This window comes from Helianthus annuus, chromosome 16 (assembly GCF_002127325.2).
Source record: "Helianthus annuus cultivar XRQ/B chromosome 16, HanXRQr2.0-SUNRISE, whole genome shotgun sequence".
NCBI lineage: Eukaryota > Viridiplantae > Streptophyta > Magnoliopsida > Asterales > Asteraceae > Helianthus > Helianthus annuus.
This window is the reverse complement of record NC_035448.2, coordinates 35657323-35729411: the sequence shown is the minus strand read 5'-3', so window position 1 is coordinate 35729411 and position 72089 is coordinate 35657323. Positions and strand designations below refer to the sequence as shown.

At 36.0% G+C, this 72089-nt stretch overlaps 1 protein-coding gene and 3 long non-coding RNA genes across 5 annotated transcripts; 1 reads left to right on the top strand and 3 right to left on the bottom strand.

The window, feature by feature from the left end:
- Window positions 1-16504: 16504 nt before the first annotated feature.
- LOC110917636 lies at window positions 16505-25288 on the top strand. 2 transcript variants are annotated; one of them, XR_002580729.2, is made up of 9 exons: window positions 16505-16639; window positions 17530-17596; window positions 18631-18716; window positions 18809-18891; window positions 19505-19675; window positions 22161-22250; window positions 23767-23833; window positions 24868-24953; window positions 25046-25288. It is a non-coding gene; the product is annotated as an uncharacterized LOC110917636 (long non-coding RNA). The 2 variants fall into 2 exon arrangements; XR_002580728.2 differs by having other exon boundaries at window positions 16511-16639; window positions 17526-17596.
- Window positions 25289-37604: 12316 nt separating this feature from the next.
- LOC110918156 lies at window positions 37605-45306 on the bottom strand. Its single transcript, XR_002581101.2, has 3 exons — window positions 45211-45306; window positions 44965-45096; window positions 37605-37681 (listed from the first exon to the last, which is right to left on the bottom strand). It is a non-coding gene; the product is annotated as an uncharacterized LOC110918156 (long non-coding RNA).
- Window positions 45307-45524: 218 nt separating this feature from the next.
- LOC110919286 (autophagy protein 5) lies at window positions 45525-47136 on the bottom strand. Its single transcript, XM_035985245.1, has 4 exons — window positions 47061-47136; window positions 46822-46965; window positions 46596-46724; window positions 45525-45947 (listed from the first exon to the last, which is right to left on the bottom strand). The coding sequence occupies exons 1-4, from the start codon at window positions 47110-47112 to the stop codon at window positions 45679-45681; spliced, it is 594 nt and encodes a 197-aa protein (XP_035841138.1). The 5' UTR covers window positions 47113-47136; the 3' UTR covers window positions 45525-45678.
- Window positions 47137-48226: 1090 nt separating this feature from the next.
- On the bottom strand, window positions 48227-48851 carry LOC110917252. The gene is made up of 4 exons (XR_002580438.2): window positions 48567-48851; window positions 48442-48501; window positions 48316-48376; window positions 48227-48250 (listed from the first exon to the last, which is right to left on the bottom strand). It is a non-coding gene; the product is annotated as an uncharacterized LOC110917252 (long non-coding RNA).
- Window positions 48852-72089: the final 23238 nt, after the last annotated feature.

The following is a 72089-nucleotide window of genomic DNA, read 5'->3' as shown; positions in this document are numbered from 1 at the left end:
TGATTATTATTTACAATTCTGACCAGTTTGACTTTTTAATTAAATAGTTTGACCCGGCAATTAACTAAGCAAACGAGATAATTAGGAGATGCCCTTTTAAGGGATTAACACCTAACAAATTATGGTCACATAGCCATATTCGCCTCAAACAATGGCTGGACCATTTGAGTTTAAACCGAGAGTCAAAGCTATTTTACGTCACTTTGACTTTTCGGTTTTTAATTAAGAAACTGAACTAAAGAGAAGACTAAGACACTTACAAAGGGGCCTACCAAGATTTTCTACTAAAATGAGCTTCCTTTTTTATCAGGAACCTCCAGAATGCTCAAGAAATGCTTGAACTAGAGAGATGAGAGTGAAATGTTTGAATGTGCAAGGATTATGGCAACTCAATGTGCCTATTTATAGTGAATGAAGGTTGCCCAAGATCATCACAGGTGTTTAGTGATGGATTCAGATGTCTCGAGGTGTCCATAGTGGTATTAGAAACCATCAACAAGCCATAGATTTCGATTAAAATTTGTATGGAGCTCAAGTAAGGAGAAAACCTGCACCTGGCACATTCTTTCTGTCGACAGAGGGTCGTCGTGTCACGCGACGGCATATAGGGCTAGGCATCGTGCCGCGCGACGCTATGCAGAACCAGCAAACATGTTTTGTTTTTGGCAACTTTGGTCCCTGCACCTTTATATGCATAATAACTTCCATTTTAGGCACTTCTAGTCCTTGTAGTTAGTTTGTAGATGATCTAGGGAGTTTAACTAAACACCGTTAGGTCCGGTTTCTGCAGGATCGTTTTACCGACCAAACGAGTCGTTTAGAAGAGTTTTTGCTCGATACGAGAGGCAGAAACAGTCGTATCAAGTTCAATTCAGCCAGATATACACTTTAAACTGTCTTTTGATTGATTTGACAACGTTACAACTGAAACGAAATCAAGGCTATATATAGGCTGCCTAATTTCGCACGAACCTACACAAGCGAAATTAGGTTTAACACGAAATTAGATTTCGTGCGAAATTACTTGTTCTAATTTCGTGCGAAATTAGCCTTTTGATATGTTTTCTCGTTTTGCGTGCCCTGATCTATCTAATACAATACAAGACGAAGTCGACAGACGTATTCACCAACAAACTCCCCCTCGGATGTTGACGAAGTCTTCAGTGTGTCGAGTCTTCAATCTTCAGTCTTTATCAGTGCTCTCAAACTCTTTTGAAGTATCTGACAATGTAAAACATCCTCAATCTCTTCTCTTCTCTTTTTATTAGCACCAACAGATAACCTCCCCTCAGATGTTGATCTAATCTTCAATCTTCTCCTTTTCTCTTCATCTCAAGGAACTCGACTTGGCTTTTTCCTCACTCTAACATCCAAAGATCTGTAGCTGGCTCTTACAATTCTCTTGATCAGATCTCTTGAATCTTTAAATTCATCAGCACTATCAGCTTGCATGAACTTTAGCTCTAGGTGTGACACCCCAGGAAAACCAGTAAACGATATAACTTACCTAGCTTCCTCAGTAACCGCATGCTAAATTTCGGGACGAAATTTCTTTTAAGTTGGGGATAATGTGACAACTCGAATTTCCAAGATTCTTATTTCGCATTTATTGCATGTTAACTTATTGTTTAGTTGTTTATTTGCACAATTAGTTGCCATGGAATTATACACGTTTTGATGCAATGAATCGTATTGTGTGATTGTGCATGGTTGTTTGTTAATTGTGAAAGACTTGGTAAATATATGAACTTGGTGGTGAAACTATGAAATTGTTATGAGATGGTGTACATGTGTAACATATGATACTTAGGGAGGTAGAGAGTAATTAGTGAAATCCTAGAGATTCTTAACCCTAATCCCTTGTTCACTAATCATTTTCACAAAACCAAAGCACGTACTTGTATTCTCTAATCCTCTAACAATCATTATCACCATCATCATTGGCACAAGACATTCAACACTTTCGATTCCACATTTTCTCTAGAATCAACACAAGGAAAATGCTTATTGTTTATTGATTTCTTGATTATTATCAATTCTTGATTCTTGATTATGTGTTCATGAAAACCCTAGTTCCTCATATAATATTCTGTGATTTTGATTTGATTATGGATGATTGTGATTATGATGATGATTAGTTGCATGCTTGATAGATTATTCTTGTGATGATTGTTGTTGTTAAGCATCGGTCGATTGATTGTGATTCTGCCGTCGATATGATTGAATTAGGGTTTGGAATGATCATCTGAATGTAACTGATTGTAGAGAATGTAACTGTTACGATTGTTACTATGGAAATTGAAAGTTCATGAATTATGTTTGTCCGAGCTTTTGAAAGGTTAACAGATCCGACCTTTTAATGATGTATTCATATCCGACCTTTAAATAACAACATAAGTGTGTCCGACTTTTAAACCATGCATGAATGTCTGACTTTTAAATGTGAACATTGTCCGAGTTTTACAAGTGAAACACTAGGTCCGACCTTTATGAATTCACTAGATGTCCGACCTTTTGATATGTTACCTGGTCCGAATTATTTGATGAGCTCACATGAGCCCGAGTTTCTTAGAGTGGCATGTCCGAAGTTTTGTAATTGGATTGTGAGGTTCGACTTTTTTGTACATGCTATACCCTTGTCCGAATTTTTATAAACACAAGCACCTAGTCTGAGTTTTACCCCCCCCCCCACTTGTTGTCCGACCTTCACTAACACCACTAAGGTCCGAGTTTATTGCCCCTTCCTCCCTTAGTCCGACTTTTGTGAGGATACTAGGGGAGTCCGAGTTTGTGAAGGGGGGAGCCCTTTCTCTTGTCCGACTTTGTGGCCCTGCTTCCTCTTGTCCGACTTTGTGAAGGATGCCATGCCCGAGCTTTGATTTAAATAAGTGTTTTCTGAGTTTTAAGTTGTTAAGTATTGTCCGACTTTCTTGCAAGGCATGCACTAGTCCGAATTTCCTTGCAATGATACGTAGTATGACTTTTGTTGATATCATTATAGTCTGAGTTGCTTATGATGTTTACAAAGCTGAATTAAGAACCCTGTATGACACTGTATGTCACCATATGGCACGACAAGGCATTTTACGTCACCGTAAGCGTACTGTATGACTCTGTATATGACTGTATGCGGTTATGTGATACTGTCTGATATGATGCTACATGTTACTGAATAATACTGCATGTTAATGTGTGATATGATATTGTAAGTCACTGCTTGAACGTCAAGAACCTGTAAACCCTAATTGAACGTCAACACTTATCTTGGATTTATGTGCAACATATCCTAGGTCGTGTATAACGGACTTAGACATTTGATAAACCCTAGAGCATAGCATACCGAGCAAACCAAGGTGAGTTCACACTCTTACTAAGGCATGGGATTCCCAGGGCACGGGAATTGGGATTGAAGGAATGAGATTGAATAGAATCGTACTTACTCTATTACTAGACTACCATACCATCGTCCTCGGTTATGCAGGACACATACGTAAAACCTACGTATACTTATGCTACTCGCTATCCTCGGTTGTGAAGGATACTCACGTAAAACCTACGTGAAATTATACTCACTACTGCCTCGGTTGTGTCAGGCACTTACGTAAAACCTACGTAAACCCCCGCGTACCCCTATCCTCGGTTATGAAGGATTACTTACGTAAAACCTACGTAAACTTGTACGTGTTACTATTCTCGGGATATGTAGAACACTTATGGTTACGAATAGTCTAGTGGTTATACAACATGGGAAGCCCCCACCAATAGAACGTACTATCGGCCCAGTAGAGCCACATGTTATAAACGAATATACTATTACGCAATTACTTTCTGTGAACTCGCTCAACTAGTTGTTGATCCTCTGTTACATGCCTTGCAGGTCGTTAGATGCATGGAGCTTGCACAGGGAGGAGCTGGTCGTTGTGGGCTTGGATCGTGATTGTCTTGTTAAACACTTATGACATTTGATACTTTATTATGATGGGTTTTATTTATACACTTCCGCTAAACAGTGATAACTTACCTATGTTTTGAAACACCTTTCATATGGATTTGGTTTGGTTTATTGGCAATTACTTTTACTATATATATTGTTCTATATGATTGGTGGCTTGATCCTGGTCAGTCACGCTCCCAACCGGTGATACTCCGCAGGTGGATTTTGGGGGTGTGACACTAGGATCGTCACTTGGCTATTTCAGAATCATGATCGTGACCTGGCATACACTTTGTTCAGGAATCGAAACCTGGCTCTCTCTAAACACAGAATCCTCAGGAATCAGAACCTGGCTCTTCTCAAATTTCATACCTGCACAATCTCTACCTCACAATAAATTTCACAAATTTAAAATTTGACAAATTTATGATTTCTGTTTACCACTTGTAGAATACATATCAGAAATGATTTAACAAATTTAATCACTGATGAACCACTTGTAAAAATAGAATGATTTAACATTTAAAAAAACTTCTGATCACCACTTGTAAGGAAACACACACAAACTTCCCCTCACAAAATGTTCATCATGTTTAGCACTTGGAATTTTGAAAATCAGCTTTTCAACACCAGTTATCGAAAATCTTTTTGTATTTTTCAAAATTTATGCTAAAACATAACTAAAATCTTTTTGGGTTTTTGATTATAAAGAAATGCAATTAAGGAAATATTTACAAACAATATTTTTGTGAGTTTGTGTAAGAGGATCATATCAGTGTTTGAGACAAATCACTAACACCGTTAAGCTTTAATCAAGTTTTAAACAATTCACTTAGATTGTCAGTATACTGATCCACTGAAATTTTCACACAAAGTTCAATTGTTTTGAGATACGAGATTAATGTTTTAAGCACTTAAACTTATTCGCGTATCCCACCTCAAAATATACTCCCGTATCCAGACTTCTATATTCAGTCTTACAGGTGAATGTACACTAATGATATCTGTAAACGGGTAAATGCGAAATCGTGAGAGCTCAGGTCAGAACTTCCATTCGTGCAGAGAGATGACGGCTCGACTTTAGGTGTGTATCTTTTCTTCAACGGCACATGATTAGCATTTTTCAATGTTTCATCATTTTTTATGCTGAGGGATGGCTTTAAGATTAAAGCATATGCAAAGCATTATACAAGGACTAGGCTATTGCTTCCGCAAAATCAGAAGTCCTGGTATAATACCCCAGATATCACCACGCATAAAGACCTAGTATGTCAGAAATAGAGAATCTTTCAAACAAGATTTCGGGGGTTACCCATATATCCGAGAGATGTTCCCCATGATATAAGTAAGTAATTGAAATTATGTTTATATCCCGAAAACAATCCACTGAATGTATAAAAACCTACTGGCACATCCACAGTGAGATTGTTTATAACATTTTTGACTTTCCAATTCCTTAGCGTGCTGCGATAGTCAACTGATGTACTATCATTTCCTCTTTTTACAACAAAACTCTTTTTCATTTTATCATGTTTTTGGATTTTTCAAATTTTCTAATGTTTTTGGATTTTCTGAAATTTCTTACTCCCCCTAAAATTCAAAAATATTTAATACAAATTAGAAAACAAACTGTACAAGTAAAATGACAACTGTTGAGAATTGCTTTAATTCGCCATTCACTCGGCGTAAACAATCAGAACTCCCCCTTACAACAAACTATTTTCCCATTATGATTTCAAAACACTTAAGTTTGTTTTAATCAAAGTGGTTTTTCCGGAAAATAAGTGTTGTTGATTTTACCATTTGTAGGTTGGGGTTAATTCATCACATTGCTCTTTCAACCATTTGGAATAATTTTAATAATTTTAAGTTTTAATCAACACAACCACTTGTAGAGAATCAAGTACAACTTAATGTCCCTGATTTACCACTTGAAGATCGAAATATCACAGTTACCAACCTGTGAATTTCTCAAGAAAGATGCTGATTCCTACTCCCCAATTACCAACCTGGGAGTTCCGGCAAGTCAGGGTTTTTTTTAGTTAAAGAGATTCTCCCAAGCCTGACCGACCTTGGGAGATTCCGAGTTACCAACACTCGGTTTCTTTCCTTTCATCTTCTTCTCATAATATTCCTTTACCCCTTTTACCTTCCCATCAATCATTTTTCCAAAAATATGTTTCACTTTGGGATTAAAGGTTTTTTCAACATCAAATTCTTTCTTTTCAGAAAAGAATTTATTTGAAATCTCAACTTTGCCAATTTTATGTTTAAAATTTTCAGTCCTCAATGGTGGAATATTTGCATCATCCATTGGAGGTACTAATTTTTCACCTTTTGATTCAATTTGTGGCTCCTCTGATTTTGTGGAATCAGATTCATCGCCAGAAGATAGCTCCTCTGATTTTGTTGAATCAGAATCATTGCTAGAACTATCATCAGATTTCTTAACAACCCATTTTTGGTTGTCAAGATTTGCTTTTCTCTTGTAAAACCTTTTAGAACACTCACCAACCTCAAATTTCGAGTTTTTGAAAACTATAAAAGGTTTGGTTGGTGGTTCATTTTCAACCTGTTTTGAATGAATTGCCTTAGAACAATTCTTGACAATATGACCAACTGTGTGGCATTGAAAACAGGTTCTCGTTTCTTTCTTCTGAACAGCTTCATTCTTCATTTCATCTTGCTTCTTTGCAAGGAATTCTCTATTTGTCTGCTTCCAGAATGAACTTTTCTCTTCTTCTTCCGAGCTTGCTCCTGAAACAAATACAGTTTTTGGTTGATAAGTTTTTTCATTTTTATGATTTTCATAATTTTCTGGTGGAATAAATCCTAATCCTTTCTTTTTGAAATTACCGTTATGGTTTGGTTTCTTTCGATAACCTGAACCAGAACTGTAACCCTTTTTCTTGTTTTCTCTTTGTTGAACTCTTGAGGTGTATTTTTTAGGTTTATCAGTAAGATTTACATCTTTTATTTCAGAAATATTAATTTCTGTTAGTTTGAAAACCTTTTTGATCATTTCAGTTTTGACACCTCTTATTGAAAATTCTTCATCAGAATATAATTTGTCAGAATCATTCAAAGTGTAAGCAACTTTGAACGTTTCATCATTCAAATTAGATTTTGATAACAAGAATTCTTTATTGTAAACTCTTTTGCCCTTTTTGTCTTTTGAACTTGCATGTCGGATTCGGACTTTGACTCTGATTTTGACTCCGACTTTGACTCCTCTGTTTAATCATTATCCAACACTTGATCGACCACTTTCTTTATTAACTCGGACTCATGATCAGTGTCAGATGATGTAAATGTGACATCAATGTTTTCTGGAAAATTTTCTGAAGACTCAGACTCCCACTGTAAGTTGGTTGCCTTTTCGACTCTTTCTGAATTTGGATTTCATGGCGAATATCCATTTTCAAGCGGGGGTGGACACTTGTTGTAACTGACACCTTGTTTCTTACCAGAAGTCTTTACTTCAGTATCCTTTTTCTTTGTTTCTTCAGAAATCTTCTCTTCAGACACATCTTTTTCAAATGCCTTCATGCCTTCAACAGTTGGATAAATCTTGTCAATGACATAAGAAGTACATGAGTAACTTTTTAACAACTGATTAACTCTTTCTGTTTCAATCCTTTGTGTCTCCAGTTTTTGTTCTAGAACAGCACACTTTTCAATGTAATTGTTGAAAGCTTTTTGTTTTGTCATGAAAGCTCCTTGAAGTGTTTTCATGGCTGTTGCCTGTTCACTACTTGTTTCATTGTATATATTCATGGCTTTGTTCAGGACATCATATGATTCTTTCAATATGTTCAAGTTGTGAATCAAAGTACTGTTTTGCTTCTTCACTGCTTCACAATTTTCACATGTCACTGGACTCTTTTGTGCATCAACTTCTGCATCAACTTTGAAAGCTAGAACTTCTTTTACCTCTCTTTTGATTACTAGAACTTCCTCATCATCACTGCTGACTGGTGTTTTAATTTTCTTCTTTTTCTTTTTGACTTTTTCATCATCAATGTCACTTTCCTCCATCAATCTCAAGTGCTCTTTAATTTTTCTTGCATAATAATCATCATCATTATCACTGTCATCAGCAACTCGACCAACAAAAGCTTTGTGATTTGAAGTTTTGTTAGGATCATAATCATCCCAACTGAAATTTTCCCAGCTAAACCCCTCAGGTAATCTTTCATCATCTTGGTTTATTAGACATGCTTTACTATCGACTGAAACATATTTGTCCCAACTGAAACCTGTTGATGATTTTTTATCTTCTTGATTCACCATACAAGCTCTCTTTGATGATTCTTCAATCTCTTTCCTGGCATGAGCAGTTTGTGGTTGTTGTTGTTGTTGAGCAACTTGATGATAAATTGCTTTTTGATAGTAATCATTGTTGTTGAATGGATTTTGAGCTCCACTTGCTTCTCGGTTTGTGCACTCCCTCTTGAAGTGTCCTTTTTCCCTTCAACAAAAACAAGTAACTTTAGATTTATCAAAACCTAAAGTAGAAACATTTGCATCACGGAAGTTATCTCTTCCTGTGATCTGTTTGAATTTCTCAGCTCTTCTTAACACACTCGCCAAACACCATTTTATATCCATCAATTCCATCTCCTCAGCATCAATCTGATCGTAATCCTCTTTTGTCAACATTGGATTCCCGATCCGGCCTGCAACTAAACTCCCATATGACTCCAACACAGTTCCTAACAAAGACATGTGACTTTTTGCAACTTCTTCTGAATAATCCTGATCATTCTCAAGTTTCAATACAATGTTGCATTGTAACTTCTTCCCATTCTTTGTTGTTGACAAGTTTGGATCAAATGACGGATATGACGAAAAACTTGTTTTGCTGTTTGATCCTTTAGATGAAGCTCCCAATGAACTCTTTGCATTGAATGCAGTCTCAACTTTTGGTGACATGTTGGTTTTATCATTCAACCCTGCTTTGTAGTACAGCCCAATAACTTGTTCACCATCAAAATCTTTCATTCTTGAAATCTTTCTTTGCTCCATTTCTTGAGCTTCAAGCTTTTCAATGAACTTGCTCAATGTTAACGAGTTAAACCCTTTTTTATTCCTTACCATCATAAGATACGTGCCCCAAGTTTCATGTGGCAACGCATCAGCCAACTTTTCAATCAACTCCTCATTGTCTTTTGTGATACTCAATCTTTTCATGTTCATAACTAGATTACAATATCTTTCGATGATCTACTTAGTACTTTCAGTTCTTAAACCTCGAAATAGATCGAATTCTTTTTCAGACGTGATTTTCTGTTCTTAACCATCTCTTGACTTCCAACAAACTTTGATTTTAATGCTTTCCAAATGGAGTATGCACTTCCATTGTGCTGCAACAAAACTCAGATATCTTCTTTAGCAGCTTGTTGTAGTAAACTGATCATCATTTTCTCGTTTTTGTATTTCTTTTTCTCATCCACACTAAGATCTTTAATAGCAATCTCCTCTTCGTCATCATTCATTGGTCTAACATATTTTGTTTCAACACATTCCCAAGCATCCAAATAGTTTGCTTGTACCCAATTCTCAAACCTTTCTTCCCATCCTTTATACTCCTCAATGTTAATAAGCTTAGGCGGTTTTTGCATGGTGCCCGTTTCATTTTCCAACATTGCTTGCTGAGTAATGGTAATCGGAGTAGCAAAGGCGTTATAAAATTCTTCTTCCATGATTCGGTTTTTTTTTTTAAATTTCACTAACAGATCTTTCAAACGAAATTATCTTTCAGACGAAATCCCTTTGGTGCAAAATTACCCTTTCCAAACGAAATTACAACTTTAGTTCGAAATACACTAATTCCGTACGAAATACCACACTTTCAAACGAAATAACTAATTTCGTGCGAGATTACCAAACGAAATTACTACTTGATGCGAAATTACTAATTTCGTGTGAACCTTTCAAACGAAATCACAAACTGGAGCGAAATAAGGTAATTTCGTGTGAAATTAAACCCTAATTTCGTGCGAAATTATGCTGATGTCATCATCTCGAGCTGAATTTTGTCAAATTGATCAAGTTTTAAGTCGTTTTAAGATCTGAAACTTTCTAGGGTTTGTTAAAACACTGTTACGCACATGATATGTGAAATTCAAGACATTTTGACCGTAAAAACTTGTTAATTATGAAAAAGAAGGTGTAGAAATAAGAATTTGCAGCTGAATTGGTATGAACTCTTCCTCCTGAGCTCTGATACCACTTGCAGGATCGTTTTACCGACCAAACGAGTCGTTCAGAAGAGTTTTTGCTCGATACGAGAGGCGAAAACAGTCGTATCAAGTTCAATTCAGCCAGATATACACTTTAAACTGTCTTTTGATTGATTTGACAACGTTTTACAGCGAGACGACACTTCGGCAGCACTTCGGTACTCAAGCCGGAAAAGTTACAACTGAAACGAAATCAAGGCTATATATAGGCTGCCTAATTTCGCACGAACCTACACAAGCGAAATTAGGTTTCACACGAAATTAGATTTCGTGCGAAATTTCCAAGTAATTTCGTGCGAAATTACTTGTTCTAATTTCGTGCGAAATTAGCCTTTTGATATGTTTTCTCGTTTTGTGTGCCCTGGTCTATCTAATACAATACAAGACTCGATACAAGACGAAGTCGACAGAGGTATGCACCAACAGTTTCATTAAACGTTCACCGAAAACACAAGTTTCGTCTCGTTGACGCTTTTAACCCTAATTCTTGGGAATTTGCGTACATAACACAAAACGATTCCGAAACCTCGTGAATTTAATATCATATATTGTTGAGAGTATAATCGAACGTTACGAAGCCCCGGGTTCGTTAAAAGGCCACTCAGAGGTAAAAATTAACATGTTGACACGTTTAACCCCTGTATCTTGTAACCTTCCGTTTACTTTCACAAACAGCTTCTTTTATTCGAATAATCACTCGTTTTAGAATATATTCGTCGTGTATGGTCATTCAGAGGCACAAGTTTGGCATGTTGACACTTTTAGTCCCTTCGCATACATATTTTTATCGTTTGACAACTTTAGTCCTTCAAACTCAAACTTTCACATGTTTAGAGTTTAGGACACGTGTCTTTACATAATTGGACACATTTTTACGAGGTGTTAGATAGGACCTTCTCAATCTCCTGCTGAAGACTGATGCAGTTATTGGTGGTGTGGCCACTATCTTTGTGGTAGTCACAGTACAAGTCAAGGTCTTACCCTCTCTTGTTTTTCATCGCGGCGACGTGTTTAAAATTACACTCTTCAATTAGAAGAATACCCTTGGGAGATTTGGTGAGATCGATCCATTATCGGTCTCGATTCTCTTTCTTTGTTGCTCACTGGTCCCGCTGGTTATTGATTGTAGATCTGGCATTCGCTTGGGACCCATGCGTATCATACGATCTGGACTCATGGTCGCGCGCCCATGAGTTCTGATTGCGCCTGTTGTTGCGCCTTGATGATTACTGACGAGAAGAAGTCATTTTCGCATAAGAAGTGCAATCTTTGTCTTTATTTTGGAGTAAGGAACGCTCGGTTTGGGCAAACATTTTGGCTGCCGTCATAACGTCATCCCATTTTTTCGGTAAGCCCTCCTTACCGGAAATCGTTTTAACCATTTCTTCATGCTTGACAGCCATGACGAAATGTGCACGTGCAAGCTCGTCTGGTACCTCATCGATCTCGACGCACTCCTTATTGAATCTGGTGATGAAGGCCTCCAAGCCTTCGTTGTTCCTGCGCCAGATATTCGTTACGTCCATCGCATCACGGACGTGTCGTCGTTGCTGGATAAAGTGAGCAAAACTTCTCTTTCAAATCTTCACATGATACCAGTGAGCCCACTGGTAAGCTATCGAACTAGGCCCTTGCGTTTCTCGTTAGGTCTGGATAAAAAGGTTGCACCATAACGATTGCGTCCAGCCACCAACGAGGTCGGCGCTGGTAAAAACACCGATATGGTTGTCGGGGTCTGGAAACCCGTTGTATTTGCCCACACTGGGTGGAAGTTTTTACCGCATGAATGGTGTCAGGGCAATTTCCTTTATGAATTTGGAATTGCCCGCAGTAGATTTCGGTCGGTAGACCATTCTGTAATCGGGCTTCACAGCACGATCATAATATGTGCGTGGTTGCGTAGGTATGTATGCATCCTGGTCATCTAACTGGCTGAAAATGCTGTGTGACTCCACGTAATAAATGGAGTCTTCAGGGTCGGTCCTGTCATGGATGTCGTCATTGGGGTGCGCCCCAAGACGGCTATGTATGTCTGATCCTCGACGGTTATCGGATTCTCACCATTGTTGTCTTGGTGGCCCCAGCCTAAGGTGTGCTGAGGCTTTTGCCCGGGATCCATAGGTTGAATCCCTTTCATCTAACACATGTTGACTCATATATGAGTCACCATATTGTTCGCGTCGTTCCCTAAGCGCAGGCTGCTGTTGTGGTCGTGCCTTGTATTGAAGAACACGAGGCGTCAGCGTGATTGGTGCAGGTTACGTTGTACAGTCTGCTGGGTGACTGTGTAGAGCTGGGCGTACACTGCACTTAGAGCAGCTTGTTGCTTTAAAAACCAGTAGAGGGGATCTTCCACTTCTGGTATGTGGGTGCGAAATGGGGAATATCTGGTAGATTCACCGAGATGTTTCTCGCTTGAGCGGAAGAGCCGACCTGGCCTATAGGTTGGTTAAGGGGATAATTCCTCGTCTGGCCGACCAGTGCCGGGATATAGGGTTCCCACTAGTTCGGGGATGTTTTGATGATCAGACATGATCTTTGAAAAGAAGAGATGATAGTGCTAGTAGAAATAGCGGTGGGCGGCAATGAAGAAACATTGATTAACTAAGAGGTTATTCCATGGGTCGAGTCTCGTTCAGATAGGGTTAATCCCTTCTTACCTCGATCGATGGTTGGATTGTCTTGAATTTGTCACCTGCACAGTGAACACAACGTGACTCACAACAAGGAGAATGGGATGGGGGTTACTCCTTGTTACCACCCTCTGGCGTGAGAATAAGTATTTGCTTTAGAAGCGAGATAAATGATTAAGTAGTAAGTGTGAGTGAGTAGATTAGCATTACCTCAAACCTAGTTTGAAGTTGGTATTTATAGCCGAAGAGGGAAGGAGAAGAGGCCAATGGGCTATTTGATGTGTCACACCCCAACCGATGGCGGAAACATCGGGGCGCGGCACTAAGCGAAACAGATTGTCCAAGAGAATCCATAACAACTATTAATTACCATATATTTAACGTTAAAGTCCCATACCAATAAGATATAAAGCATAAACAGTTATTACAGACATTGTTCTCAAAGACAAATAAATTGTTCCGACAACTCAGATTTTATTCGTGGGTTTCTAGACCACCTACTTGATTCACCAAGCAAAGCATAGCATCCTAAACACCTGTTACATACGTTAAAATAAAAGTCAATACACAGAGTGTAAAGGTGAATACACAAGTTTAATAGCATATAGTATAGCGAAAGCGTTTACGCATAACCAGCATGTAACACGTAGAAATGTGAAGCAAGTAAGCTATCGACAATGACATATGCAACCGACATGACTGCGAGTGTAGAATGCGCAACACATTATCACCACTGTGACCATGTGAAGTAAAACCCTTAACAACCCCTGTCCACGACAGGTGCTGAGTCCAAACTATAGTACTATCGTTGCTAAGGTGTCAGGCAACAATCACTGTGTAAACATAACATACAAGCATTCATCGAAATGCGTATAACATGCGAGAGCGGTTAGCGTTTAAAAGTGTTTGTGTTGTGTGTTGATGTGATTTGATATAGATAACGTATGTAACACCCAAAAGTGCGTTAAGCGAAAAAGGGTTCGAGTATACTCACAGTGCGTGTTTAGCTAGTAAACACAGTACTTGGATTGAAGGGAGCGTGGGGAGATTAGCCTGAGCATAGAACGAGTGCGTAAGCGTTGAATAGCGTGTAAACAGTGCGTCGAACGAGATAAGTGTCGAATGGCGAGTCGATCGGATGATCATCCGGACGGATGGTCATCCGGACGGATGACCATTCGAACGGTTGGTCATTCAATTGGGGAAGTGGGTTTGTAAAACTTTTGAAGTTTTCGTTGTAGTATAACTCAAGTCATTCGATCATATGGTCATCCGGACGGATGGCCATTCGATCAGATGGCTATTCGATTGAAAGTGTGATATTCTTTGAAGTTTTGTAAAATTGTTTAAGTGTTGAACTTATAAAGGGCAGTCACCTGGTCGAATAGTCATTCGATCGGATGGTCATCTGATCGGATGGCTATTCGATCGGCGATCTGATGTTTTGAAAGTTTGTAAAATTTTCTCAGTTAAAATGTTTTGGGGTTTAACGGAGACGGCATGATGACGTGTCAAACAACGGGAACACACCAAGTCCAACTCAGTCGATCGGATGGGAACCACCCCCATTCGATTAGACTCAACTGTTCATGATGGAGTTTCATGTTCAACCCGTGAATCGGTTGTCTTCTTTGGTGGAAAACTGTTCTCAGACCGGTTCTCCACTAGAAAATGAGTAGAGAGCCTGAACGATTATAGATTCCATCGGTTTTGGGTAGAAGAGTGAAGAATGTTGAAGAAAAGTTTGAAAATAGTTGGAAAATGTTGAATCTCGTTAATATTTGTGTAAAATAGTATGGAAATCCTTTAGATCTGAGCAAACTTTGATGAGATGATGTCACACTTCATTGTCCGAGGTTATGTCACCCTAAAGTAGTCCAAATCAGGCGATTTCTTGGTGAAAATCCATGATTCTTATGGAGAAGATGATGGAGTTGTGTGTAATGAAGATGGAAGTACAAGATTTAGGATGAAAACTTACGAAAATAGCTTGGAATCGAGAGAAAAGTGCCTTAGTACGAGCTAGAGCGAGTTAGGTCGGATAGAGCTGTCACATCAATGAACAGTTGATGTGACAGGCGTGTATTTATAGGTAAGAGAGAGATAAGGCGGTGCGAGTAGTGGGTCGGATGGCCATCCGATCGAATGGTCATCCGGTCGGATGACCATTCGATCGAGTGGTCATTCGATCCGACGGCTTGCGCGAGTTAGTTTTCCGACTTTCGTTTCGTGCATTGAGCATTGCGTTGCGTTTAAGCGAGTTACGAGTAAGCGATGCGATAGCATTAAACAAGTAGTTACACAAATAACATAACACATAAAAGCATAAAAGTAAATCTGCGATTAGAGTTGTGATGAGATTGCGCTGCGATAGAGTTGCGATTGCGTTTGCGAATAACATCCCAGAACATATACGAGGCACACAAGTAAAGCACGTAATAACTCACACATAGAACAATACCAATAGCTGCGGTTCGAGTTTGCGTTGCGTTGTGATAGTAAAATAACGTTTAGTTGTGATTTTTGCGTTTATCGCATTGTTACTTCACTTAATAGTAAATCGTAGTTTTAAAATATCATTTAAAATCGTTAACCAAAATATTGTTTATCGAATCTCGAGAGTACAAAGCAATAATTAAGCAAGAAATAACAGATCTGAATAAGATCTTGACTTTGACTTTGACTTCACTCGGAAAGTCGGGTTGTTACATGATGGGCCTTGGTCCTGACTGACACCTTGCAGCTTTCCCATAGACCTGGCAGGTGTGCAGGCTGCAGAAATGTCAGTCGCACAGTGGTGGTGCCACGCGTCCTGTTGTGCTAAGCGCACGAAGGAGCGGCCGCCACGTGGTCTGCTAGTTTCGGTTGTAGTCTGTCCATCAGCTTCATGCAAGTGGGAGCTCTGTTAGTGGACTGGGTAGCCGCGTATTGGACGATTAGCTGACCGTTGTTGCCAGTGTCAAAGAATACCGCTCACTTGTTGGTCATAGAAGTCAAAGTGACAATTCCACTTGCGTCGTAATAGGATGTCGTCCTTGCACGTGTGCCCTGCAGGCTTGCGCAAGACTGTAGCATGTGTTGGATGAGTTGCACATGCACAGTACAAAACAACACATATAGAAGGTTCCATCGCCCGATGCTATCCTCACAAGCTTTCGCGCGGGACTGTAGTGTGAAAATATGCGAAATGAAGTAACAGGATAGTTGTAGAAGATGTGGATTCAGATGATAGTAACAACTACCATCTTTTGTAGCAACCACCGCATTCTGTGTATGCTGCCTAGAACACCCATTTTCATACACAAGATGAGATTCTCATCTTTGACCGAGTGGGAAAGCAAACCGGGTTCGCGCGCCCCCGCATGGAACTGAGGCATATTCTTTGCCTAGTGGGATGTAACATCCCGATTTTTCATGGTATTAAAATATATATAATCTTTCAAGTAAGTTTGTATTGGTGGAAATAGTATTTTATAACACCCCAAAAAAATACTAAATTTCGGTTATCATGTTTCATTATGATATTAACATGAAGTATTGTAACTAGGTATATTGAACCTAGTTAAAATATTAGTTATCTATTAGTGAAAATAGTGCTTTGACCAAACTAGATAACTAACCAAAACATAAGGGCCAAAAGTGAATATGCTAGAACCTTAAATAAATAAAAAAAAGAAAGGGAAAAAGAAAAGGGCGTGACCAGGAGGTCACCCCTGTGCGATGCATGACAAGGAAGAAGGAGAAGGAGACTGATTTCACATGAGGATCACGAAATTGGAGGGTTGAAGTCTCGATTATGTCTTTTTTTGCTTGATTCTAAGGCTCTAGTAAGTGATTTCATATGTTGTTCGATGAAATTCAAAGTAGTGTTCTTCATGCTTTTTGTTCAAACCATGAAATTAGGGTTAATTGTGTGTGATTTTGGTGTTGAACAACCATAGTCTTTATGCTAAACTGATTTATTGTAACTTTTGAGTTATGGATTCATGTTGCATGTTATGATTTGGGTTCAAATTCAAGATTTGGTGATTAGGGTAGAGATGTATGAAAACCATGTGTGAAGTTGCTGACCAAAATCTGAGTAGAAACTAACGATCCTAAAATAGCGATGATTTTGTTTAAAACATAAAAGATGATACTATTTGAGAATTACAAAGAAAGTAGACATCTTTAATGATGAATTGGGTGCATGAGAGTTCATATAAGCGTAAAAATGGTGGAATATAGTTTATGCCCGCAAGGTGTTTGATTAAATGCCTAAACCAAAATAAAAGTGAGATTTTGAAAGTTTTGCCATGTTTACTTGATTTTTTTAATGATTTGCTAAGAATTACTTAGTGTTTTGTAAACATAAAGCTTTGGTGAATCTAATGGTGAATGAGATTAACATAAAGTACATATGTAAATGTTATTTTCACTTGATCATCCAAACGGGCCACTTGAGTGAATGAGTTAATTGGGTTGGATTATAACCCAAACTTATACACATTGGTTAGTCGATGAAATTGTGGTGAAAATGACCCGTATGTTATGACTAAACACAAATGCGCGATAACGGGTCAAATGGATGTTGATAAACCAATTAACAAGTTTGGGGTAAAAGAATGATTTAGAACACATGCTTGATGATGGGTTGGATAAGTAACTAGGTATTATGAGATAAATGCCCATGTTACGTGTTCTAATGATTTGCAAGTTTGATTTGTTGTCAAGATAGGTGGCATAACGTTTGGATGGCAACGGGTCAAACGGGTGATAAAGCAACAACATTCCTACGGGCAAAGGTGAGTGACTCGTGTATGTTTGGAGTCGCATTGATTTAAATAGTCTTATTGTTGGCTTAAATTTCTTATGGTTAAGGTGGTTTAATGAAACTTATTGAATATGGTTTAACTTAACAATAACGTATTGTTTTAGCGATGTTTTGGGGGTTTTAACCCATCAAGAAAGAGTACATAATGTTAATGGGTCGAGATACCCAAATGCTGAAAATTCAGCTTATTTCCATATTTTTGCTAGTCTTTAAAAATTCATAGAAAATCAACCGAATGTCCGTTCGGGGCGTATTTTATATCCACGGAAAGGTCTCGAAGTCACCGTTAATAAGAATTTTCATTTGAATTGAAATACTCACTATAAATATGGGAAAATACTGAATTACTACAGCTGCATAAAGCTGAGTGAAAAACATAAATTTTATAGTACTTGCATAATCTTAGGGAATTTATAAGGAACCAATGGGATGTGATTATGTTGTTTTAAACCTTTATTTAGCTTATATATTACATGAGTTGAGGTGAGTGATTCCTTGAATATGGATGTGTATGCTAAACTAAAAAGTCATGGGTGTTGTAACCTGCATGTGCAAAAACATGTGTTCATTTAGTAGTGCTTATGAATGAATGACACTTGTGTCATAAAAACTATATAACATATTGGAGTATGTTATGAATACATGTATGAATTATTAAGAGTATTTTAGATAATAATGATTGTTGATAATCGTATATATTGTATAATGAATTACAACATAGATATGTGGCAGTTTACCATTTTATTTATATTGACCGAATCAATTCGATAGTGGTTTACTTTGAAGTTTCTATGATTCTATATTAGCAGGGATATACATAAGATATAAAAAAGGGCATCCATTTTAGAATGGAGAAAGTCATAAAATGTGTGACTCGAGATAATGAAGTGGTGGCTCGATATTGTTTGGGCATTATGAGCATTGAATACTCCGTTATGTTTGGTACAAAATCATATTATGAGTCCTCACTTAACAAAAGCTAATATTTTGATGTTTTAAATGTAGGTGATAAGTCATGAAAATCAACGGGGTGACTTGAACCAGAATCATGAAAGAAGAAAACATCTCACAAGTCATTCACCAATAATTCGGTTCAATCTATATATATTAGTCATATTATGCTTACCGTAGGAATATATAATTTCTCGGTTGAGGCTAATAATATGGTAATGTTATATGACAGATTCGGGTGGTAGGAAGGCGAAAGTGATCAAGTTTTTGAAGCGGGTCAACGATGTGAAGATTTAGTGATGCCTTGTTCACTAAGTAATATGGGTTTTCTTATTGGGTCAACTTGACTTAGTTATTTGCATTTTAGAGTTTAACTTTAATGTTTATTTTAGCCAAGTGCTAGTATGTCAATGTAGTAGTGGGTTATATTTGTTTTATAAAAACCTTGGTTAATAAGCAGGTATTGTTTTCGTAAGGATTGGTCGTGATGCAAACGGGTCATGGCGAAATTTCTAAAAGTGTGTTTGTAATTATTTTATTAATCCGATTATGTGGATTAATAGATTTCAGGAATATTAACCTTTATTAGGTAATATTAACAAAAAGAAAAATCTGGGCCTATTTTCCGCAAAGTATTATAATATTGTTTTTAACAAGTCGGGCGTTACAAGTTGGTATCAGAGCCGTGGGTTGAGAGAATTGAATATGAAGTGGTATTCAAACTCAACCTTAGTGCTCTTATGGGAAGATGAAAGTTGACCCGAGACTTGATCACGAAGCCAAAGACGGTTAAGGCGGCCTAAGGCCTAACTAAGTTACCGGTAGTGATAACGAGCTACTCGTTTCAACGAGTAATATAGAATGCCTTGTATTATCGTACAGGCTCTTCTTAAATTGTAATGTTACTAATATTTTGTGAATATTTTAGTGGTATGATTCTCGCATCTGAAGATGGTAGGAATTTGATGATCCAGCAGACGTGATGGTAGAAGGGTCGGAAGTATGAAGTAGGGCATGCTCATCAAGGAACTAAGCCAAGTGATGATACCGAATAAAGGACAAATGGCAATGAAAGTTCATCAGAGCGAGTATCACCCAGGTGCATACTTTAATTTATTATATGAATAATAGTATGCAACATTTAAGTAATGAATGACGATTGCATACGGAATTAAGGCTTGGGAAAATTGGATGAGATACCCATCCAGGGTGATACTCCCAAGAGAAATTGGGTGGGTAATACGCATCATTCATAATTGTGAATAATTAAAGTACAAAAGACTTCTGATTTAGAAACTCGGACGAGGGTGACCATCCAAGTAGATATTCTTAGTAGGATCTTACTGAGGAAAAGTAACGATTACATTGATGAATGCGATTGCATAAAAGTTTTATAAAATGAAAACATTCTACATGTTTTAAGAAGAAAATGGGTTAAACTAATAATTGTTAAATAATAATAAAAAGTGGTTTTACAAAAAAAAAATCGGAGACACGAACATGAACTAAGGATTTACTTACATGGGAGGTAATGTGTTAGTTATAATAAGGTCATATGTACCATGTGTTGACTGCTTACCTTGGCCAAGTAACTAGTAAACACATGATACCATGAACTTCTTATAATAAACGCATATACGTCCAATGTAGTAAGGACGGTGTTAATGGAAATGGAATAATCCAATGAAAAGAATGTGGATGGTTTAAGCTTAAGTGCTTAAACATCATAATGGGTCAAGTGAACGTAAACGCAAACCGGGTAACGGGAGCGTGAGAAATGGAGGTATTGCCCAAGTGGAAACGATCATAGTCGTGGACAATGATCGTAGAAAAGATAAAAAGGGAAAAGAAAGAAACGATGATGATAATCTTCATTCATGGTCTATAGGGCCATGAATGATGGATTCACATGTAAAACCAATGTATAAATGACCTACGAAGTCATAGAATGGAGGTGTTGCCTATAATGATCAAACATAGTCATGGGCTATGATTGGAAAAGAATAGAAATTGTATTGATGACCTAAATGCCCATGCTTGGTTGGAAGGAGAAAGAATATTAATTTTGGCACTCACTGTCTAAAGGGCCTTATGTGACAAAGGAAAAATGAGAATGGATGGTATAAAGGGCCATGACGGGCCGACAAAAGAAAATAATAATAATAATAAGAAGAAGAACGAATGATCTAGAGGTTCACGAGACCCTAATAGATTCAAACATGAAAATAAATAATTTTCAAAACATAAAATGGATGTGTGACACCAAATACATTTAATGAATGACACGGGTAAAGGGTGGTCTATGGGATCATCATGACCTTCTGGTTATAAATAAAGACAAGGGTCTACAGGACCAATGTGACCTTCGGGTCACGGATAAAAAGAAATGCCTAAAGAAATAGCCTACGGGGTAAAATTAAAAAGGGCATGTTGGTCAATTGTGTTAACGCGTGGGAATCGGTTACGATTCCCCGCGTAAAATAAAATTGATAAAGAGAAAGCAATTGGTCGTCAATTCCTTGATGCGAGTAATTGACACAAGTTAAAAAAAAAAACGTTGAACTAAAACTTGGTTTTAGTCAGTAACGACAATTTTAACGAATGTAATATAAGTGACATAAAACAGATATCTACGAACATCATGGAATGAATGGTGATTGTCCACGGACATCACGAATGTAAGGCGATGATGTATGGACATCATAGATAATATTTGGAGTGTAAGAACTCCAAAAGAAGTAAAGTGAAGTGTAAGGACTTCATGAATGATATTAGGGTTTAAATATCCCATAATCTAAGGCAATTAATTAAATTACAATTGTTAATGGTTGTGAGACATGTGTACGTATTAAGTACACAGAAGTACGGTGAGCGTACTTGTAAGTACACACGAAGGGCCCCTACTGACTTATTAAGTAAGCAAGTATGGAAAGGTGTTTAGTTGTTTATAAATTGTAATATGGGAATATGAATGTAGGTAAGTACGTATGAGCCCATATAGATATTTTGTTAATGAAGGAGAAGATAATACATAAATATGTCTAATTATGTGTATGATAATGGCGTTAAGCTCCTATGTGAATGAATTATGCAAGTAAAAAGAGAGAAATTAGAATCATAAATTGTAATAATAGTAGTGGTGGATGATAACTTGAAGTATACGAACTTCACGGGTGTATACATGAAGTGTCCGGACTTCATGGGGTAATAACATTGATGTCTAAGGACTTCATGGAAATGATAATAAGGATAAGTACCTCACGAGTGTCAAGTAAGATTTAATTCCCAAAAATTGTAACGTGTAAAACCAATGTTAAGTAATTGGGTAATGGTTGAAAAGTTACTTTCACGACATGTGGATGTAAAATAATTAGTAATCGTTTTCAAAACGTATAAATACTTGGAGGTGGACTAAGATGTGAACGAAAAGTTAATTAATGATAAAGGAATTAAGAGGTGTTACCATGATTGAAATAAGTATGGACTAGAGGCTGAAAAACCTCATATAAAGGAAGGGGTACATGTTAGAACTCGTGTTTAATATGAACATGTGTTTTAAATACGTTTAAATAGAGATGTTACAGGTGGAAAGATGGAAGTCGTGTGTGAGTTGCATAGGTGGTATACAACGGGACTCAAACGAGCATGGATGAATGCTCTACTTGATCGTACACGTAAGTAAATTCTGAATGTGAAATCCATTTAATGGACACCTTTAGTTTAATGATAGTTGAATAATAGAATAACTCCTTGCTTAAGCTTAAAGGCGCAAACAAGTGGGATGGTGATTAAACTATTAGGGTAATATCCTATGGTAGAGTATAATTCGGTTTCGAGGACGAAACCTGTTTAAGGGGGGTAGACTTGTAACATCCCGATTTTTCATGGTATTAAAATATATATAATCTTTCAAGTAAGTTTGTATTGGTGGAAATAGTATTTTATAACACCCCAAAAAAATACTAAATTTCGGTTATCATGTTTCATTATGATATTAACATGAAGTATTGTAACTAGGTATATTGAACCTAGTTAAAATATTAGTTATCTATTAGTGAAAATAGTGCTTTGACCAAACTAGATAACTAACCAAAACATAAGGGCCAAAAGTGAATATGCTAGAACCTTAAATAAATAAAAAAAAAAAGAAAGGGAAAAAGAAAAAGGCGTGACCAGGAGGTCACCCCTGTGCGATGCATGACAAGGAAGAAGGAGAAGGAGACTGATTTCACATGAGGATCACGAAATTGGAGGGTTGAAGTCTCGATTATGTCTTTTTTTGCTTGATTCTAAGGCTCTAGTAAGTGATTTCATATGTTGTTCGATGAAATTCAAAGTAGTGTTCTTCATGCTTTTTGTTCAAACCATGAAATTAGGGTTAATTGTGTGTGATTTTGGTGTTGAACAACCATAGTCTTTATGCTAAACTGATTTATTGTAACTTTTGAGTTATGGATTCATGTTGCATGTTATGATTTGGGTTCAAATTCAAGATTTGGTGATTAGGGTAGAGATGTATGAAAACCATGTGTGAAGTTGCTGACCAAAATCTGAGTAGAAACTAACGATCCTAAAATAGCGATGATTTTGTTTAAAACATAAAAGATGATACTATTTGAGAATTACAAAGAAAGTAGACATCTTTAATGATGAATTGGGTGCATGAGAGTTCATATAAGCGTAAAAATGGTGGAATATAGTTTATGCCCGCAAGGTGTTTGATTAAATGCCTAAACCAAAATAAAAGTGAGATTTTGAAAGTTTTGCCATGTTTACTTGATTTTTTTAATGATTTGCTAAGAATTACTTAGTGTTTTGTAAACATAAAGCTTTGGTGAATCTAATGGTGAATGAGATTAACATAAAGTACATATGTAAATGTTATTTTCACTTGATCATCCAAACGGGCCACTTGAGTGAATGAGTTAATTGGGTTGGATTATAACCCAAACTTATACACATTGGTTAGTCGATGAAATTGTGGTGAAAATGACCCGTATGTTATGACTAAACACAAATGCGTGATAACGGGTCAAATGGATGTTGATAAACCAATTAACAAGTTTGGGGTAAAAGAATGATTTAGAACACATGCTTGATGATGGGTTGGATAAGTAACTAGGTATTATGAGATAAATGCCCATGTTACGTGTTCTAATGATTTGCAAGTTTGATTTGTTGTCAAGATAGGTGGCATAACGTTTGGATGGCAACGGGTCAAACGGGTGATAAAGCAACAACATTCCTACGGGCAAAGGTGAGTGACTCGTGTATGTTTGGAGTCGCATTGATTTAAATAGTCTTATTGTTGGCTTAAATTTCTTATGGTTAAGGTGGTTTAATGAAACTTATTGAATATGGTTTAACTTAACAATAACGTATTGTTTTAGCGATGTTTTGGGGGTTTTAACCCATCAAGAAAGAGTACATAATGTTAATGGGTCGAGATACCCAAATGCTGAAAATTCAGCTTATTTCCATATTTTTGCTAGTCTTTAAAAATTCATAGAAAATCAACCGAATGTCCGTTCGGGGCGTATTTTATATCCACGGAAAGGTCTCGAAGTCACCGTTAATAAGAATTTTCATTTGAAGTGAAATACTCACTGTAAATATGGGAAAATACTGAATTACTACAGCTGCATAAAGCTGAGTGAAAAACATAAATTTTATAGTACTTGCATAATCTTAGGGAATTTATAAGGAACCAATGGGATGTGATTATGTTGTTTTAAACCTTTATTTAGCTTATATATTACATGAGTTGAGGTGAGTGATTCCTTGAATATGGATGTGTATGCTAAACTAAAAAGTCATGGGTGTTGTAACCTGCATGTGCAAAAACATGTGTTCATTTAGTAGTGCTTATGAATGAATGACACTTGTGTCATAAAAACTATATAACATATTGGAGTATGTTATGAATACATGTATGAATTATTAAGAGTATTTTAGATAATAATGATTGTTGATAATCGTATATATTGTATAATGAATTACAACATAGATATGTGGCAGTTTACCATTTTATTTATATTGACCGAATCAATTCGATAGTGGTTTACTTTGAAGTTTCTATGATTCTATATTAGCAGGGATATACATGAGATATAAAAAAGGGCATCCATTTTAGAATGGAGAAAGTCATAAAATGTGTGACTCGAGATAATGAAGTGGTGGCTCGATATTGTTTGGGCATTATGAGCATTGAATACTCCGTTATGTTTGGTACAAAATCATATTATGAGTCCTCACTTAACAAAAGCTAATATTTTGATGTTTTAAATGTAGGTGATAAGTCATGAAAATCAACGGGGTGACTTGAACCAGAATCATGAAAGAAGAAAACATCTCACAAGTCATTCACCAATAATTCGGTTCAATCTATATATATTAGTCATATTATGCTTACCGTAGGAATATATAATTTCTCGGTTGAGGCTAATAATATGGTAATGTTATATGACAGATTCGGGTGGTAGGAAGGCGAAAGTGATCAAGTTTTTGAAGCGGGTCAACGATGTGAAGATTTAGTGATGCCTTGTTCACTAAGTAATGTGGGTTTTCTTATTGGGTCAACTTGACTTAGTTATTTGCATTTTAGAGTTTAACTTTAATGTTTATTTTAGCCAAGTGCTAGTATGTCAATGTAGTAGTGGGTTATATTTGTTTTATAAAAACCTTGGTTAATAAGTAGGTATTGTTTTCGTAAGGATTGGTCGTGATGCAAACGGGTTATGGCGAAATTTCTAAAAGTGTGTTTGTAATTATTTTATTAATCCGATTATGTGGATTAATAGATTTCAGGAATATTAACCTTTATTAGGTAATATTAACAAAAAGAAAAATCTGGGCCTATTTTCCGCAAAGTATTATAATATTGTTTTTAACAAGTCGGGCGTTACATGGGAAAGTAAACTGGGTGATGGTCACTTGCGCCTTAGCCTGGCGCAAGACCTGGGACCATACTCCTGCAGAAGCACTTATGACCAAGCGATTTGAAATGTCAATGGGGAGTTCGGAAATATCTATGAGAAAATCCGTGTTAGAGAAATATCTCGGAGAAGATCGGGAACCTGTGGACTCAGTATTCAACATATTAAAATGGTGGAAAGTTCAACAATGTCGATATCCCGTTCTTGCTCGGATGGCTGGAGATATTCTTGCAATTCTAGTTTCTACGGTTGCCTCCGAATTTGCTTTTAGCACCGGGGGCGAGTGCTTGATAGTTTCCGAACATCCTTAACCCCAAGAATGGTGGAAGCTTTGGTTTTTGCACAAGATTGGTTGCGTGCTTCTAACAATCCAATAACGATTGAAGATACTATTTTTTATATCGAGAAATTAGAAGAAGGTTGTAATAAATAATAAGTTATTATTTGCTTTTTTTGTACATATGCATTCTTAATTAATGTGTTTTTTTTTGTTCTATTATATTGTAGATATGAAGGTGTTAACATTGTAACAATCCACCATCGTCATAAATGAAACTCTTGATGAAGCGATCAAGCCGACATATAAGGTATTTTTATTTCTATTAAGTTATGCCTGATGTTCAACCTTATATTTTTGTTTCTATTGTCCATCCATCTGTTTAATATATAATATATTATGTTGTTGTTGGTTTACAAGAGATGATGTCCAGCCATATGTTTCTTGAATTTTGGCTTACTAAGGTTTTAAATATATTTCACTTATATAAATATGTATTATTGATATATTGTACATATATACAATATATGTTACGTTATCGCATGTTTACAAGGGTTGAATATTGGATGCTTGGTTTACAAGGATGATATCGGATGTTTACAAGCGCTTGTGGCTGAATTTATTGTTTTTATTATACGAACTACTTTTGGAATTTATGTCTTGTTTTAAATGTTTAGTTGTTTAAAACTTTTGATTGTTTTGAATATGTTGTGGTGTTTTGAAACTTTGAACTTTTTAAGTTTGGATTTTATTATTAGTTTGTTGAATGTTTTAGATGTTATAAACTCGAAAAATTGGATACGAAACAGGTTTAGTTTTGATCTAATTAGAAAACAAATTTTTTATTTTTTTTTCTTAAGTTTAGATATCCGTTTTGATATCACCGAACCCGAATCCGAAATTTCGGATATCTGAAAATCGGATACACGAAAATCGGATACCCGAAATTTCGGATTCGGGTTCGGATGTCAATATTTACTATCCCAAAATTTTCAGATATCTGGAAATCGAATTATCCGATCTTGAACTCCCCTAATTACAACTAACTAAGGCTTATGAGAGTTTTACGAAAAAAAATAATATTACACTTTTAACCAAAAACTATTTGTTTTTTTACTTTTAATCCAAAAGTTTTCATCTTTTGTATATTTAACCTCACAACTTTTGTACTTTCAACTTTGGTCTCCTACTTTTCATATTTCGCAAATTTTTCGGTTTATGTTTCGCTTGAAATTTTGCGAATTAACACGGCGCAATGTATGTATATGGTTCAATGTTTTTTACATTTTGTTTTACGTTTTGTTCTAAATTTCGCAAGCTAACACGGTGTAACGTGCGTGTGTGGTTCAACATTTTTACGTCGTCTATTTTTTTTCCATGTTTAACAGGTTCGTCGCAACGCACGAGTTCTAAATTGACTTAGTTATTATTTTCTATACTTTAAGTTCTGGACTAATTTATTCGCATTAACACGCCGCAACTTCAGTGTTTGTGGTCTTTATTGGTGGTGTGGCATTGGTGAAATTTCTCATGGTTTTACGCTCCCACCGCAACATGAGGGACTTAATACTAGTTAAACATTACAAACCAAGTTTATATAAATTTAAAATTTACTCATTATAATATGATATAATTTCATTTTAATGAATGATTACCTAATAAAAATATTGTTAACAACTATTGCTAACTTTTTATTAGATTAATATGCCAAAACAACCTATTACAAACAAATAGAAGGTAAACTGATAAAACAAGTTGTACATTAAAGTTTTATAATCTATATTTCTTATAAGTCTTTTAGGGGTTACGATATAATAGAAAGTTTGTTTGGCTAAGAAGACTAGGAAGTTATCTTGACCATCCATTTAGTTAATCAAGGGCTAAGATTAAATGATGGACATTGAAGGAAGAAAAGAAGCACGTGAGTTTGTTTAGGGGCATTCTAGTAAATCCAAGGCAATAATTTCTCTCTCCTCCAATTCCCCCTCATTTTTTAAACGTTAATAACTCTTTCATACGACTTTATTTTTTTATAAAAATTTCATCAAAAAAACGAATGTTTTTTTATCTTTAAAACGAGTATGCTATTGCTATATTTTCGAAATTTTTTTTTGAAAAGCCAGTTGCGTAAAACGCAATGGAAAAAAAACATAAAAATGACATTTTTCAAAAACGCAATGCACCAAAAACACAAAGAAATCTCTTATTTGTAAAACGCAATGGCCAAAAAACACAAAGAAATGTGTTATTTCTAAAACGCAATAGCCTAAAAACACAAAAGAAAGTGTACTTTCTAAAACGTAATGGACTGAAAACACATAAAAATGTGTTTTACCTAAAACGCAATGCACCAAAAACACAAAGAAATGTCTTATTTCTAAAACGCAATGGCCAGAAAACACTTAAAATAAATGTTTTCTAAAACGCAATGGACTGAAAACACATAAAAATGTGTTTTACCTAAAACGCAATGCACCAAAAACACAAAGAAATGTCTTATTTATAAAACGCAATGGCCAGAAAACACTTAAAAATGTCTACTTTCTAAAACGCGATGGCCTAAAAAAACAAAAGAAAGTGTTCTCTCTAAAACGCAATGGACTGAAAACACCTAAAAATGTGTTTTACCAAAAACGCAATGACTAAAAACACTTCAAAAATGTGTTTTTCTAAAACGCAATAGCCAGTAAACACATAAAATTGTCTTAGTTCTAAAACGCAATGGCCTAAAAATGTCTGTGAATTGTCTGAACCAGGAAGTAGGAGATCAAAAGGCTGTCTACGAATGCAATTTTCCAGAGGTAATTTACAGAAAATAAAATTTTCTGATGCATTTTTATTAAAGCAATTTAATCGAAAAAAAATTCTACGAATGCAGTTTCCCAGCTCAACCCCAGCCAGAGGCTCTGCCCCTTGGATCCCGCCAGTGGCTGCCGCCCCTGGGACCCTGCTACCAGGGGCGCTGCCCCCGGACCCCCGCCAAGATCGTAAAACGCAATGACTAAATCAAAAACCCAGATCATAAAAATGAAATTTAAGAATTCCTTACATGGATCGAAGTCGGTTTCTTCAACGATTGATGAAATTTGAATGATAGAAACAATTATCAGCGATCAAATCGAACGGATCGAGTGATTATCTTCAAAATCACAAGAAAAAATGACGATTTTGTATGAAATTAAACTAGGTTTTCTTTAAAAAAGCTGAAGAATACGTTGATCGGGTGTTTGAATCATTGATTGGTGACGAAAATCGCACTATAATGTAGTGATTATTGAGATAGAAAGGATAAGATTGACTAAAATACTTTTCCTCTTTATTTTAAATTTTGTCACATGTCCTAATTCTATTGTTTTCTATCCTTCCTAACCAAAATAAACTTGCTATTTAATCCTCACATAGTCTTCTAAACCTAATAAATAAGAAACTCAAATTGACACGTGTCACAGCTTTGTAAGTATTATTTCACCAAAAATGGTTCTTGATTTTATATGTTTTCTTCCAATTAATTAATTATTATTCATGGATATAAAAGTAGATTTCAACTATTTTTTTTTACAAACACTTATTTGGTAGACCTGACAAACGGGTTGGGTCGGGTCGGGTTGGGTCATGGGTCAAAACGGGTTCGGGTTAAAACGGGTCAATTATAAAAAAAAGATTGTTTCGGTTCGTGTCAAAACGGGTCCGGGTCAGAATGGGTCCGGGTCAGAACGGGTTTCGGGTCGGGTCAGGGTTTTTTTTTTTACAATAAAACTTTGGTGATCATACGGCCCGTAAGTACTAACCCGATAACCGAGAACCCATTATAACACTACCCGATATACTACCCTAAATATATACTCGGTTCCGGTTCTTTTGTTATTCGGGTATATCGGTCCACGGGTACAAGACCGACCCAGATCTTCAGTTCCATTTATTTGTTTTAGTTTCACTGTTGTACCAAATTAGAGTCAAGAGCAGCATTGTCATCTTCAAATTATAGTTCCATGTACAAATTACACTTGTTCCATATATTTATATAACTCCTCTATACCAAATTATAAGCAATTGTTTGTGCTCACATAGGGCCAAAAATACAAGACTTCATCAGATGAATCGAAAGAAAGAGTGAGGAATATGATTCCCAACGAAACTTCAATGGATAATCTATTGAGTACACTCAAATTAGTTGACGATTTGCAGAGGCTTGGAATATCTTATCATTTCAACAATGAAATTAGCATTGTGCAGTTGTTATATGTACACTTTAGAATCTGAATTTTATTGATGGAATCAAACCTTGGATGATATGAATTTGATGCTGCCACCATTTTAATAACCTACGAGTACAATGTTTCGAAACGGTACGGGTCGAAACGGTTCGCGTCGGTTCGAAACGGTTCGGGTCGAAACGGTACGCGTCGAAATGGTACTGGTCGAAACGGTACTGGTCGAAACGATTCGATTCGAAACGGTACTGGCCGAAATGGTACGGGTCGAAACGTTCGCGTCGAAACGGTTCGATTCAAAACGGTACGGGTCGAAAAGGCGTCGAAACGGTTCGCGTGGAAACGGTACACGTCGAAACAGTTCGCGTCGAAACGGTTCGCGTCAAAACGGTTTGCGTCGAAAAGGTACTGGTCGAGACGGTATGGGTCGAAACGGTACGAAACTCGTCCCGACCCGAAACTCGTCTCGTGCGGAAACTCGTGTCGGCCCAAAACCCGTTGCGATCCGAAACCCGTCCCGTGTAAAAACCCGTGTGGACCCGAAACCCGACCCGAACCGACCCTGTTCCGATCCAAAACCTGCATCGTGCCGATACCCGTCTCGGCCCGAAACTCAATTTGAACTGAACCCGTTCCGATCCATAACCCGTTTCGTGCCGTAACCCATCTTGTGTGGATAGTTGTGCCGGCTCAAAACCCATTCCGATCCGAAACGCATACTATGTGTAATGCTTCACTCATTTACGATAAATAATAAAGAAAAAGGCCATTCCCCGTTTCTTTAAGACACTAACCCACATCGACCCATTTCTTTAATGTTGTCGACCCGCTTTGACCCGAAAATAACAAGATGGAATTTCAAGTGACCCATTGTGACCCATTTAGTTAAAATATCTTACCCAAACCAACTCATATAATTTTAAAAGCAACCCAAACCAACCCATTTAGAAGGCTTTGGGTCAAGATTGCTCCCTCTACTTATTTCTTTTTGGTTTTTAATTTAAAGTCTTTATTACTATAAAAAAATCTATTTAATATATTTTTATTAACTTGTATAATTTACGGGTTCTACCCTAGTTTTTCATATACATTTATTTATTTACTTTTTTTTTTGAACGGCCAACTAAATTATCGGATAAGTATTCTTGGATGCCCTTAATCAAGCAAATGCATCCCTCCTCCATAACGGTCAGAATTGGATGCATACCCGAGCCCCCAAGCCACTAGTTTTGGGAAAAACGCGCCCACTCGAAGGCCTACTGCGGTAAAACTCGGTTCGGCTCGGATTTGAACCGGTTACCTCCAGAGAGCCTTAGTTCTAAACTTCATTGCCAAATGCCACCATCAATGTTCTTCAAAGTGATGCTAGTAGGAGTTGAACTTAGGACCTTAAAGAGAGAAAGCAAATGACTAACCACTAGACCAACTTGTTACGACTATTTAATTACTATTTAATGTATTATAGTTACTATTATAAGAAAACCTATGAAATGTCTGAATAAACACTGCTTCTAGACGATTCCAAAAGATTGAATTTCAACATGGCGACGTGTCTATATGTTAGTGGTCAATGTGGTGGTTAGGTCAAACCTGAGAAAGTTGACATTTGAAGATGCTTAGGATAATTTAGTGGTGAGCCCCATTTTTATATCTTTTACAGGCGACCGAAAAAACCGGATTCTTCCCCAATTGTTTGTCAACCTTTTATTTGAACTAATAGTAAAATCCGAGTGTAAACACGGATGGTTTAGAAAATTTACATACCATTTTTTATTAAACAACAAATCACTATACTTATTCAAATTCCAATATCACTAATCAAAAAATATGAAATGCACGTGTTTAGGTAGCTTTTGACACTACTCGAGCTCTAGAGCCCGGCTTTCCCATGATCAAGCAGCAATCCATCGCTCCATCCAATTTTAGCCCCAATTATATGTTGCGATATTGGAACCATTTACATCTAAATTGGTTAGAATGCGGCATCCACTGCAAATATTTGGAAAGTCAACAATTCCTACTACTAAAGAAAGTCAACTAAGAGTGGATAAGGGAATGTGATTTGACATTTGAGTTTACCTGATGAGAGAATGCGTATGCCATTGCGCGTTCACGCCTTATAGTTGCTTCTTCTCTTTGTTTTTTGGCTGCCTTTCCATTCCTCCTGCAATCAGTTTTGACCAAATTATTGGTCAAACTCTTGCAAAGACCCTACCAATGACATCTAATGACCTAAATGTATAATGTTTTCCATATATTTTCTGAACAGTTACTTGAAAATGTAAAAAGATCAAATCTTTACTCTATTTACATCATAAAATCAATTACGCTTTTCCTATACTTAATCAAAAATCAAATAATCTTTGATTTATTAGGTTAAAGAGAATTTTTCCAGATTCAGAGTCACAAATAAAATGCAAATTCATAAATCTTGTTTTATTTAGTTTTGTATATCCCATGATGCCAATAGATTGAATCTTCTTTCCTTTTTTTCAAAGCTTTTACACACGATGAGAATGTAATAAATAAACACCTTAACGAAGGGTTAAAATGTTTTCTTTTATTCCCATTTCCTAAATCCCCCTTCACATTATCCATGTTTTTTTAGAAATTGTAATAAACCATAGCATAAAGGAAACATAAGATCATGTGTAGTGGTTAAGCCATATGGAGCCCCTAAGTTGGAGGGGGGAGGGTTATATAACATGTGTGAGTAGTGGGTGGAGCCTCATAACCCCCCTTGCAATCATTACTTAATTATTATTCTTTTAATTTTTTTATTCTCTAGATTTAAAAAAAATAAAAAGAATAACATTTTTCATTAAATAAAAAAAATTTCAATAATTAAAAAATATTACAATAAAATATAATAAATACTATCCGTCTTCATCGTCGTCGTCCCCTCCGTCTTCATGATCCTTGTTATCCAAACCTTTGTCTTCACAGGCTCCATATTCGAAAACTTCTTCGTCTCCTTCGTATTTGAAATCCACTTCGTCTTTGCCATCGTGTCAAATTGGGCGAATCTCCCAAGCATACTTGACCAAATCCGCCGTTAACGCGTTACGTACTTCCTTGGAACGCAAAAGTTGACGTTTAAGATTCTCTCCTCCATTGTTGCTTATGTTCCTACGTCAACATCTAATGAAAATAGTTTTGACATATTGCTTTTCCCTCGTCTTCTAAAATCATATTATGCAATATGATACAAGCATACATAACCGATGTGTTGCAAAACACATCATTTTTCCCTTGTATTTTGTATATGTTTTTATAGTTTTTTAGTCGTTTTTGGTCATTTATAGCTTGTACTTAGTAGATTGATGTTTTGCAGGTGTTCGTGAGTAAACTGAGCGTAAATCGAGTCACACTAATGAAGAAACGAGGACACGAGGAAAAACTGAGTGAAGCAATGAGGTAGAAAAAAAAGTCTAAACTTAAAACGACCATATCTTGAGCTAGAAAAGGAGTTACATGATGTATAATATATGAATTTGGGGAAGCTCAACGTGGAAAATCCAAATATGTGGTTTTCTAGACCCCTTGCAGACCACAAGGCCAAAGCCATACGGTCCGCAAGGCTATGGCGGTTTAAAAGAAAAGTGGAAGCCTTTGCGGACCGCAGGGGGTGCCCAGATCGTAAAAAATAAGTTTTATACCCTTTCAGCTATAGTTCTAGGGAGGACTAATTCTGGACGGATTTTTCGAGCTAAGGGACGATCTTAGGCTTGGGTTTGATCGAGAAAAAGGCCAGGGATTAGAGATTAAAGCTACAGATCTAGGATTGCGAGTATTGGTTATATATTTCGTGTACTTTGTGTTTCTGAACATTATCACCATGATTCATTTATGTTTTGAGACTATGCCTTTGTTGATTTCTCGTACTATGTTTAGCTAAATACTAGTAGCTACTTAGGTTTGACATGATGATTGATTGATTTTGAGACTTGATGTTAAAGTAAAGACTTGGTAATTATTGCTATAATGTTTATGTGTGCTTTCCACTAATTTAAAATCTTTTAATGTTCTATAAGAGTCTTAATGAATGCCTTTCATGTTTGGACACTTATTAGGGTTATTTGTTTCATGCTTGTAACTTATTTTATGGTTTTGTCGACGAATCCATAGGAGCATTGATTAGGAGTTTAGAAGTGGTTAGTGTTCTTCCTATTCTTGAGACCGGGAGGTGACAGGTAGTCAGATTTGTCTAGATATTAGTTGTCGGGAGGGTGAGAACGGGAGGAGATCCTTGCCTAGTGCGTCATAGATCCCTGTTTATCTGTGTCATAGTGAGAGTTAGTAAGTTACTCCTTGCACTTTGTGTAATGAGATTAAGAAGTGAGAAATCCAAGTCAATCTAGCGAGTAATTTAGTATAGTCAGAGAGATTAGAGTTAATCTGATCACCCAGTGAGTTTATACATCTTTAATTTTCCTTGTAGGTCTGGCCGATAACTTAGGGATTTATTAGGTTATTTGAGGGTAGACAATCATTATATCCTAGTTCCAACATAGTTTCCGTAACTGAGACAGTTCCAGCTTCATCAATAGTATTCTTTGCCTAGGCTGTTGCCTTTTCTATCCTGATATCCGCCTTTGTGATCCTTAGTTGTCTGTTTGTTCGAGTTTTGAGTTTATTTAACATAAAACACAAATTAAACTAGTTAAGGATTTAGGAGAGTCAGAGTCTAGTTCACGTCGCTAGTGTTTCGTGGGTTCGATACTCAGACTACATTACGCTTTACTACGTACGATAGGTACAGTTTCATGTCAGTGGTCTAACATTTAGAGAGTCTTAGTTTAAAAAATTTAAAACTAGGGTATCTAGATTAGGTTAGGTTTTATAGATCATATTCAACACATCAATAAGCATTCTCGTCTTTTCTTTATCCCATATACGGCATGAATTTCTCACAAAAGGCCATCATTGTTGAAGAACCCCAAAATACCTCTCGACGCCCTTTCGCGAAGACTCTTGTAGTTTCATAAAATATTGTCTTTTATATCGAGTGTTTCAGTAATCATTTTCACGATATTTGAATACTCTGGGTATATACCATCGGCCAAATAGTATCCATACGGGTAGTCATTTTTATTTGCATGAAACTCGGTTTTCGGTAGCGTACCAGAAATGTATCCTTCTAGCAATGGCGATGACTTGAAAATATTTTTGTCGTTCAAACACCTGGAGATACCAAAGAAGGCCGACCAAACCCAAAGGTCGGATGAGGCAACTGCTTGTAAAATCAACATTGGTCCTTTTGGGTCACCTCGTGTATGTTGAGCTTGTCATGCGGTTGGACAATTATACCACCGCCATTGACGACAGTCTAAACTACCAGTCATGCCGGGTAATTCATGTTTTTCTAAATGCACTTTGTAAACTTGTTGAATGTCGTTCCAAGTCGTGTTTCTCAAGTAAAGTTTTCCGCAAAATTAGCATATGCCTAAAAAATAAATTACTTATATATAAGTGTATGTAAATTTTGTAAAATTATAGTACTAAAAATTAAAATTATATATATATATATATATATATATATATATATAAACGTATGTAAATTTGTAAATATACCGTAGCAGAAATGTTCCAAGGTATCGCGTGTGCTTTTCTCCGCCATCTTCAAATACTCCTCGTTGATGTCATACGTGTTTCCGTAGGCGAGTGCATGTAACATGGAAGTACACTTCTGAACTGAGGTGAATCCAAGATATCCTTTGGCGTCCATTTTTTTGTTTAAAGTAGTCATACTTATGCTCCAAATCTTTGTTAATGCGCAAAAATAACCTTTTGCTCACCCAGAATCGGCGCCTAAAAATGTGGGGCCATAAATCGGTGTATGATCGAAATAATCTTTCACTAGACTAGCATTTGCGGCTTCACGATCTCACACAACATTTTCTCTCCTCAAGATAGGGCGTGGGGGAGAAAGATTAACATGTTGCATGGCGTTAACGCAAGGGCACACGCACTCGTAACCGTTTCTTCCTCCTCTGCGGCTTCGTCATCAGCAAAAAGTTTTTAGGTATGGATCGATGAACTAATCTTTCAATGAAGGCGAAGACAATTTGGTAAGGAGTTTTTAAGGTTTTTGTAGAGCTGGGTTTTGTTGAGAATGAGAGATGAGATAGTTGTATAAAAAAATTGTGGTATAGAGAATGGGTTTATATATGGTTTAAAAAGTTATATATATATATATATAATATATATATAGAGAGAGAGAGTGAGAGAGTGAGAGAGAGAGAAAGTGTAATGTACAATGTGGCTTAACGTACGAGCGTGTGCGATCTAATTTTCGCACGTTATAAAACCCACATTGAAACACCGCATGTTGAAAAAAAATGAAGGCCGCATGTTGGTAAAAAGATCCGCAAGTGTTGTAAACCAGTACGTATGAATACATTCACATGTTATGAGCCTAAATCCGCATGTTGTAAGTGCATCTCGTACGCATCGTACAAAGGCAAACCGTACGTTAACCAACACCAATTTTTTACAATGTTTTATTAAATATCACTATTTTATATATATATAAAAACTTGTACTGCAGATGTGCATTATATGTGTACTACACATGTGCATTACATGCTTAAATTAGTTTTTGAGTTTAGTGTAGCTTTTAGGGTTAGGTTTTTTGGAGGTTTAGGATTAAGATTAGGTTTTTGGGTGTGTGTGTGTGGGGGGGGGGGGGGGGTTAGGTTTTTTTCGGGTTTATGTTCAGGGTTTAGTTTTAGGTTTTCAGGGGGGGTTAGGTTTTTGGGGGGGTGTCGGTGCGTGGTGGGTTAAGTGGTTTAGGTTTTTCCATATTATTGCACATGTGCAGTACAATTTTTTTATATATAAGAATTAGCGAAAATTAATAAAAAAATTGTAAAAAAAAATGGTATGTTTTATTGACTTTTTTAGTTAGTTTTTGGTTTTCTCATTTAAACTAGTTTTCTCATGATTCATCCCATATATATATATATATATATAGGGTAAGGATAGTGTAAAAAGGGCCTAAAGTGTGAGAAGTGTATTATAACACTATATATAATACTATATAACACCATATAAACACCGTATAACAATATGTAACACCATATAATACCATATAACACTATGTAACACCATATATCATTATATAACAAATATAACACTATACATTATATAATGATATATAGTGTTACATAGTGTTATATGGTATTATATGGTGTTACATATTGTTATACGGTGTTTATATGGTGTTATATAGTATTATATATAGTGTTATAATACACTTCTTACACTTCTCACACTTTGAGCACTTTTTACAGGATCCTCTACCTATATATATATATATATATATATATATATATACTAGTCACTTACCCGCGCGATGCGGCGGGAGTGGCAATTTACAATAGTATAATTGTTTACCGTTAGTTTATCCGTCGTCTCGTGATATATTGTATAGTACTTAAGTTAGTTTTCCTATTCATGATATGATGGCACTGGTTTTTCTGTTAGTTTATCGATTCTTTGGTGATCTTCTACAAGAAGAGTACAAAACAAGGAAGTAGATGTAATTAAAAACAAGAAGAGTTCAAAATAGTCAAGTAGCTGGACAAAAGAATAAAAACAAAATGTGGGAGTCTCTTGTATCTCTTCCTGTTTTACCAATACATCCGTTCGCTTATGACTTTCTTGCATCTTCTCCTCTACTGTACCAGATTTCAACACATAAAAAAAATGTTAGACACTTACAGGTGATTTAAAACAGTAATTAAAAGGTAATTTCTGGAAGCAAATAAGGCACAACATCTACTAACTTACCTTCTTTTTGATAAGGATGCGATTAATTAATCACGCAACACTTCCTGGTAGACAACATTTGATGTGTAAACTCCGCGTTGTTTGAATTCTTTGGCGAGATGTACCAACACCTTCGTACTTTGTCTTGAAATCCCTCTTGATAACGCGACATAAAGTTGTCCATGTGAAAATACAGAATCCGGTAGATAAATACCAACGTTCGGAATTGTTTGACCTTGAGCTTTATTAATCGTCATGGAAAAGCTAAGTCGAATTGGAAATTGTTTTCTTTTCAGCTTGAATGGGAACATGTCATCTTCAGAAAGGGTTAGAGGGATTCTTGGCAAAAAAACTCTTTTTCCGGCATGTTGACCAACTGCAATTTCCGCATCAATAACATTTCGCATGAAACCCTTACATATCAACCGCGTGCCATTACACAGGCCATGTGATGGATCGATATTACGTAACAATATTATTGGGCATCCAATTTTTAAACGAAGCTTATGAGGCGCCAAACCACTAATATTTAGCGAGTTTAAGAACTCGACCGGATAGAAGTTACGCTGATCGTCTTCAGCTTCATCAAAACTGTAATAAACTTTTTCCTCCCCTTGAAAAATTTCAATCATTTGATTATTAATCTCGTCAACACTCTCATTTTTAGTGGACAATATTGCTCTAGAGATTATATAATCTGAAGAATATATATTATCTTCAATTGATGGAAAGATGGCATGGATCAATTCTTTTATAGCGTTTTCTCTGTCGTTGCACTGAATTGTCATGTCATCAGGTATGCGAATATAGTTTCCTTCGATTGGTTCTTCAGTTCCATCGCCGACTCTTAAAAGAAATTTAGAAAACCATGGATCTTTCAGCGCTCTCATATTTATGGTCAACCGCATCTTCTTAGTCAAAGACCAAAGAGGTGACATTCGTACGCTGGAGTCTACAATCTGTGCTCGAGTGCCACGTTTAATAACCGGCAACACCTGTCTGAAGTCACCTCCCATAACCATTATCTTCCCACCAAATGGGAGACTAACGCCTATAATGTCTTGGAATGTACGATCGACTGCCTCTATCGCCTGTCGTTTAGCCATCGACGCTTCATCCCATATGATTACTTTGGCAGACCGAATCAGTTTAGCGGCCCCACTCTGTTTTTTGATATTGCACATTGAAACAACGGTCTCCACAAACACCGCACCCTTATAACCACGAAACCAAGTAACTGGATAAAGAATTTCGAAGGGCTTCGTATCCATTTCAATAGTAAAAAGCTTCCCTAATTTAGTCATCACAAACCAATTACCATTCGTCACGTAATGTGTTATATCGCCCCACAATGACAATGATATTGGGGGGATCGGAGGACACGATAAGACCTTAATCCAGTAATCCTCTTTTAGCGTCCACAGGTCAATTGTTATCTCAAACCAGCCAGTCGTAGCAAACATGTGAAGCTCATTTTTTACATTCACTAAAACACCTTGAACAAATCCCGTAGATGGAACAGGTGGAAAGCTTATCTCCTTGAACTGCTCTGAATTAATATCAAAACAAATCACCACATTTGTACCTCCAACCCAACATTCGCAAAGAGTGAAATACATAGTACCACCACAAAATGTGCCTGGTGACCAATAGAAATTGGGGCTAAGGTACTCTTGTCTTGTTAAGAAAGGAATATTTCTCCAAAAGTTTAATTCCCTAGAATAAACATAGCTTTCATATACACCACACCTACGCTTGATATGCAAGACCTTGTAATCATCGGCATCATCAGCATACAAACCAACGGCATCAAGATTATTTATATAGATTCCAAGAGAATCAGGTGTTGACAAACGCTTGAAAGCAGTAGTTGTTGGATTCCAAAGAAGCAACTCGTTTGTATGATTCAAGCAAACACACAACAATCCATTCAAATGTGAAAGTATTGACACATCATTATTTTGGTGGTCGAATGGTAATGTAACTATTGACCTTGGCCCATAATCATAGGATTGAAAGATGATCCGATGAACAGAGCATGTTAGGTCGTCAATTAAGAGAACTCTCTGGTTAGATGAAACTAATGAGCGAGAACAATGTACCCTTATGAAATCTCGAGTTGACAGCAACGCATACCATTCCTTGCAAACACTCCTAGAACGTCCTACGACCTTCGCTGGCACCCTCGTTAATATCTCAAATATTGTTTCAATAGGAAGGTCAGCCATGGTGATACCTTCGTTTAAGATAAATAATTACTTTTTAGTTGTCCAACCTATCTAGATTATAGTTTGGTGAAAAATAGGTGTAACCATTACTTTTTAATCAAGTAATATAACATACTTGTTATAACATAATATAATATTAAACAAACTAAAGTATACTTCTACAAGTAGGAAAGAAACATAAAGGCAGTTAACCAAATGAAAATCACAAAACACCATCATAGATTTTAATATTCAACAACTAAAGATATAAAAACACCCAATCTTTCTATCATGAACAGGGACTTAAGTATAGATCCATAATTTAAATATCTCGTGCCTCGATCATATCTGGGTCGTACGTAATCCTACTCAGTTCTGTAGACTTCAAAATATTAACTGAAAAAACAAATAAAATACAACTTTTATTAAATTACATGACCCATTAAATGTAACTAATTTTTTAGAAAGTTGATGTTTAAAGCATAACGTACTATCCGGTAGGTGAACCAACTTGACACGTGATACGTATATGATAGACTTTCGTTGCACCGCTTGAATGGTACATATAACATCGGAAGGCTTCAGGAAGGACAAAAACATTTGTATTGTATGACCACTGTACACAACAATTTTGGGGGAAGTTCTTTTAAAATTAGTTTTTTGTTACATACGATGTAATTATTATGTCTCTAATATGTTAATAATGACTTACGTCTTATCTCGAAGAGAAAGTTCGAAACAACAACGATCCCGTTTACCTTCTACTATCCTCCCAACCACATCTACAATGAAATCAACCAAATTGTATACACCATATCTAATATCTAAATATATAAACTTTTATATGTTTAATCAAAAAATAAAGAATGGGATTTTATATGTACCAACAATAAATTTTTTAGGTCTTCTGTCATGCTTCAATTTTTTAATGGAAGGCACCAACGGATATATACTAGCACCTCTTGGAATCGTAAGCTCCAGTGATAAAAGCTTCGTATATTCATTGATGACGATTTTTTTCTCCGAACAGACTAAGAGGTAATTATGGTACTTTGGGTACTCATGATAGTGGAGATTCTCAATTTGGAAATGATTCAACAAAAAAAAGCCACCCATCAATGTAGCGTCATTATACAGGTGTATCAAATGTTGTGGAACGATCGCAACAATTTTTTGTCTCTAAAAAAAGAACACATTTATTGGTGAAAAAACATTCACACGTATAACATATATAGCAAATAAAAATAATGTTCTTATGTTTTGATCAAGAAAAATAATCACTAATCTCTTTCCCTCGACGTCATGCCAAATAAGCTCGACCATAACAAAGGTTAGATTATACCATGCTCTATCATTTCTCAATGATGAAAATTCGTCGACCGTACAATGACCAGACATATCCTATTAATGTTCAATGTTAGTCAAAGAAAAAATAAAAATTACATATATTTAAATTTATATCTGTTTGATTTTTAAGGTCAAGTAGATAAGAGAGGGAGCCAGCTAAAATTAAAGTAATACATGATTAAAATTTAAATAACCTTAAAATAAAAAAGTTATATTAATACATAATTAAAACCGAAACATCTACATAAATAAAATTCAAACTAATACAAAACAAAAATACATTGAAATAAAAATAACTAACACATAATAGAAACATTTAGTAAATCACATTAAATATTACTAAAACACAAAACACCGAATCATAGGAGAATCAATCATTATCATCGTCGTTTCGGTGGATGCATTCATCAATAATGTTTTTTTAGGGTTCCCAATTCATTTCTTCATCCAAGGGTGGTTCGTATTCCGCTCCAGGATCGGTTTCGTACCCTTCAGCCCAATTCGGTACTCCTTGTGTTTGATGGGGGTTTTCCACTTGATGGGGGTTTGAAGATGGTGGATGGTTTGGCACTATAGGAGTGTTTGCCAATGGACGATAATGCCCCTCCCCAATACGTAGTGCCCCAAATTGTAGTTGAGCAAAGGTATAGTCATACGCCCAAATCAACTCTTCATCCGTCCAAGTATTTGGATCATTATCTTGAGGAATTGTGACAGGAGTTGGGTTTGTGACGGGAGGTGGGTTTGTGACGGGGGGTGGGTTTGTTACGGAAGGTGGGGTTGTCTCTGGAGAAGGGTTTGATCGTCCATGACTTGAAGGCCCTTGTGGTTCAATTGGAATTGGATAACCACCACCCATACCTCTCAATTGATATGTGTTTGGAATGAATTGTAAACTGAAAAATATAATTTTGATTGGATATAAAGATCATTTTTTAAGCAAATAAAATTAGTTTAAATACAATTTTATTGGATACAAAGTTATGATATTCTGAAAAAATAAATTATTGACATCGATTGTAGCCGGTTCCTTTGTCTTTCTTTTTAAACAAAACAAAAAAGATTAACTCACCCTAATATCTAACAATAAAAAAATTATGTGGTACTAAAATAATCCACATTTTGGTTCCAATTTTTTATATGTATCATTGTATTTACTTATAAATAAATTGCAATTCTAGTTAACTTAACTATGCCAAAAGGATATTTAAATGACTAAGTATACTTTAATTGAACTGACATTTATGAATTACATAAAAAAAACTAAAAAATTAATATATGCTAGTTGCATTTTTTTGTCACGTTTTATAATCGTTTATCACTCATTTTTTACCACATATCATTCATTTTATAATCTGTAAAGTTAATTATTTTGTGCAACACTTAAATTAGTATAATGAATTTTACTGTGAATTGTTTATCTACTTTTTTTTTGTAGATGAGATGTACTTGCTAAATATACAATGAGGATTGAATAGGCAGGCAGGCAATTAAAAGATTTTTTGGACTAAAATAGTCAATTAAATGCATGGGATGGGATTCATGTAATGTAACAAAGGAGGAATAACTGATAATGGGCCAAATATAAATTATTTGGGCTAATTTATAAGGTGATTGGGTAGGCCCACAACGACTATTGATTGGTGGTCCAATTTACACAAATTTGTGATCCATTTGTTTGAACGGTCTGTTTGCTTGACATTTACATAAAGTTTAAAAAAAATAGTGTGATTTAAAACTAAAACGGATTAGCACAAGCAAACAATGTTACAAGAGTAAATACGATGTGTCACAATTTTAAGTATTGAATATTCAAGATAAACATAGATAATGAGGCCGTAACCATTGTCCAGATCATAGAAAATGAAATATTTATGCTTTCGTGAGGAGGTACCAACTATACATACCAAGTAAGTAAATGAATGACATCAAGGAATTGAAGTGGCAGTAGATTCAAAGCTAGATTGGTTTCACAAAATAGGCAGGAATAGACAGACTATAATGAGGTATTTTCTCTTGTATTCCTTAATTATATTAGCACTAATAATTGTCTCAAGAGACATTGAGATGGAAGATGTTAAGATTGCATTTTTACATGAAGCGAAGATTAATCGGCCTCTGGTTTTTTTTTTACCCTCCATATATATATAAATAGCAACAGAACCTGAATGAGAATTAGAAGTTGAAAAGCATGGAAGCATCATTTTCTTACATTTTTGTTTTTTGTTGGACTATTAACCCATTGCAAATTCTGGGTGTAAAAAATTTAGAAGAAAACAGAATACTTGTTGTAAATACTATCTTAATTTAACTCAAAGAGAGACTTGCTTGTGTATAAACATAACATTGCCGGTTGAGGTTCACATTGATATTTTTTTTACAGAACGGGAAAAAGTGAAGATTGTTATCACATATAAAATAAAACAGTCGATAAGTCTCAACAACTAAAATAGTGTAAGATTTTTACAATCGGTGTATCAAACATTGTTATCACTATGTAAGAGTACAACACACATACAAAATAAACAGTCGAAATGTGAGAAATACTTACCACAACGCAGAACCAAGATGTTAAAAATAGAGAAATAATGCAAGAATCAAATGTATAGAGGTGAGAAACAATGGAAGACCCAGATGAAAATAGTATTCTGAAATGAAATAAAACACAATTTGTTAGGAATACAAATATAACAAAACTGAGCTTTAAAAGTAGCGTTAAGTTAAACTGACACCAACTTGCAATTAGACGGTTGAATTGATTTTATAAATGTTGTTCATACTATGTAGCAGCAAACTGAAGGTGAAGGTGAAGGTGGGTGTGTAGTGTTTGTAGAAAGTTGGATGGAGTTTATGAAGCTTAAATCTACTATATATAATGTCAAAAGTAGTTGTACTTTTGACATCTACTTTTTAAACCTGAATATATAATGTTAAAAATAGTAAACATCTACTTTTTAACCCAACCCAGCTGTAAGTTGACCAAAAAAAGCTGTAAATTGAAAAAAAATAAGTAGATGTACAGACTGAATTCTGACCACTCACCTCTTTTCAGCAGCAAACTGCTGAAGTCTTACCACAGTTCACCTCTTTTCAGCATACCAACCACTGTTGACCACTATTCCCTCTTTTCAACCTAGCTGTTCACCTCTTTTCAGCAGCAGACTGCTGAAGTCTGACCATAGTTCACCTCTTTTCAGCATACCAACCACTGTTGACCACTATTCCCTCTTTTCAACCTAGCTGTTCACCTCTTTTCAACCTGTGCACATAACATCTTTTAGTTGGGCTTGTTCAAATATTAGTACAAAACCAACAAGATGTTGGTTTCTTGTTTAAAACCAACAAGATGAAGTATATCTTCTTAACGAACATTTTAAAACCAGCAAGTTTTGGCTTACACTAATGTTTTACAGCCACTTTTGTAAAGTAGTATAGATGATTCCTTCTTTGACTTACACTAATGTTTTACAGCCACTTTCATGTATAAAAATGAGCAATGAAAGTGTAATAGAAGTGTTTATTTTTCTTTTTATCTATTTAGTATAGTACTCATTTGATCCATTTTATATCAAACAACCTAAAACAACCCTTTCTTAAGCAGATGCGTCATAACTGGCACATCTAACCAAAAAACACACCTGCATCAATAAAGCCCCTAAAGCCGCACAGGAAGCATCATCAGTGACGGATCCAATCCAGAACTGTAAAGAGGCACAGTCGACAAAGGCAAATCCAAATGCAGTTGTACCGTCAGCAGGATCACTTGTACCCTGTACAAAAAGGTAAAAGCAAAGTGGCATAAGTAAATGCCACAATATCTTCATAGTATACACTACATAGACATATGATAGTTATAATATCGCGTGCAAGATGTAAAGCAGTACCTCCTTTAGAGAAAGAAGATGAACAGCTTGAGGCCCAATATTACCATGAATCAACGTTGATGGTGTAAGCACCTGTACCAATTTCCTTTGAATTACCTGTGAATGTTTAAAAACTTTCAGCCTAAAGTGTTTACCCAACCAACCCGGCCAGTTTTGTTCATCCTTTTTCAAAACTTTCAGCCTAAAGTGTTTGGCCCATAAATCTGATCAAAATCAGTAGAATTGGCTCGTGTTCTTATCCCCAGCCCGATATTTATACTTTCATTCATTTCACTTTTAACCAGAATCCAATATTTCCCAACCCAACTGATATTAAAAAAATACAACCTTTTTTCACTAAATGAGTTAAATGGTAATAATTTACCCAACAGACATGTTACTATTCTGTACAGTTTGATGCATACTTTTCAGTTGACGAACCGTATAAACCCAAGAACGGAGGGCAGTGTACATAAAGACAAACACGCGTCATGTACCAATCGGTAGGGGAGCCTTGATGTAGAGGCAGATATGAAGGAAGTAATCAGGGTTCATCAAGTTGTTGACCACCCAAGAAAATGGAATTTCCATTTTGGGTTCAATGCCTTGAATTCGAAGCAATTTTATGACAGGATGACTTTCGTTTTCTGGTTCAGTTCCTGGCTCGTCCTTGCTTTCAGCTTTTGTTGTGTTTAACGAACCCGGATAAAATTCTGGCAGAATTGATTTTACTGCATCAAGCAAAGTGAAATACTTCCCTGCAAATTAGATGGGTCATAATGAGCTCCAGTTGAAGTAGGTCATTTTTGTACCTAATTAATACCGGTTGTGCCAGTATGATTCGACGGGTGTCAAATGGGTTATGTTTGCGTGTTGACTGGTGTAACCCAACACAAACCAAAAAATCGTGTCAGGCACAAGAACATTGACACAACACGCATATTCGTGGGTTGACATGCACACAGCCCATTTAAACCGAGTTTTTTTTACTTTATTATTTTTTTTGCCCAATAGTACTCTAAAATTAGAAATTTACAACAGAAAATAATACAAATGCATATATAACAACTAATTTTAATAGATATACTCGATTCTCATTTCTCTCTTTATCTTATTGATTGTGACATAAAATACCCAATAAGTTTAAGTTATGACATAATAAACAAGTTTTTAAATAAATTTAAAATGAAATAGTTAAACGGCTCAACCTACACATGGCCCGTTTATGTATTCACGGGTTCAACCCGAAACTTACTCGAACCCATTTAGACTAAATCCAAACCCGTGAATTTCGTGTCACGTCAAAGATTCACACCCCTAGGTTTAACACCTTTTTGTCTTTTAAAATTAATTACACTACTTCGTCAGCAAACAGGGAGTTAGGAAAGCAGTCAAAAAGAAGATACCTTCTGTGTAAAATTCAACAGGTCGGTTTATGTAAGAAACTTGGTCCCACCTATCAAAATTTGGTGCTTCTTCTAAATCGTCAAAATCTTTATCGACAATCCAGAGATACAAGCGAACAGGGACCCTACCTAATAACACGGCACGAAATAAGAAAAGCTGTTGCGGTGAAAACATTTAAAGAACAAACTACACGTATTCTTAAAACATTATAGAACATGGACATACTTGCTTTCCGTGCAGCAGTTGCCTCTGTATCATTAACACCCTGCTGACCTTTCAAAGGAGACAGGTTCGGTTTTCCAGAAAATTCGTCTCCAATTATTCCAAGTTTTAGCTTAGATGAAATACGATTGTATGTCTCAAGTTTACCTGTAAACACGCATGATACCATGAAACAAAAACACAAAATATCTAGAAAGTCAAATAAAATATAATACACAATTCCAAATCATTTGATAGCATACCGTTCATAACAGAACGCCACAGCTCAACTTGATCAGGATGAGACATGTTCATAACATTCTTGCTGCTTCCATGAATTATATTTCCTCTTTAACAAATAGCATATTCAACACAAAACCAAACACCTTACTTAGATCGCAAACGAAACCAGATCCAAACTTATTCACAGACGATAAACAACAAGTAGATTTAAAACTAAACCTGCATTATTCACAACAAGTAGATCCAAACTTATTCACGTTCGGCGTTTACAGCCGCTTGATTCTTTGTTGCCTCACCAATTAACCTCTCGGAATCGGTGAAAGCCACCCATGATGGTGTGATACGATTCCCTTGGTCGTTGGCTACGATTTCAACGTGACCGTTCTTATCGACACCAACACAAGAATAGGTAGTCCCAATAGCAGTTCCTAACTTGCTGGCTTTTGCGATTGAAATTGCAAATAGTCAACCTGTAACACGTCATTGTTAGCACATAAACATGATCAATCTAATCACCAATTGAAAAAAAAACACACAACTTATACATGTATACAGAACATAATCAATCGCACATTATATAATACCCAAATTGACTGATTGACACATCAAATTCTTCACTTATGGTAACACTTATTCTTGGCTGGGAAAACATGCAAGCATATTTACAAGGTAGTTACAACAGCACGTCACAACAAATAGGTGATTATATAAAACTCAAAACTGCACCCCTGTTTTTATTCCTAATCTCCATATCAACATTTAACAATCAACTACAATGACTTGCTTAATTCACATACTAAATTTTCCTCTTTAACAAATAGCATATTCAACACAAAACCAAACACCTTACTTAGATCGCAAACGAAACCAGATCCAAACTTATTCACAGACGATAAACAACAAGTAGATTTAAAACTAAACCTGCATTATTCACATCCATGATAGAAAAAGAAGCAAATCAGTATCCGATAACTTTACCGATTAAAACATGACTAAAACTGTACGGATCTGAAAGTAACCAGATCTGCAAGAAAATAGTTACAGATCTGGATCTATTTCACAAATCAAGTAGAAACAAACCTTAAAATTTAACAGATCTAAGTAAAATAACAAACCAAAAATGCCGATAAGGTTAATAAGATGGTACCTGAGATGTGAAAACGCCGGTGAAATCCATCTATCTCTAGGGTTATCGCCGGAGAAATAAACCCTAAAATTTAACAGATCCAAGTCAAATTTCAAACCAAAAATGCCGAGAGATAAAAAAGATGTTACCTGAGATTTGAAAACGCCGGTGAAATCCATCGCTCAAGGGTCATCGCTGGAGAAAGAAACCCTAAAATTTACAGATCAAAGTCAAATAACAAACCAAAAATGCCAATAAGGTTAAAAAGATGGTACCTGAGATGTGGATTCGACAGAAAAAACCATCGATCTAGGGTCATAGCCGGAGAAAAAACCCTAAAATTTACAGATCTAAGTCAAACAACAAACCAAAAATGCCGATAAGGTTTAACAGATGGTACCTGAGATGTGGATTCGCAGGTGAAATCCGTCGATCCAGTGAATTCGGCAGTGAAATCCATCGATCAAGGGTTATCGCCTGGTGAGAGAGAGGGAGAAGAAATGGGGCGGATGTGAAAGACAGAAACCCTAATGAGCTGATAACGTGGTTTTGTTCTCCGCCTTGTTTTGTGAGTGAGGGTAGAATAGGAAAACCAAATTATGTTGTGCTTTAGAGGATTGTACATCATGCTTTAATGGTGTTTTAATGGAATTTTTATGGACTTTAAGAAGTCCTTTGGATATGTTTTATAAAGTAGTATATATATATATATATATATATATATATATATATATAGGATGATGATCATTACGGAACACTATTGCAAGAACAAAAAGAACAACTCTAAAACATTAAATTTTCGGATTTAAAGTTCATATTTTTTTAAATTTTATATTTCTTACATTCATATGTGTATTATATATACATGAAAAACCATATATTTTTACCTACACATAGCCTACATACGTATTGGTAATTTAACCAACATATGTGTTGGTAATTTAACCTACATATGTGTAAGTTATACAAAAAGTGAAAATTTTTCATATTTTGTTTTAAATTCTAACGTAAGAAAACAATGAATGTTACATTTGTAAGATTTTCATTTACTTTTAAGTTTTTAGAATTGAAAAAATTAGTGATTCATTGTGTTCTGCTTGTTCTCACAATATTTAGTGTTTTGTATAGAAACTTCCCATATATATATATATATATATATATATATATATATATATAGAGTAGGATTCCTACGGAAAGTGTGTTTTTCCTAGAAAGTCTAGGAAGCGATATGGTCCATCAGATTGGTGTGTTTAAGGGTTGAGATTAAATCAATGGCAATCTTGTAATATTTAACTATATTTAATAGATTGTTTTAAATGATAAGGGGCAATTTCGTCATAACAGTGTTTAAAATCAATCAAAAATAACCGTCAACAAGTCACATTTCCTTATTACACGCGAATTTCCCTCTCTCTCACTTTCTCTCTCTAAACCCACAACGAAATCAATCAAAAATCATACCAAAAATACCTATAATCATGGATGAAGATAAGAGATTTTCCAACTTCTATATACGTAAGATCAAACGGACATTGTGTTCTGTGTTTTAGTTAGCGATTAGGGTTCAATTGTGTTCTACATTGAAGTGTTTTATGTTTGCAGGGAAGAGATTCAAAAAAAAGAGGGATTTGAACAAGATGGATGGGAGCAGACTTGAAGTCGCCGGAAGAGAAAACACAGTCGCCGGAAGAGAAAACACGGTCGTAATCTGCTTGTAAAACACATTTGTATGAATCTACTTGCTGTTAAAACACAGCTGTATGAATCTGAATTGCTGTTAAAACACAGCTGTATGAATCTGAATGATAAAACACATTTGTATGAATCTGCTTGCTGTTAAAACACAGCTGTATGAATCTGAATGCTAAAACACAACTGTATGAATGTGCTTGCTGTTAAAACACAACGGTATGAATCTGCTTGCTGTTAAAACACACCTGTATGAATCTGAATGCTAAAACACAACTGTATGAATCTGCTTGCTGTTAAAACACAATTGTATGAATCTGAATGCTAAAACACAACTGTATACATCTGCTTGCTGTTAAAACACAACTGTTTGAATCTGAATGCTAAAACACAACTGTATGAATCTGCTAGCTGTTAAAACACAGCTGTATGAATCTGAATGCTAAAACACAACTGTATGAATCTGCTTGCTGTTAAAACATAACTGTATGAATCCGAATAATAAAACACATCTGTATGAATCTGCTTGCTGTTAAAACACATCACCAAGAACAAACTGTTAAAACATAATACCAAGAATATGCTGATAGATTCCAGCAAGAAAACGAAAGAATGATTGATATTAAGTGAAATCAGAAATCGAAAACAAAAAATTCCGAAATTTATGGATAGTTAGTTATTGAAGATAATTTCCTAAAATAAAAATATATTGTGAAAGTACATAAATGCCCTTTTAGATAAAATCCTTCAATGCCACATGTCGCGTTCTTATTGCTTCCTAGACTTTCTAGGAAAAACACACTTTCCACCCAACTCCTACTCTATATATATATATATATAGAGTGGGGATCCTACGGAAAGTGTGTTTTTCCTAAAAAGTGTAAAAAGTCATAAAACACAATAATTTCAGGCATAAAACACACCTAAAACTCACAAATATTAGAATGAATATTACTAAAACACCATATTCAAACTCTAATAGTCCATAAAAACTTCAAACACACCATCGTAGAACTATGAATATAAAACACACAATGCTAAACAACATAAAACACAATAATATTTGTCATTCCACAATCAGAGCCTTAACATCTAAAACACAACACAAAACCCACATACATGATGTTTTAGTAATCTTCATCATATTATTTGTGGGTTTTTGGTGTGTTTTATGGTTGACATTATGGTGTTTTATGACTTTTTACACTTTTTAGGAAATTTGGACTTTCTGGCCAACTCCTATCCTATATATATATATATATATATACATATATATATATATATATATATAAATTTCGATCGTTCAACTATCAAAACATCCAACCACCATACCATTCTTCCTGTTATTCCATCGCTGCTCTCCAAATTAGGGATGAGCAAATACCGATACCGTCCCGATCTCGAAAAATACCGATCCCGAATTTTGTGTAAACTTGGTACCGTTACCGATACCGAAATATGTCAAAAAGTGGATACCGTTTCCGGTACCGAAAAAATTCGGGATCGGGATTTCGGGATCGGGATCAGGATGGGATCGGGATCGGGATCGGGACGGTATTTTATACCAATTGCTCATTCCTACTCCAATTTTTCAACCTATAGCGCCTAGTGGGTGTTCCCCGACGCTACCGGGCACGATCGTTGGCATAAAGCCCAGGTCGCGCTCCGGTACGCATATTTTCAACAACTACAAAGTTGAGCGTCGGCGGCAATAGTGCCTACCGTGTATTGGATAAAATGGGCGGCAGGGGATAGTGCCAGGCAGCTGCCTGTTGGCCCAACAAATTTACGATTTTATCCCGTTTTAAAATTACAATTTTGCCGTCAGTTCAAGAATATGTTTTTACCCCCACTTAAAAATAAATTTGCGCTTTTGCTCCCAGTTAAATATTTCGATTTTGCCCCCGGTTCAAAATTACGCATTTGCCCCGTATAAATTTATAGTTTTGCCATTAGTTTTTTTCTCACAGCCCGGTTACGATTTTGCCCTCAACTTATATTTACATTTTCTCCATCGATTTTGTTTGTTTTCCTAGTGAAATTACAATTTTGCTCCCAGTGTAAAATTACAGTCATGCCAGCAGATTACTAGCACTCCCCCATTGGTCCATTTAATTTACGATTTTATCCCTGAATTAAAATTATGATTTCGCCCTCAGTTAAAAATTACATTCTTCCAATCGTTTTAGTTTTTTTTAGCAAACTATAAAGGTTTTTTTTAATGGTTTACTCGATTTAAATTTTTTCCGTGTTAAGGAGCTACCTAACACTCGCTCATTAGTCCTGAAAAATTATAGTTTTGCCCTGAGCCTAAAATTACGGTCTTATTATCGTTTTTTTTCCCTACCAAAATTATAGTTGTCTTTTTTTAATTGATTGATAATTATTCGGCTATCGTCCCGCAACGCGGGCGGAGCATCAACTAGTTTTCAACATATACAATTTCAAGGGCGGGAATAGTGGTTTGTAGTTGTTGGCTGGAATGGGCGGCCGGCCTTTCCTATTGGACCAACCAATTTATTCTTTTATACACGCTTTAAAATTACGTTTTTTTATCCTGAAATAGTGTTTCTCTGCCATTGGTTAAAACGGGCGGCGAGCAATACCCATTGAACCAACCAGTTTACTATTTTATACCCACTTTAAAATTACGATTTTGCCCCCCAATACAACATACGGTTTTGCCCTAGCTTCAAAATACATTTACCCTTTTGCCCCGAGCTAAAAAATACGATTTCGCCCTCGGTAAAAAAATTACGCTTTTACCCTCAGCCAAAATTACGTTTTCGCCCCAGTTCAAAATAAAATTTTGTTTCCCCCCCCCCCCGACTCAAAATTACGATTTTACACCATTTTATTATTTTATACCCACTTTAAAATTACGGTTTTGCCCATAGTTTAAAATTACGTCTTTGCCCCCAGTTCAAAATATAATTATGCTTTTGCACCCAGCTAAAATTTGCGATTTTCCCCTCGGTTCAAAATTACGATATCACCCTCAATTCAAAAAAATGTTTTTGCCCCCAGTGCAAAATAAAAATATGGTTTTCCCCTAGCTAAAAATTATGATTTTACTAAAAAAAATATGACTTTGCCCCCAGCTAAAAATCGTGTCAAGAAGCTGCCTAACACTCGCTCATTAGTCCTTACAAATTACTGTTTTGCCCTGAGCTCAAAATTACGATCTTGTCATCGTTTTACCTTTTCTTTATAGCAAAACTACAGTACCGCTTTTTTTATTGGTTAAGAATTATTCGGCCATCGCCTCGCGACGCGGGCGGAGCATCACCTACTTTAAAACATTTCACCAATATCGTATGATCAAAATTATATTCAAAGGTCGTAGTGCATGTGGGTTGTTTTGTCTTATATTCTGGCATTTTGTACACCCTATATTGTAACTATTATATAGGTTTATTTAAAGACTGAAAGTTTCTTTAAAGTTTCAAGTTCATTTAGTCAAAAATATCAACTTATAATAACATACTAAAATCAAATAGATCACGAGATGTCTTTAAATTAACAATCCTGAGTCATATTATAAAAAAAATCGTTTTCTATTGCTATTTATTTAAGTAGTGGCAAGAACTTAAGAATAACTTTTAAATGTTTTTATATTATCCCAACAAGGGGAATGTTCATTGGGGAACACTAAAAAAGTGGGAAACAGCGGGGAACTGACTCAAACGAACTCCGATTGGACTCATTCCAACGGCGTTGGAACCAGCTCGTCGAACCCTAACTAGGATCTCTTAACTCTAAACCCTAAATCCTAACTCCTAAACCTTAAACCCTAAAGCTAATAAATAAGACTAAAACCTAAGCTAAACCGTAAAATCTAAACTATAAACCCTAAAAGCTAAACCCTAAAGGCTAAACCTAAAGCTAAACCCTAATGCTAAACCCTAAACCCTAAAGCTAAACCCTAAACCCTAAAACTAAACTGTAAAGCTAAACCCTAAAGCTAAACCCTAAAAGTCAAACCCTAATATATTTAGGGTTTAGGGGTTATGATTTAGGGTTTAGGGTTAAGAGATCCTAGTTAGGGTTCGACGAGCCGGTTTCAACGCCGCTGAAATGAGTCCAATCGGAGTTCGTTTGAGTCGGTTCCCCACTGTTCCCTATTTTTTTAGTGTTCCCCAATAAACCTCACACATCCCAACAATATGTATCCAGTATCCCATATATATACAGTGTTGTTACAAATTAATAATAAAATATTAATAAAAAAAACATGTATAAAGTTTATCTAAGTATATACTTAAGTTCTTATCAATATTTAATAATTAATAATAAATCAGATTATTTTAGAATTTAGCCTACAACAAACCTGCTTGGTTCTGATCAGTCCAATGGGACGTAACTTTTAGAATTTAGCCTACAACAAACCTGCTTGGTTCTAATCAGTCCAATGGGACGTAACTAACTGGACCGAGTTTTTCACGCCTACACTACAGACTACAGAGTACATACGACAGCTTTCATTAGGCCCAGGAATTTAGCCCATCAGAATCCAATGAAATGGAAACTTGGTTTTTTTGTTCCCAACTTTTCTGGGTACGTTGGTTTTTCTTTTTTTCCCAGCTTTTCTGGGTACATAATTGATAAGGAGACGTCCGAATCGCCGGACCAAACCGACATTAAACGGCCCGAATCACATCAGCATACCCATAAGTATAAATACCCCACTCAGAACTTCAAAAACGGGTAATTTATACTTTCTCTCTCTAGAACTCTCCTACTCTCTCTGACTTCACCTTTTGTATTTCCCAATCTTTTTCTTACGCCCGAGCTTGGTCACAGAGAGGCTCCCTCACTGTGACGAGGCTAACGGTGTGTTTTCTTCTCTGTGATCTTCTACAGGTTGCAAGTCATCATCCTAAGACTCTTCTTCTACTTAGCCCGAGCAACTGGCATTTGAGTCTTCAGTAATACAGATTTACAGATTTTCGTCAGTCTTTAACTCATTGGTGGAGTGGCCTCAAGACCAACAAGGTGATACAAAGTGCAAGTACTTTCGACACACATATTTGCTTGACCGTTGATGCGCTTCTAAAATATACGAATGAGTGACTAGGAACCAATATGTTTAAACACATTTCAATGGACCCTATCTGAACATTTGACACGTCACACAATGCTCTTATCATGAACATAAGCCTAAGTTTTCTAATGTTTTAAGTTTTAATATTTGATTCTAGATTTTCTTACCATATTATATATATAATAGGAAAAATTACAAGCTTTATCCTTTATCTTGATACTATATTTCAGGTGGTGTCCTTTTCAACGAATTTTGACAAGTTTTGCTCTTTATAGAGAATTTTGTTACACGTTTTGTCCTTTGACCCTAACCTAGTTAGATTTTTTTGTTAAATCTGATCACGTGCAAGTCACATGAGGGTAGTTTAGTCTTTATACATATAAAAGGACAATTTTTGTAAATACTCATATATGTAATTCAAGTGGCCACCGCTCCCTCTCTCCACTGGCGGCTGTTTCCGGCCAACGTCCGCCAATCCCCTCCCTAAACATAGCAAACCGCCTCCTTAAACATCAACCTCTGGCAATCAGTAAACCATGACAGATTAACACACACACACACTTTCTCATTTTTTTTCTCTCTCTCTACTCCACCACCAAGCACCACCTCACCACCTGCCTACCACCACCACCGCTACCAGCTATCCACCACCTGCCGACCACCACCACAAACAATCGGCCATCTGAACCCACCCCTACACATCAACAAACAAAACTAGCACCGCAAATCCCAAATCGGTATCCAACCCAAATCAATACCCAATCCCAAATCGGAACCCACCATCTTCATAACCAACAACCATAACCGTTGCCCACCCATCATCGCATGTAGCATCCAACCACAACCAACTTCTGCCACCAGCTCACCGTCATCTAGCCACCAGCGACTCCAACCAACGACGAAAAAAACAGCGTTAACCACCTGTAAATTCGCCATAAGAACCCTAGGGAGAGATGGGTTTGGGGTTGGGGTTGTGATTTACACAAATCTCTTCATCTCTCTGTTTGATTTTAGATAAGATCTTTCCATCTCTATTCGAATTTAGATATGATCTGTACATATCTGTGGTGGCAGCTGGTGGTTATTTCGGGTTTAGACGACGGTAGTGGGTTGGAGGTTTAGGATAGGGAAGATATAGGTGGTTGGGGGTTTAGGTTATGGAAGATGTTGTTGGTGGTGGTCGGGTACAACGGTGGCTGGTGTTAGGGTTAGATTGTGCAGATTGTTGTTGTTGTTGGTGGTAGATGAAGGTTGCGAGAGAGAGAGAGAGAGAGAGTGTGTTTTCTATGTGTGTGAGAGTATAAAGAGAGAAAAAGATTTTTAATTTAGAAAAAAATGTTATTAGTTATTTAAATTTCCTTTTGTTTTATATATTTAAAAGATTTATAAATAAATGGGTACAAAGACTAAACTACCCCTGTTTGGTTAGATTTAACAAAAAAAAAAAAAACCTAAGAGGGTTAGGCTCAAAAGACAAAGCGTGCAACAAAACTCCCTATAAAGGAAAACCTGTCAAAATTCATTGAAAAGACACCGTCTGAAATATGGTATCAAGATAAAGGACAAAACGTGTAATTTTTCCTATATAATAAATACCAAATTTTGATTGTGAGGGGGGTTTACTATTCATAGTCCATTGTCTTTTCGTGCATTTTGTTTTTTGTTTTAACTTTTTTTAAGTTTCAGTCTTACCCTTGTATTTTAAATAATATATATTTTTAATTAACTTTGATTTGCTTTTCCTTTCGCTTGTTAACTTTTCTTAAAAAGTTAACTACGTAGTTGTGTTGAAAACCCCATTTAATTTTTATTTGATTTGATGTTTTCTATAATAACTTGTGTTCATTAAGTATATTTTTAATAAGTTGAATACACAGTTGTGTTGAAAATATATTTGAATCCAAAATAGAGTATTTTTTGTATCTAAGTTATAATAAGCGCCGGTATCAGTGATTACGTAAATTGATACCGACTGAACAACATCGACACCGGTGTTGGTGTTATCAGTATCAGTAACAATATTTGTTTTTATGGTTTTCAAGTTATGTAAAACATGTTCAGATGTCTTGTCTTTCTGGGTATATCACAACTTTATTATTTTGTTTTATCTTTAGGTTCGTATACCAAATGCCACTTGTGTACGAGTACCTAAATGAAATGAACTTTAACTGAGAGTTCCCACCGCATCACCCGGGAAATGCTAGAAGTTTCATTTTAAAAAATAATAGATATACATACAAGAATACAAAATAAACATAAATTGGAAATATGTTAGAAAGCAACTGAAGTATAGAAAATTAAATAAATATATTTATTCATCCTATTAAATAACCAATCAAAAGAAGATAAAGGGATAATTTATTTGGGCCAATCTTATCCGAGCAAAGTAGTTAACCAATCTTTTGTGTCAGAACTCAGAAGCATTCAAGTTGAGGATGGGCCGACGCACAAGTTCTCCAGTTGTAGCTAAGGTGTTTTGGAATTAAGCTAGACGAATGATGACAGAGTTATGGGCCGAGGGTTTTAAAGTCCAGTTGTAGCTAAGATGTTTTGGAATTAAGCTAGACGATGACAGAGTTATGGGCTAAGGGTTTTAAAAGATCTCCCTACTGTTACTATTACTTGTAATTCATTACATATATAGGGTGGGAGTTGACTATGAAGTCTATTTTTCCTATAAAGTGTAAAAAGTCATAAAACACCATAATATCAATCATAAAACACCATAATATCAACCATAGAACACACTCAAAACCCACAAATAACAAAGTGAAGATTACGAAATCGCCGTATTTGTGGGTTTTGTGTTGTGTTTTGGATCATAAGACTTTGATTATCGAATAACTAACGTTAGTGTGTTTTATGTTGATTATCATGTTGTGTTTTATATTTCATAGTTCTACGATGGTGTGTTTGAAGTTTTTATGGACTGTTAGGCTAGACGGTATGGGGGTCGTCCAGGCCCAGCAACGCCCCCCCCCCCCCCCATTTCCAAGCTTGCGTCGTCGTCCTAAACGTCGAGGGTGGGACGCTGAAGACGGGCACTACATGACAAAAAAATTAGCCGTTGAAACTCCCCACCCTTCACCTCCTCCTTTTTCTTCCCAGTCTCCGTCGCCGCCGTTGACATCTCCGATCACCCAATTGATCTAATTTAAAGTTTCCGCCGTTGACATCTCCAACCACCTAACTGAAGACGGCAACCCTTTCCGAAGTGAAAGATTCAATTTTTTTTTGTGGTGTTGTGCAATTTCTCATGTGGGTTGAGAAACAAGGGTTTGAGAGTGATAATAATCAAACTGAAACGAAATTTTTAATAAAGATGCGAAATTGAAGGGAACCACGTTGGGACCCTTTAACAGAATCATGTAAAACTGAAAATTTTTGATGGATTTGTTAAATAAAAGGGAAAGTTGGTTGGGGAATTTCAACAAACAGGTTGAATGGAGAATTTCAACAAATAGGGGAAAAAGGAGAGTGCAGATAGATTTATCTTTAAAAAATTATTTAAAAAAATAAATAAATTACTAGGTGGGGAAGGCTTATCCTTCATTTCTTTGGTTTCATTCTTGGATAGGCATCCTATGACGTGGCGCTTATGTGGAGGGCCATCCTCCAAGGATGAGTCTCTCTCATACCGTCTAGCCTTAGTGTTTGGATATTGTGTTTTAGTGATCTTCACTCAGTTATTTATGGGTTTTGAGTGTGTTTTATGAGTGAAATTGTGGTATTTTATGATTTTGTACACTTTGTAGAAAAAATTGACTTTGTAGCCGAACCTCACCCTACATTGCATATATATATATATATATATATATATATATATATATATATATATATATATATATATATATATATATATATATATATATATATATATATTTACACAATTCTAATTATTGCGATAATAGAAACAAAAAGTATAAATTGCTTAGTTCTTTTTTTCTTTATTATCAATGATTCATATTTTTAAGATTTTATACTCTTCTTACATACAAATTCCTATCTTCATATAGATAAGAAAAACATGCAACCTAAAAAACCTACACATATTTATGTTTTACATAACAGAATTTGTTTATTATTTTTTGAATTACATAAGAGACGAACAAAATTCTATTTCTATGATTTATTTTATTTAAATTTGTTTTTTTAAGATAAAAAATCTAGTGTTTTGCATCCATTATTTCCTACTTACATGTCGTTCTAACTACTTATCACATTTTAACTATGGGCGTACGTGAAAATTTAGTGATTTGCATAGATTATTCCATACATACAATACAAAACAGGTGTACGTGATTTTTAGAGGTGATAATCGTGTCGTTCTAAATACTTATCACGTTTTAATATAGGTGATCCGCTAGTCAAACTAGCGGATCCCTTGCCACCATTTGCTTGCCATGCTAGCGGATCTCCACTAGCTTTCTGCCAACTCACTAGCTCTTTATGCCACCTTGCCATGTCATATCTAAATCCGCTAGTTGAACTAGCAGATCACCTGTATTAAGAAACGACTCTAAAAATTTGACTGGAAACCATGTAGAATTTTGTAGACCACGTGAATATAAAAATGGTGATAAGTTAGACACATTGTTGTAGTGTGAAAAGGATATTGAATAGTTAAAACTCATTACAATAACGAGCTATACCTAAATAGATGCACTTACCGTTGTAATAAGAATAAGCAAATATTTTGATTCACTACGAATGTGTTAGATGTCACTACTGGGTTTGGGAGGAGTAGGTCCAAGTTCAAGTTCAAGTCACACAAACGACAGAAATTAAAATAAATTTATGTTAAAGAATAATCTATCCGCACGTGAGTAAAACAAAGTACAACAGCACTGTAACATCATCAATCACTTCCCAAACTCACAAATATGCAAAAAGCCTTATCATAGCAAATTATATTAGGTCAGAATCAATAATTTAAAGTCATGAAACAGACCTTTACCCTTTGATTTTGATCCTGTCATTTTCCGATTCCCTTGAAAGTTATAATATTAGTTCTTGAAGATGGTGATTCGAGAGAGGTTAGTGTGTGCTCTCGGTTTTGGCGCGGTTTCGGGTTCAACCTTCTTTCCCTTCCCCTTGTTTTTTTTTGCGCGTGAGCTCTTGCGGTGGCGATTCGGGGACGACTTCTTCATCATCATCGTCAAGTTGAACCGGGGGTTGCGATTGCGATTGGAGTTGTTCAAACGTGTTGCGTTGCATGATTTGTTGGAGCGCTTGGTATTGTTGAATTTGTTGAAGTTGAGACATTTGTGAGAAGGCGTTGGGTGTTTGTTGGAAACCCGAAAACGGAAATTGCGAAGCCCCCCACGAAGGATCCATAGTCGGAGTGTAAGCGGGACTAGAAAAAAAATTAGGTTGGTTCGGATTGGGATTATTCGGGTTGGGGTTGTTTGGGTTGGGGTTGTTTGGGTTGAATGGATTCATGATTGGGAGAGAATGGTATAAAAAATATGGAGTGTTTTTATAAAAAAGGAAGAGAATTGGAGAAGAATGAGAGTAGAATGGGAGAGAATGGTATAAAAAAGGATGAGATTGTGGTATTTATTTAAAATGGAAATGAATTTTTTTTATTAAAAAAGCCGTTTGATAACGGCTATATCATTCAAAAGGTGGAGCGGCGGACCCGGCTGTGGGTCGCCGGGTGTGACGAGCCGAGCCCCAGGGGGACGGTGTGGAGGACCGGCGCCGGTCCTAGCCAGGCCTCAGCCGACCCCCATACCTTCTAGTCTTGCCCTACACCCCCTTTTTTAGATTTTGTGGAGCCCACCAAGTGTGCGGTGAGCCCAACACTAATCCTAAGACCAAAACAAGTTTTTGAAGAAAATTAATCCTTTTCAATTCTTGAATAAGGTCACATTTTAAACAACTTCCACACAACAAATAAAAACTAAAAATTAAAATAACATAACAAAAATAACCATTTATAGCCTACGGGATCAAATCATAGAGTTTCAGGCCAGACTACACTTATCAACTCTGATTTACTTTGGATGATCTGGGCAATTGCCAGTATATTTGTCCACTTAAACTTATAGCCTTAGGCTTTCCCATATGACTGTCTGTGACGGATTTATCATGTTTTGGTATATTAGAGATGAACACTCAAGCAAATCACAATCAAATCCTAGAATTATAATCAGTACACTCTATCATGCAAGTAGTTTCCCTACCACATATTTTTACAGCGTCTGTTCTAAGATTCCGAAAACTTGACTAGGATTTGATTGAGAAGAGAACAGAATAGATCATATATAGAGATATACGGATATAATATACAGATCAAATGATTTTTCAATTAATATAGGTTTGGGGTTTCTTTGGGCTCTAAAGGGCCTCTTTCTGGTGTATTTTGATCTATAGCATGACAACGTACAGCTAGGTCAGCATGTATCTGGATGCAGCAGAAGCTGACGTTGCCTAGCATCTCCACGTCTTTGCTCACGCAAAACAGAGGAGATACACGAGTTTGTCAGAAAAGATTTCAGAATTAGACCAACCTTGTGTGTATCTGGACATCACACAAGCATTTAAATAGAAATCTACTAATTCCAAGTGACGTTCTCTACTGAGGTCATATTTTATCTTTAAGTTCTTCACAAGATCAGCCAAAGTATCCAACCATCAGGACTAAGGCTACCGACATATCATCCTAGAGCCAGACCATTTGAATACTGCTCTTACATGAGTCAGCCTTAATCCACATAGTGAAAGTTTATTTCATTTCCCGTGTTATATCAAAGGACTTAAAAAACTGCTTTTATATTTTTCTGAAATTTTTAATGTTTTTGTATTTTTCTGATTTTTTATTGTTTTTGTATTTTTTTTGAGAGACTATATCCCCCTAAATTTTTGCTTAAAATTGAAAATAAAAGAAAAACAATTTTAAAGAAAGAATTTATTTACAAACGAAGAAAAAATGTTTTTGTGACCAAGTTCAGTCCTCGAATTGGACCATTTGGTTGTACGAGTCACGAATAAAATGTATCTTTATGGCAATGTGCTTAGTTTTTGAAAAATACACATGATTTTTCACTATTTGGATTACTGCATCATTGTTACAATAAATGGGAGTCTAAGATTCGAACCATAATCCACCAGTTTTTGTTGAATCCATATCATTTGTGAACAGCAGGCCGAAGTAGCTACATATTCAGCTTCTGCAGTTGACCGCGACACAGTTTGTTGCTTCTTACAATGCCAAGAATTGAATCTATCACCCAAGTACTGGCATCCAGCTGACGTCGACTTCATATCCCTATTCACACCTTCATAATATCTGGTATGCTGGTGGACAGATACATCAAAGATCCAATCATAGACCGGTACAATGTGTCACACCCTGACTTTTGCGGAATCGTGATTATGGTGTGACTTTCTTAATACCATTGCATTCAATCATAACAACAACTATATGATAAAACCATAGATGTTCATCCATTAAATAAGTTTAAAACATAACAACATTGTTTTAAAACGCAGACTTCAAACACAAGTTTTACAAACCATACGAATTGTTTTAAGAGTTCACTAAGGACTCATCAAAAGACATTAAATAAAACCAAGGTTTGGAAGGCGTGTCTCGTCCAGGAATAAGACACCCAACCCAAACCTCAAAACCATGGATGACATCTTTATTCACAACGCAACATGAAACTTCCAACGCCTGCCAGATCCACTTACTAATTCCCTGAAATACATGTATTTTGAAAACATCAACAAAAGTTGAGCGAGTTCGTGTGTTTGTTTGTGTGTATGTATAAACCTTTGAAATCACTGTAAGTATGTATGTAAGTTTATAAATCCCGGTATGAAAGCAACAAGGAAAAACAGATCACCAATGGGTTGCAAGGCCATTGATATGTGTGACGTGATGCAGGTAGCTCAAACCTAGCAAATTTTGCACGGGGCTTCCGGCTGTAAGACATAGTCTACCCATGGGCCAAACCCTGGTCCAACATGGGCGGGGCTCGCTGCACCCAAATAGATCTATCACTCATGTCCCTCGGTCCTACAACTAGGATTGGTGGCCTTAAGCATTATGCCCACCACTCACATGATCTAAGTGTACCCTTTCTTAGCTAACCATACCAAATAATAACGTTTGTAAACAGTTGTAACATGTATTTCACCCCTGAAGTTATAAAACTGAAAACAGTTAAAGTAAAAGAGGGGAACACGAAACTCACAGTCTTGCGTCTTCAACAATCGTAACTCGAACTTCTCCGGTGAACACGACTACCTACAACGTACTAATGTTTATTAGACGAACGGGCCATGTGTATTTTGCCTTCTCCGGTGAACACGACTACCTACAACAATCGTAACTCGAACTTCTCAAGTATTTATACTTGTATTTCCTTCCCAAGGATGGGGGTATCTTATACATGTGTATTTTGCCATATTTTGGGGTCTTATTCCGGTGTATATTTATACAATACGAGAATACGTATCCTTAATGTATTTATTAAGTATCCTCATACTTAATTAGTTATTAAACTTTCCGGAATATTATTTCTAATAAAAGTCCACCAACATATATATTTCCAAAATATATATTTAAGGAATATTTCTTAGAAAAATTATTCATAATTTTTCTTTTGTCAAAAATATTTGTAGTTCCAAAATAATATATTTTCAAGTCTAACTTAGAGAATATATGTATATATATATATATATATATATATATATAAACTATCTTTATCCAAAAATAATGTATTTTAAATTTACTCAGAAAATATATATTTTTCCCAAAAATAATATATCTTCTAATAATTCCAAGGAAAATATATATATATTTTTTATTCACCAAAAATCATATATTTCCTTCTTGTCAAAATATGATATACTCTTGTGATAATAAAAATCATACTTTCGATTCCTTGTGTCCAAAATATTATTTACCAAAATATACTTGCGAATTAAGTTCCAGAATATTTTGTAAGTTACATTTCTTGTTCGGTTTCGCCAATATTTTGTGTGTAACTTGTATATTTATTCCTTGAAATTTTGGTAATATTTTGGATTGTAATTCTTGGTTTTTTGATGTGTTATATTATTTCAAGTCCTAAAATAATATAACTATTACACAAAGTATACAAATAATCATACATGTGTGTCTTCATTTAACCACTTTTATTTATAAAAACCAACCTCCAATACTTATATTTTTGTAACAAAAATTATGGCAAAGTTTATGTGAAAAACTCATGGTTAAATACACTTGTAAATATTTGTTTAAAATATTTTTCTAAGTGTTTATATTTTTAGAAAATTTTGCCATAGTTTCCCCTAAAAATGGAGGTTTCTATGCTTTCAAGCGTATCATTTTCTTTTGTAAAAATCATCACAATAAATTCATAATTAACTCTAAACAACTTATACTTACCAATTTTGCCAAAACCATGCTTAATCCATCACTTCATGAACTTGAAAGTTTATGAACAGTTATAGTAACTTGGTAGTGTGTTTAGTGAGTTTAGTTACCCTTTAAAGTGTGGTTGTTTATCTAAAAACATCATTCTTGGAGAATTTAGATGTTTACAACTTGTAATCATGTTTTACAAAAATGTTTCCTTATGAAATCTTCTTGTTACACTAGTGTTTCTACACTTGTTTAACCACCAAAAATAGTGTTTGTTTATGTAAGAACCAAGTTTATATGAAACTTATGTTTTTAACTTGGTTTCTTTGAAATCCTTCATAAATATTTAGATCCATATGATCAACAACTCACTTTAATCATGGTTTTTCAAGAAAACATTACTTCTTTCAAGTTCATGGTTTAAGTGTGGATGATCCATCATCCTACAATAAATTATACTTTCACATCTTACTAAACTATGTTTTTAATCATGATTTAGCAAGACCTTATGATGATCAACATCACTTCTACAAACAATCAAAGATCAACAAACATAACAACTCATATTCATGAAGATATCTTTACTAAACAAGCTTATATTCATGCTTACTTCATATGATTCTTTAGTGTTCTTAATACGTTTTGTCATGGTTCATCATTAACCACTAAAAATGGAAGTAAACTAGCAAGATTAAGATTCTTACCACTAGCACAAGGCTAGGGATGATCAAGAGTAGAAATCGAGAGGATAAAAGCAAATAGAGAAGGTCCTTCAAGATCCATAGCCACCAAGCTTCCTTGTATGGACTCTAATACCCTTGTATGATCTTGGAATGGATGAAGATGAGTAATTGAAGGTGGTGGTGGTTGTGCTTGTGTTCGGCCGAGAGCTCCCAAGAGAGGAGAAGGAGAAGTGTGTGAAGTGTGTGTAGAAATGAATCCTTGATCTCTTATGTCATACTTATAACCATGTTCTCCAATTACCTCTTGGATTTTATGTTTTAAAAAGCAAAACAAGATCTAATTAACAAATGAAATAAAATCCACAAGGCATGGCCGTCCCATAGGTGGGGGGGGGGGGTCTAGGTGTAGGTTTAACCCTTTAGTTACTTAATAGTTCAATCTTAAGTATTCGTTACATGTTTCAGTTATTAGATATTTTTAGGAGGTGTTATGATGTTCGGGGATCATAACTAGCTTGGAAATGTTAAAACAGTGCTTCTAGTGTAAATTTGGTGTTTCGAGTAGTGTCCGGTTGTTCGGTTGGATACTGATTCGTTAAAGTGCTAAACTTGCAGTTTAGTGTTCTTTACGTACCCTTTTGTGACACTTTTAATTCCCGACACTTAGGAAAGCATTCAGGGCCATTTTATCATGTTTTTGCATTATATTAATGTGTTAAAATGCTGATTTATGCTGAATTTTGCTGAATTCAGCACTTTGGGTGAGTTTTAGGCATTTTCGGCACTTAAACTATCACCTAGAAAAGCAGTTTTGTGGTCCTTACTTCCATACGCTCTATACTAGTGTAGTACTTGGGTTCTAGCTCATTCTGTGTCTCAACACACTGTCTGTCTATGTACTGAACTCTGTCAGCATATTCCTGATTTATCAGATAATTGTGCTAAATGTGCTTTGTGCATTATTCAAAGCAATATAGCTTTCATGCAATATTGATATGACATTAAATAATGTATGATGCACATATATGTGTATGGCTGTAATCAGAAAGCAGTTAATTTGTAATTCAGCGCAGTCATTAAGCATTAATCAAGGTTAATTAATTGTACGGATACCTGGATTTTTGACAGTTGTCACATTCTCCCCCTGTTAAGAAAATTTCGTCCCGAAATTTTAAGCTTTACTACAATCAGCAGGGGTATTAGGGAATAAGTGCAGGTATTTTGCTTTCAAGCGATCCTCACGCTCCCACATAAACTCTGGGCCGTGACGCACGTTCCATCGAACCTTAACAAGTTTAACACTACTCCTTCGGGTCTTGTTAACTTTCCAATCCGTAACCTCAACGGGTTCTTTAGTAAAATGGAGTGTGTCATCAATGTGAACTTCGTCAGCAGGAATAACCACCGTTTCCTGTGTTGGAGTTTTCTTCAGGTTAGATACATGGAATGTATCATGAACACCATTAAGTTCCGCAGGTAGGTCCAACTTGTAAGCCACAAGACCAATCCTTTCCAGGATTCTGAACGGTCCAATATATCGTGGGTTTAACTTCCCACGCTTCCCGAAGCGTGCCATACCTTTCCAAGGTGAGACTTTCAATAGAACCATATCTCCCACTTCAAATTCCAAAGGTTTCCTTCTTTGGTCCGCATAGCTCATTTGTTGATCACGAGCCGCCTTAATGCGCTCTCGGATCTGTATGATCTTATCTGTCGTCTCTTGAACCAATTCGGGACCAACTAGCTGTCTATCGCCCGCATCTGCCCAGCATCACGGCTATCGACACTTTTGTCTGTAAAGAGCTTCAAACGGTGCAGCTTGTATACTTGTAGGAGAACTCAACCAAAGGTAGGTGAGTGTCCCAACTGCCACCCAAGTCCATTACGCAAGCTCGTAACATATCTTCAAGCGTCTGAATTGTTCTCTCGCTCTGACCATCCGTCTGCGGATGAAAGGCAGTGCTCAAATTCAATTGAGAACCAAACACTTCCTGGAAAGATTGCCAAATCCTTGACACAAATCTTCTGTCTCTGTCGGAAATAATCGAGATAGGCACTCCATGACGTGCTACTATCTCCCTTAGGTATAGCTCAGCTAGCTTACCAGTGTTATCCTTTTCTCTGATTGGCAAAAAGTGTGCAGATTTTGTCAGACGGTCTACGATTACCCAAATCGTGTCATAACCTCTGGGTGTCTTTGGTAACTTTGTTATAAAATCCATCGATATCTGCTCCCACTTCCACATGGGTATCTCGGGTTGCTGCAAAAGTCCTGAAGGCTTCTGATACTCGGCTTTTACTTTGGCACATGTCAAGCACTTTCCAACATAAGTTGCAACATCACCTTTCAATCTCGGCCACCAGAAGAAATCCTTCAAATCCTGGTACATCTTATCCGATCCTGGGTGGATTGAGTACCTTGATTTATGAGCTTCATCACAAATCACGTCTCTAAGACCACCAAAGAGGGGAACCCAAATTCGTCCCATAAAACACAAAGTTCCTTCCTCATTGGGTACCAACTTCTTCTCCATTCCACGGAGATACACATCCTTAACATTCTCTTTCTTAAGAGCTTCTCTCTGCGCAGCACGAATGCGCAACAAGAGGTCTTTTTTATAATCATCTCCAAAGCCCTAACCCTTATGGGTTTAATCCTCTCTTTTCGACTCAAGGCGTCTGCTACGACATTCGCCTTTCCTGGATGATATTTGATTTCACAATCATAATCCTTTAATATTTGTGTAAAATATTATATGTCTAACTGAAATGATTTAAATAACGCTACGATATGTAATATCATACAAGCACTTATATATAGGAAGTACCAGCGGCGTATCCACCATGCTTGTATCATATTACGCACGCCTGGTTACTTAAATCACTTACCCAAACCAAACCACCAATGTAAAATGCCCATGTATAAATCATTTGTCAAATGTCTTTGTGTAAACCATGTCATAATGTTTTTGTCAAAATGTAAATCATGTAGTGTATAACCAATGTCAAAATGTCATGTGTCAAATGTAAATCATGTAACGTGTATCCAAAATATCATGTCTGGCATGTGAAATATATCTACTAAACCATAGGTAACAATGCACAAAAACAAGGTATTGAAGCAAAACTTAATTTAAATCAAGCTCCTTCTAATCGAATATGTGTTGTAAGCTCTTGTGATCTATAAAGATCATGCATTGGGTGCCATACAGATAATGTCGCCAAATCTTCAAGGCAAACACCACAACGCCTAATTCCAAGTCGTGCGTGGTGTAGTTCTTCTCGTGAACTTTCAACTGGCACGAAGCATAAGCGATAACCTTCTGTCGCTGCATCAGCACACAGCCCAATCCCTGACGCGAGGCGTCGCAATATACCACGAAGTCATCAGTGCCTTCGGGTAGGGATATGTTGGGATTGAACCCTACCAGAGGAACAGATAATGTAAAGCCAAAACCGGATCACATCAGTGGACTAACAATAAGCAGCAGTTTACACTTTGCTTTCCCCTTGAATGTGGCTCAAACATCTGATATGCTCCAAAGTACTGCTTCTATAAACATCTGCTGACCTACAACTGTTGATTCTACACAAGGACTGATGAAGACTAAAAGCTCTGCTGCTCAATCTACTGCCTTGGTTCAAGCATTGCTGATCATGACAAGTACTGCTGGGTTCACAGCGGTGGAAGGATGCAGCAACAGTTTATGTTTATCTCATGTAATACAATGTAATATCAGTTGTTAGCAAAGCAGTAGTTGTATAGATCAGTAGATAGAGTTTGTTAGTTTGTTAGATGTCACCTTCATGGTGACGTCAGCTGAGATGCTTCAGTGGTTTGGTTTGTCTATAAATGTAACAGTACTCTGTACAGTTACACTTGATCGTTTTGAGTGAGTTCTCCTCCTCAATTCAATCCTTTCATCTTGTACAACCAACCTTGGAGCATTAGGCTGAGGGGGAGCTTAGTATTGTAAGCATGCTGTAATCATTTGCTTTGTATTTCAATCATTCGACTTAATGTGAAGCAATTGTTTATCATACTATTCTCTTCTTTGGATTGTGTTTTCAAAGTTTGTATCCATTTCCGCTGCACTTTTCAATGTTTAATATTCTCTGAATGATCATTTTATACAAACAAACACAATCATGAGAGCCTCCGATCCTAACAATTGGTATCAGAGCAAGGACAGTCAAATTCGATCTAACAATCAATTTGACATAACAGTTCAGCTCACAATTCATTGATACTAAGGTTGGTCGTATTTTAGTTGAAAAACAGAGTAACGAGAAATCATGTTCAAAATGATGACTCAAAAGCTCTGCAAAACAACCAAGATGTCATAAGATTCACAAATTTCATACAACTGGTGATGTCATGCATAAATCACTCATAGTTTCCAGATCTGGAAACTTATCTGAAAACTATGGTGTGTTCATCTTCATTCAAAATTGATTTCAACTGTTGTTATGAAATTTGTGATGTTTTTACATTTTACACTAAAGTATGCACCCCAGTTCAGCAAAACCTATGTTCATCTAAACACTAGTGTTCTGCTGACATAGGAAGAGGGAATTAAAACTTTAGTCAAAATTCTTATGTGTTCAAAGGCAGGTTGAGTATCCTCAAAAGGACCAAATCAACTTTGTCAAAACACATTAAGAAAATAAGGTGTCAAAACTGTCCTAATCATATGTAATGTGAGATCTGGTAATAAAACATGCACAAATGTGGCCAGATCTCTCAAAACATTACTTCAAAGTGATTCTGGACTAAGCGTGTTCAAAATAAAATCTCCCAGTGAGTATTTCTGAACATGTGAATGAAAAAGGGTAAAAAGGGAAAAGGGAAATGAACAAATCTCAAAGTGTGGTTATCTCAAAACTTTTGAATCCAAAAGAAAAAGAGAATAAGCATAAAACACTTATGAGGTCAAAGTTTGGGTAAACAGTGGTCATCATGCAACTGAGTGCTTTCATCAAATACAGGAATCGTTCAGGTATCTATGGCATCTCTAGTGATTGTCCTTAAAAGAAGAATTTACAATCAATTGACAAGAAAATGACCCCAAAAAATGGTCAAAATAACTTGAGAATGATATGATCATGAATTTATTGAAGAGCTGTCAAATCCTTTTGATGATTTTCAAAACTTCCTTTAATTTTTTAAGGTGTCTTTCTCTAAATAAAACCAGATATATATTATTTTTTATAAAATATATTTTGTACTTTTACTCACTTTTGATAGTAAAAGTTCTTCTCTGGTCAGGATGCAATTTCCTTATTTTTGTGTGAAATTACTATCCTTAAATCTGATCAAAAGGAAATGGCACACAATATCAAGGTCATGTTAAGCTCAAGTTTGGTTATCACAGATCAAAAATTGATTGCAAATTGATTTTGAACTACTGAGATACTCATGTTCTAGTTCAAGTAATTAGACACAAAATGAGTAGCTCTAGTAGATATGTCTTCATCATCTGGGATGCTAAACCACTGTCTGGAATAATGGACATTTGGCAAAACCTTGAACAAAATCTCTGTAGATAACTGCTGGCAATTTAATCTTGATAATATACATCTAAAATGTATTTTGTTAAGAATAGCATCTCTGTGCTCAACAAATGTTAGATAAGATATTGTGCTTTCACAAGACAAAATCAATTTCTACATCTGAACAAGCAGATGCTAACATTATTTGTCAAAAGTTAAAACACTGTTGCACTATTAGTTGTTGCAATAAAAGTCTTCATTTTATTTTCTACCACTGTTGTATCTAAAATGCTGTTGTGCCTCAACATCTGCTCTCTAAAGTCTGTCCACTGCTGATAGTCAACCTCTGGTCTTCAAAAACACTGATGTTTAAAATCATTGTTCCATCCACTGATACACCCACTGCTTCATTTCATTACCGTTGTAACTACTGATGCTTGATCCATCAGTGGTTGTCAAAACAACTGTCCTCCATTATTTACCATTTCATCAGGGGTTGGCACGTGGTCAGTTTTCAGCCGTCAGATCATTATAACCGCTGCCACATCAGCATTCACCTTTTCCCTGAATAAAACCCTGATTAAATCCAAAAAGGGTTTTCACTATCGAATTGAATTCTAAACATTCTCTTCACAAAGCAGTTTCCCTCTCATAACTCCAAAAACCTTCTTCGATCTTCTTCATCAAAAATGACGAAACCAAAATCAAAGTCAAAATCAAAACCATCTTCTTCCTCCACTCCATCAGACGCCACTCAAATGGCTGCTGAAACTACGGAGATTCGCTACAAATCTCCTCACAACTATGTGGGTATACTCACAAAACCCACAACCGACAACACCTTCGACTCCATCCTGGATACCCTATCTGCATCAAAGTACAAAACTTTGATAACAGCAGACGCTCCCATTTATCTTCAAACCCAGAGAGAGTTCTGGAAGAATGCCACCCTTGAAAAACAAGGAGACATCATCACAGCCATCAACTCCTCGATACAGGGTAAGAAGGTTCAAATCTCTCCACAATCCATTTCTGAAATCTTTAAACTCGATGATTTGAAAGGAAAAACCTCATTTTCTATAGACGAGTTGAAAAAGGATTTCATAAACAGGGGCTATGCAGAGCAACCAAAAAGGGATACCTTACAAAAAGGTTATTTTCCTTCTGCACCCAGATTTTTGTTTCACACACTGTTAATGTGTCTTTCTAATAAAACAACGTCTTTTAATGAGATACCAACAAAAATTCAATGCCTGGGGTATGCAATTTTAAACAATGAAAACTTTAATTACTCCCAGGAAATATTTGATGATTTGGTAAAAAACGTTGATAATAAAGCATTTCTGCTCTTTCCACGATTTCTAAGCTATTATTTTGAACAAAAATTTGTAAAGGAAGACGCAGAATTGCCCAAACAAGGTGCCTCTTTTAAAATAAACTGGTTAACACCTGAAACATTCTCAAGAATGTTGGCACCAATAAAAACAAAAGCAGAGGTGCCTGAGCAGAATTTAGCAGATGAAACTGCTCCTCAGGTATCTACTGGTGAGCCCACTGCTCCAGGTGATCAAAGCAGCACACCCACTGTTTTGAAACCCACACCTGCCACCAAAAAGACAAAAAGAAAAACATCCA

Coding starts and splice junctions, on each gene's coding strand:
- LOC110919286 (XM_035985245.1), bottom strand. CDS start 47,112: ATGAACATGTCTCATCCTGATCAAGTTGAGCTGTGGCGTTCTGTTATG. Junction 46,966..47,060: donor GTGGCGTTCTGTTATGAACG/GTATGCTATCAA, acceptor GCGTGTTTACAG/GTAAACTTGAGACATACAAT. Junction 46,725..46,821: donor AACTGCTGCACGGAAAGCAA/GTATGTCCATGT, acceptor CCGTGTTATTAG/GTAGGGTCCCTGTTCGCTTG.